This window comes from Oncorhynchus keta, chromosome 11 (assembly GCF_023373465.1).
Source record: "Oncorhynchus keta strain PuntledgeMale-10-30-2019 chromosome 11, Oket_V2, whole genome shotgun sequence".
In the NCBI taxonomy this organism is placed as follows: Eukaryota; Metazoa; Chordata; class Actinopteri; order Salmoniformes; family Salmonidae; genus Oncorhynchus; species Oncorhynchus keta.
The window spans coordinates 15,520,217-15,592,305 of record NC_068431.1 but is presented as its reverse complement, the minus strand read 5'-3'; the positions used below and the strand labels follow the sequence as shown (position 1 = coordinate 15,592,305).

General features: G+C 42.5%; 3 protein-coding genes across 4 annotated transcripts in view; 1 reads left to right on the top strand and 2 right to left on the bottom strand.

Moving 5' to 3' along the window:
* The window catches only part of LOC118390643 (long-chain-fatty-acid--CoA ligase 6), a 44,977-nt gene extending 44,304 nt beyond the window's left edge, over nucleotides 1–673 (bottom strand). Inside the window, exon 1 of the mRNA XM_052529602.1 lies at nucleotides 281–673. Coding sequence (XP_052385562.1) covers nucleotides 281–326 — 46 coding nt within the window. The 5' untranslated portion in view covers nucleotides 327–673. The remainder of the gene's footprint in view (nucleotides 1–280) is intronic.
* A 12,122-nt stretch (nucleotides 674–12,795) lies between these two features.
* LOC118389821 (interferon regulatory factor 1) lies at nucleotides 12,796–17,347 on the top strand. Of its 2 annotated transcripts, XM_035779688.2 has the most exons (8): nucleotides 12,796–12,960; nucleotides 14,272–14,363; nucleotides 14,739–14,838; nucleotides 14,998–15,209; nucleotides 15,388–15,658; nucleotides 15,774–15,808; nucleotides 15,966–16,116; nucleotides 16,577–17,347. In XM_035779688.2, the coding sequence occupies exons 2-8, from the start codon at nucleotides 14,277–14,279 to the stop codon at nucleotides 16,726–16,728; spliced, it is 1,008 nt and encodes a 335-aa protein (XP_035635581.1). In that variant the 5' UTR covers nucleotides 12,796–12,960; nucleotides 14,272–14,276; the 3' UTR covers nucleotides 16,729–17,347. The 2 variants fall into 2 exon arrangements, with proteins under 2 accessions (XP_035635581.1, XP_035635582.1); XM_035779689.2 differs by lacking the exon at nucleotides 15,966–16,116 and having other exon boundaries at nucleotides 16,577–16,688.
* A 44,166-nt stretch (nucleotides 17,348–61,513) lies between these two features.
* On the bottom strand, nucleotides 61,514–71,803 carry LOC118389820 (solute carrier family 22 member 4). Its single transcript, XM_035779687.2, has 10 exons — nucleotides 71,234–71,803; nucleotides 70,710–70,813; nucleotides 70,473–70,627; nucleotides 70,216–70,387; nucleotides 69,911–70,037; nucleotides 69,274–69,374; nucleotides 67,012–67,226; nucleotides 66,462–66,644; nucleotides 66,099–66,234; nucleotides 61,514–66,006 (listed from the first exon to the last, which is right to left on the bottom strand). The coding sequence occupies exons 1-10, from the start codon at nucleotides 71,624–71,626 to the stop codon at nucleotides 65,931–65,933; spliced, it is 1,662 nt and encodes a 553-aa protein (XP_035635580.1). The 5' UTR covers nucleotides 71,627–71,803; the 3' UTR covers nucleotides 61,514–65,930.
* Between the last annotated feature and the right edge of the window lie 286 nt (nucleotides 71,804–72,089).

The window sequence follows — 72,089 nt, the reverse complement described above, 5'->3', positions numbered from 1 at the left end:
ACCCTGTCAGACCGGCAGGTATGCACATAAAGATAACCTTTCCAAGAGGCATTATTCGTAGGCCGGACGCGAATAACTGTATCCAGAAAATGTATTCATATCATGCAGGCCACTCTATAGGCTATTCTAAATATGGAAACTGCACCCGTAAAAATAATTTATCCTATATGAATTGTAAATCAATAACCTGTCTCACAATATCAGAGAGGCTGCGCCCATGCAATACATGGCACCTGCTATTCTATGGTGAACATAATGAATGAAAATATATGAAACTCACCTAATATAATCCAGATAGACCCAGAGATCAGAACGAAGGCAAGCATTCCTTTCTCATTGAGTCTGCTGTCGCAGCACACAGCCCGGTGCAAGAGACTACAACTGCAGCATCGACTGCAGTACCAGCCGGCAATCTGGAAGATTATGAGAACCAACGAGTAATACTCGGCTACTGCGAGCCAGTCAATACAGCATGCAACGTCCAACCGGTTACAGGAGCCTATTTGCCTTGGAGAGTAGAAATGAGTATAGGTGCACACGAGAAGATAAGAAAAATGCCTCCTCAAATATGAACGAATACAATTCCTCCTGGACTATATATTTTATATAACCTCTAGGTAGTCTATAGGCTGCCCTTCGCAACGGCCTACCCACTGAAATGAAAGGGTTTAGCCTGCGTCAGAGGGGAGATGCGCGAGTAGCAAGGTTATGCAGGGATAATTGTAAAGGTGACTATAGCGGTAGGCTGTTATAGCGGACTATTTATTTTCTTTCTTTTTTATTCACTACACGAATAGATTTATATTACCAACATGCAAGACAGCATGGGTGCTGTGTATAAACGCATTAACAGACCAAATTGATGTTTGATTTTTGTACATGATGAGGCTATTAGATTTAGATAATGTTCATGATGATGTCTGATAATAGTTCTATGTAGTCTCTGTCCTGTAATAGATGTAGCCTACATATCGGCATTTTATTATCGGGAAGTATATCGCCTAGGCTACAGTAGGCTATGCAAATTATAGCGGATTCTAGAGTTGGGTTTACTAGGTACATTTCAGTAAATTTCGTTGGGGAATATGTTTGAGTCCTGCTAATTCACAATTCCCCAAGAGTGAGATGGGTTGGAGATACACTTGTCACGTGACATGACACTACCCCTGAATTAACATCACCTTGAAAATTCACCCTCCACAGCAAGGGGAGTGCCCATCCCTTCTGCTGCTGCTGATGTAACCTCATCTATAGACAATTGCCACAGCCATGGCCGGCCCTGGGCATAAGCGACATACCCGAACCCCTAACTCAGTCGGGTCTCAATTTACTGTTAGGCGTTAGAATAGTAGAATACACAAGGTGCAATTTATACATTTGGTTGTGCATCAGCAGTTTTCCTCTTGCCATGTCAGTCAAACTGTATTTTTTTCTCTCTGCCCCATGGTAAAACGAGAGTCATGGCATGAAATGAGTTGTACAATTACAAGATTTTCCCTCTGACTCATGGCAAAATGTGTAGCTTTAAAACGGCAACATTTAGTCTACTCCCCAAGGCAACATGTGTAGAATTTGCAGGAAATTAACGTACATTTTTTTTTCTCCACCATCAAGAGGAGGGCCACTAAAATGTTTTGCATGCAAGGTGCGGGGGCCGCAACAAAATCTTGTTTAGGGCCACCAAAAGGCTAAAGCCTGTCCTCCGCACAGGCATGTACACCTGGGATATCTACCATTCAAATCTTTCTTTATTGGGAGTGACCATATAATTCTATAGGAGTGACCTACTGAGTCAAGTATTCGTCATCATTTAATTTTAGCAAATCACACAACTGTGAGGCGTGGCTCTGTGCTTGTTGTGTGCTAGCACGTTCATGTCCTAGTCGGAACTAAGTAACTCCTACATTTCCGACCTGCTAACTGGTTGAACGCGGCAAGTCTGAAATTTCAGAGTTTCCTAGTTTCAACTTGCACATGAACGCGTCATTAGTGCATGGAGGAGGGTTAGGGGGAAGAGTTTGTGGGAGATGATTGTTTGGCAGATTAAGTCGATCAAACCAATGCGGCACCTGGAGTTTCTCCCGGCTCTCTGCTAACGAAAGCCAAATTTGACGCGTTGGTCCGACACTCTTCGTGTATTTGGATTTAAGTGTCTTGGAACGAGATTACGGCTGCTGCAACGTCAAATGTGCGTGACCATTTGATAGGACCGCACACAGAGATACATTTCTACTTCTTGGCTTGTCATACATAGACTATATCACACCATACTGTAGCCTATTTTATACAACTGGTTAATTTCGACACAATTTTGAGTAGGCCTAGCCTACACATGCTCTAGGGATGTGATTATTGTTTGGATAACCTTATATGCTATCATGTATTGATTATATTATTTAAAAATATTAATTCTATATATTTTTTCACTCTTTATGTGATGCGCAATGCAGAGAACACTGGAAGAATAATTATCATTTAATTACCATAGGGAATTATTGTAATGGTTGTTTATGTGTCAATTAATCCCATAAGGGATGGGTTGCCAATTGGCAATTTGACACGAAAATAAAATTTCATTAATTCATTGTACCTATTGTATGTTTTGAGAGGACACATTTTGAGCAACCTAAAAAACTTCTTGGAGGAAGTCTCCTAAGGGAGCCGGGGAGGGATCCATGGAAGGGAGACGTAATTGCCCTATTGTGGTATCAAGTGGGTCATGGTCAGGACCTCCCATCTGTCATGTTCTGTCGTGCCACCAGCCACACGCTTCTTCTCCTCCCTCCGTAGATAAGACAAACATGGCCACTTTAAACATGTTAAACAAAGGCAGGCAACCAGATCACACAGGTGAATGAATACTGTTTGCATCCCAAATGGTACCCGATTTCCTTTATAGTGCACTACTTTTGATCAAATGTCTGTACGGCTCTGATATAAAGTAGTGCACTACTTTTGATCAAATGTCCATAGGGCTCTGGGAGAAAGTAGTGCACTACTTTTGATCAAATGTCTATAGGGCTCTGGTATAAAGTAGTGCATGTCACGACTTCTACTGAAGGTGGCTCCTCTCACTGTTCGGGCGGCGGTCGGCTTTGCCGGTCTACTAGCCATCACCGATCCCTTTTTCCCTTTCTGTTTGTTTTGTCTTTGGTTCCTGTTCACACCTTTGCGTTAATTTCTGTGTGTATAATTGTAACCTGTTGCCTGCTTAAGTTTGTGCTGGATGAGTATTTTATTGTGATGTGCTTGGGTGGATTTTCCGTTATTTGTTTTCACAGTTACATAAAGTGTATGAGTGTCGGTGTCACGCCTTGGTCTTAGTATTTTGTGTTTTCTTTAATTATTTGTTCAGGCCAGGGTGTGACATGGGGTTATTGTATTGTTCGTATTGGGGTTTGTAGTATTTGGGATCGCGGCTGATTAGGGGTGTTGTATAGGCTTGGCTGCCTGAGGCGGTTCTCAATCAGAGTCCGGTGATTCTCGTTGTCTCTGATTGGGAACCGTATTTAGGTAGCCTGGTTTCGCTTTGTATTTCATGGGTGATTGTTCCTGTCTCTGTGTAGTTTCACCAGATAGGCTGTAATAGGTTTCACGTTCCGTTTGTTGTTTTGTATTTTGTATATTACGTTATTTTCATGTATCGTCATTTCATTCATTAAAGAACATGAGTAACAACCACGCTGCATTTCGGTCCGACTCTCTTTCGACAAACGAAGAACGACGTTACAGAATCACCCACCACACACGGACCGAGTGGCGTGGTTACAGGCAGCGACAGCAGGAGCAGAAAAAGGAGGACGTTATGGACAGCAATGGCATGGAGTATACGACGTGGGAAGAAATAGACAGGTGGGCGGCCGACCCAGAGAGAGTGCAGGAGCCCGCCTGGGATTCGCTAGAGCAGTGCGAAGAGGGCTATAGGCGAATGGAGTCGAAAAGAAAGACACGGCGGCGCAGAGCGAAAACCGAAAGTAACCCCCAAATATTTATTGGGGGAGGTCGCAGAGAAAGTATGGCTATGCCAGGTAGGAGACCTGCGCAAACTCCCTGTGCTCACCGGTGGGCTAGAGAGACCGGGCAGACACCGTGTTATGCTATGGAGCGCACAGTGTTTCCAGTGCGGGTGCATAGCCCGGTGCGGTTCATACCAGCCCTTCCTATTGGCCGGGCTAGAGTGGGCATCGAGCCAGGTAAGCTTGGGCAGGCTCGGTGCTCAAGAGCTCCAGTGCGCCTGCACGGTCAGGTCTATCCAGAGCCACCTCCACACACCAGTCCTCCGGTAGCAGCTCCCCGCACCAGGCTTCCTGTGCGTGTCCTCAATCCTGTAGCACCAGTTCCAGCACCACGCACCAGGCCTTCTGTGCGCCTCGCCTGTTCAGCACAGCCAGAGCCTTCCTTCCCTCCTGCGCTACTGGAGTCTCCTGTCTGTTCAGCGCTATCAGAGCCTTCCTTCCCCCCTGCGCTGTCGGAGTCTCCCGCCTGTTCAGCGCTATCAGAGCCTTCCTCCTCTACAGCGCTGCCGGAGCCTCCTGCCTATTCGGAGCAACCTGAGCTGCCAGTCTGCAGGGAGCTGTCAGTCTGCAAGGTGCTGTCAGTCTGCATGAAGCAGCCAGAGCTGTCAGTCTGCAAAGAGCTGTCAGTCTGCAAAGAGCTGCCAGTCTGCAGGGTGCTGTCAGCCTGCGTGGAGCAGTCAGAGCTGTCAGTCTGCATGACGCAGTCAAAGCTGTCAGTCTGTTCGAAGCAGCCAGAGCTGTCAGTCTGCATGAAGCAGCCAGAGCTGTCAGTCTGCAAAGAGCTGCCAGTCTGCAAGGAGCTGTCAGCCTGCATGGAGCTGCCAGAGCTGTCAGTCTGCAAGGAGCTGTCAGTCTGCATAGAGCAGTTAGATCCACCAGTCAGCCATGATCTTCTAGATCTGCCAGTCAACCAGATTCTTCCAGATCTGCCAGTCAACCAGTCTCTTCCAGATCTGCCAGTCAACCAGTCTCTTCCAGATCTGCCAGTCAACCAGTCTCTTCCAGATCTGCTAGTCAACCAGAATCTTCCAGATCCGCCAGCCAGCCAGGATCTACCGGAGCCTACTACCTGCCTGAGCTTCATCTCAGTACTGGGCTTCCTCTCAGTACTGGGCTTTCTCTCAGTACTGGGCTTCCCCTCAGTTCCGGGCTGCCCCTCAGTCTCGAGCTGCCCCTCAGTCCCGAGCTGCCCCCTCAGTCCCGAGGTGTCCCTCAGTCCCGAGCTGCTCCTCAGTTCTGTGGGGTTCTGGGTGAGGACTATTAGGCCATGGTCGGTGGCGAGGGTGGATTATCCCAGGACGCGAAGGGGAGGAACTAGGACATTAATGGAGTGGGGTCCACGTCCCGAGCCGGAACCGCCACCATGGACAGACACCCACCCGGACCCTCCCTATGTTTTTGAGGTGCCTCCGGGAGTCCGCACCTTAGGGGGGTTCTGTCACGCCTTGGTCTTAGTATTTTGTGTTTTCTTTAATTATTTGTTCAGGCCAGGGTGTGACATGGGGTTATTGTATTGTTCGTATTGGGGTTTGTAGTATTTGGGATCGCGGCTGATTAGGGGTGTTGTATAGGCTTGGCTGCCTGAGGCGGTTCTCAATCAGAGTCAGGTGATTCTCGTTGTCTCTGATTGGGAACCGTATTTAGGTAGCCTGGTTTCGCTTTGTATTTCGTGGGTGATTGTTCCTGTCTCTGTGTAGTGTTCACCAGATAGGCTGTAATAGGTTTCACGTTCCGTTTGTTGTTTTGTATTTTGTATATTACGTTATTTTCATGTGTCGTCATTTCATTCATTAAAGAACATGAGTAACAACCACGCTGCATTTCGGTCCGACTCTCTTTCGACAAACGAAGAACGACTTTACAGTCGGAACTTTGTTTGTTCCTCCGTGCGTTTTGCACGGGTTCTCTGTTTAACGAGCCCTATTTGGTAAAATACCATGTCCATATTATGGCAAGAACAAAGAGAAATAACAATCCATCAATACTTTAAGACATGAAGGTCAGTCAATACAGAACATTTCAAGAACTTTGACAGTTTCTTCAAGTGCAGTCGCAAAAACCATCAAGCACTATGATGAAACTGGCTCTCAAGAGGTCTGCCACAGGAAAGGAAGACCGAGTTCCCTCTGCTGCAAAGGATAATTTCATTATAGTTACCAGCCTGAGAATTTGCATCCCAAATAAATGTTTCACAGAGTTCAAGTAACAGACACATCTCAACATCAACTGTTCAGAGGAGATTGCGTGAATCAGGCCTTCATTGTCAAATTGCTACAAAGAAACCACCACTAAAGGACACCAAGAAAGACAATTTTTTGGTTCCAACCGCCATGTCCTTGTGAGACACAGAGTAGGTGAACGGATGATCTCTGCATGTGTGGTTCCCACCATGAAGCATAGAAGAGGAGAAGGTGTGATGGTGTGGGGGTGCTTTGCTGGTTACACTGTTGGTCATTCAATTGTTTTTAAACAGGACAATGACCCATCACACCTCCAGGCTGTGTAAGGGCTATTTGACCAAGAAGGAGAGTGATGGAGTGCTGCATCAGATGACCTGGCCTCCACAATCACATAACCTCAACCCAATTGAGATGGTTTTGGATGAGTCAGACCGCAGAGTGAAGGAAAAGCTGCCAACAAGTGCTCAGCCTATGTGGGAACTCCTTCAAGACCGTTGTAAAAACATTACAGGTGCAGCTGGTTGAGAGTATGCCAAGAATGTGCAAAGCTGTCATCAAGAGGGTGGCTACTTTGAAGAATCTCAAATATAAAATATATTAAGATTTTTCGGTTACTACGTGATTCCATATGTGTTGATGTCTTCAATATTATTCTACAATCTAGAAAATAGTTTTAAAAAAGAACCCTGGAATGAGTAGGTGTGTCCAAACTTTTGACTGATACTGTATATATACAGTTGAACTCGGAAATTTACATACTCTTAGGTTGGAGTCATTACAACTCGTTTTTCAACCACTCCACACATTTCTTGTTAACAAACTATAGTTCTGGCAAGTCAGTTAGGACATCTACTTTGTGCATGACACAAATCAACAACTGTTTACAGACAGATTATTTCACTTATAATTCACTGTATCACAATTCCAGTTGGTCAGAAGTTTACATACACTAAGTTGTCTGTGCCTTTAAACAGCCTGGAAAATTCCAGAAAATGATGTCATGGCTTTAGAAGCTTCTGATTGGCTAATTGACATCATTTGAGTCAATTGGCGGTGTACCTGTGGATGTATTTCAAGGCCTACCTTCAAACTCAGTGCCTCTTTGCTTGACATCATGGGAAAATCAAAATAAATCAGCCAAGACCTCAGAAATAAAATTGTAGACCTCCACAAGTCTGGTTCATCTTTGGGAGCAATTTCCGAAAGCCTGAAGGTACCACGTTCATCTGTACAAACAATAGTATGCAAGTATAAACACCAGGGGACCACGCAGCCATCATACCACCCAGGAAAGAGAGGCGTCCTGTCTCCTAGAGATGAATGTACTTTGGAGCGAAAAGTGCAAATCAATCCCAGAAAAACAGCAAAGGACCTTGTGAAGATGCTGGAGGAAAAAGGTACAAAAGTATCTATATCCACAGTAAAACGGGTCCTATATCGACATAACCTGAAAGGCCGCTCAGCATAGAAGAAGCCACTGCTCCAAAATCACCATAAAAACGCCAGACTACGGTTTGCAACTGCACATTGGGACAAAGATTGTACTTTTTGGCCATAATGACCATCGTTATGTTTAGAAGAAAAAGGGGGATGCTTACAAGCCAAAGAACACCATCCCAACCGTGAAGCACGGGGCTGGCAGCATCATGTTGTGGGGGTGTTTTGCTGCAGGAGGGACTGGTGGACTTCACAAAATAAATGGCATCATGAGGGAAGAAAATTATGTGGATATATTGAAGCAACATCTCAAGACATCCGTCAGGAAGTTAAAGCTTGGTCTCAAATGGGTCTTCCAAATGGACAATGACCCAAGCATACTTCCAAAGTTGTGGCAAAATGGCTCAAGGACAACAAAGTCAAGGTATTGGAGTGGCCATAACAAAGCCCTGACCTCAATCCTATAGAACATTTCTGGGCAGAACTGAAAAAGCATGTGCAAGCAAGGAGGCCTACAAACCTGTCTCAGTTACACCAGCTCTGTCAGGAGGAATGGGCCAACGTTCACCCAACTTACGTTTGACCCAAGTTAAACAATTTAAAGGCAATGCTACCAAATACTAATTGAGTGTATGTAAACTTCTGACCCACTGGGAATGTGATGAAAGAAACAAAAGCTGAAATAAATCATTCTAGACATACACTACCGGTCACAAGTTTTAGAGCTCATACTCAGAGTGAGTTTCTTTATTTTTACTATTTTCTACATTGTACATCTACAACACATATGGAATCATGTAGTAACCCAAAAAATGTTAAACAAATCAAAGTATTTTATATTTGAGATTCTTCAAATTGCCACCCTTTGCATTGATGACAGCTTTGCACACTCTTGGCATTCTCTCAACCAGCTTCACCTGGAATGCTATTCCAACAGTCTTGAAGGAGTTCCCACTTGTTGGCTGCTTTTCCTTAACTCTGCGGTCTGACTCATCCCAAACCATCTCAAATTGGTTGGGATTGGGGGATTGTGGAGGCCAGGTCATCTGATATAGCACTCCATCACTCTCCTTCTTGGTCAAATAGCCCTTACACAGCCTAGAGGTATGTTTTGTTGTCATTGTCCTGTTGAAAGACAAATGATAGTCCCACTAACCACAAACCAGATGGGATGGCGTATTGCTACAGAATGCTGTGGTAGCCATGCTGGTTAAGTGTGCCTTGAATTCTAGATAAATCAGACAGTGTCACCAGCAAAGCACCGCCACACCATAACAACTCCTCCTCCATGCTTTAAGGTGGGAAATACACATGCAGAGATCATTCATTCACCCACACCGCATCTCACAAAGACACGGCAGTTGGAAGCAAAAGTCTCACATTTGGACTCCAGATTTCCACTGGTCTAATGTCCATTGCTTCTTGGCCCAAGCAAGTCTTTAGTAGTGGTTTCTTTACAGCAATTTGAATATGAAGGCCTGATTCACACAGTCTCCTCTGAACAGTTGATGTTGAGATGTGTCTGTTACTTGAACTCTGTGAAACAATTATTTGGGCTGCAATTCTGAAGCTGGTAACTCTAATGAACTTACCCTATGCAGCAGGGACTTCCATTCCTTTTGCGGTCCTCATGAGAGCCAGTTCATCATAGTGCTTGATGTTTTTTTTGCGACTGCACTTGAAGAAACTTTGAACGTCCTGAAATGTTCCGTATTGACTGACCTTCATGTCTTAAATGATGGACTGTCGTTTCTCTTTGTTTATTTTAGCTGTTCTTACCATAATATGGACTTTGGCCTTTTACCAAATAGGGCTATCTTATGTATACCCCCCCCTACCAAAACAACTAATTGGCTCAAATGGATTAAGGAAAGAAATTCCACAAATTAACTTTAAGAAGGCACACCTGTTAATTGAAATGCATTCCAGGTGATTACCTCATGAAACTGGTTGAGAGAATTCCAAGAGTGTGCAAAGCTGTCATCAAGGCAAAGGGTGGCTATTTGAAAAATCTCAAATCTCAAATATATTTTGATTCATTTAACACTTTTTTGGTTACTACATGATTCCATATGTGTTATTTCATAGTTTTGATGTCTACACTATTATTCTACAACGTAGAAAATAGTAAAAATAAAGAAAAACCCTTGAATGAGTAGTTGTTCTAAAACTTTTGACCGGATATTCGTGATATTTGTTTAGTCTAAATTACACTAACTTAGAGTGGCATGGAAATCCGATGACATTGCTAAAGTAGGCAAATCATTTGTCGTAAACATCTTTGCCATATTATGATGTAGCCATATTGACAAGAGATGTAAATATTTATTTTACTAGCGAAGTTCATCAAAAATAGCTAGCAATGCTAATGTTAGCTAGGTAAAATACTGTGGTCCCCTCAAAGAAACTAACTACCTGCAATTTTACATATTTTGACATGGGGCAGAGAAAAATGTGCAGTTTTATTGCTAATCTCATGTTATTCTACACATTTTGCCATGAGGCTGAGAGAACATTTAGCATTTTAAAGCTAACTAAAGCTAAAATGTAGGTGTGTTGACTGTGAAAATGGCACTGGATTATGATACATCTTGTTTGCTAAATTAACAAATGAAACATTCAGTGGCATATGCCTCACTGCAGTCATATTTGTGGCTTGTTGGGGTGGCTTTCAGTTAGTTATTTTTGTCAAAACCATCCTGTGATAGTGAATATCATTCCAGGTAATCTGTTGTATTTCTTCAAGTCTGACATTTGAATATTTTTTTTCTAAATCTGATTGGGTGGGCCTTGCTAACGAGTGGCCAGTCCACCCCTGTTTGTTTATCTTACGTAAACAAGAAACACACTGTCGTCAGCAGTGACTTACATGAAGTCTGAACTGGAGTCTGTGTGTATTCCAGTAAAAGAAGAACTTACATATTTAGGCATAACCATTACAAAGGATCAGAAGTCTAGAGGCTTACTAAATTTTAACCCTCTTATTAAAATAACCCAGAAGAAACTAAATCAATGGCTACAGAGGGACTTATCTTTAAAAGGTAGAGTCCTAATAACCAAGGCTGAAGGTATCTCTAGACTAACATATGGTGCTCTATCTTTATATCTTGACCGTAAAATAAGCAAGGAGATAGACTAGATGCTTTTCAACTTTCTTTGGAGAAACCGTACCCATTACATTAGGAAAACTGTTGTAATGAAAACTTATGAGAATGGTGGACTGAATTTTCTGTATTTTACTACTTTAAATAATACTTTCAAGATCAATTGGATAAAACAATTCCTAAGAAGACCCACTTCTATCTGGAATTTTATTCCTCATCATGTCTTCTCTACTTTTGGTGGCCTTAACTTCATGTTGTTTTGCAATTATAATATTGACAAAGTTCCAGTGAAACTTTCTGCTTTTCATCGGCAGGTTTTCTTGTCATGGTCCTTAATTTATAAACACAATTTTTCTCCACACAGATATTATATATGGAATAATCGGGATATATTGTATAAAAATACCTCTCTGTTTTTAGAATATTGGTTCAGAAATAATATCCTATTGGTGAGCCAACTGGTAAATGCAGAGGGTCTTTTACTCAGTTATAAAGAATTCTTATCACTTTACAAGGTCCCTGTAACACCTAAAGATTTTGCAATTGTTTTAGATGCCATTCCCTCAGGTGTTGCTATGTTATTCAGGAACATGTCAAGACCTGACCCTCAGAGCCTACCTTCTATTGACCCTGTTGACTCATCAGTAGGAAAGATTTGTTTCTCTTTTGGTCCATTCAACAACAGAGCGATACGATCCTTGTTTCAGCAGGATGTTGTATCTATACCTTATGTCATGCCTTATTGGAATGGATTTATTGATAATATCTGTTGGAAAAAAGTTTGGATGTTGCCACAAACATACCTACTTGTTAACAAAATTAAGGAAGTTTCCTTTAAAATTATTCATAAATATTATCCTGCCAACCACTATATGAAGAAGTTTAAGGAAAACATCAACTCAAATTGCTCCTTTTGTAATGACCACCCAGAAACAGTTGTGCATCTTTTTTGGCATTGTATGCATGTAAGAAAACTGTGGCAAGACATCAGTAGGTTTATAATTAAACACATTTATGAAGATTTTACACTATTGTGGAGAGATGTACTGTTTGGATTCTTTACATACAATAGAAATAAGCGGAATCATTTTTATGTAATTAATTTCATTATTCTTTTGGCCAAATTTCATATACACAAATGTAAATTTACAAACAGAAAACCACATTTTCGTATCCTACAAAAATAAATTGAACTGTATTTTAAGACGGTTAAATGCTCTACTAACAAAAAAGCCGTTAGAATTGTAAGTATATGCATGTCCCTTAAGGTCCTTGTGTAATTGTAATGTGATATTGTACCCCCTAGCTCGATTGTCCATTGATGTAATCTATGTATGCTTGTGTTCCCTCATGTGCTTTATGTATTGATTTGTTGTTAATAAAAAAATAATAATAATTTTTAAAAAAGGGGGAAAAAAAAAAAATGGAGTCTGTGACACAACTCTGTATCAACTGGAGAGTCAAGACTGCCCCTGTCGTTGACTTGAATAACTACACCATTTCCCGGAAAAGCGCGACTCGACTTCAATTTATTCTGAAGGGTTTGCCTGGATTTTGGCTGTTTGATGCTTTGCGGGACATAATTGCATCGATAACAGAAAATGCATAGGCCACTCACCCAATAGTGCAATCTTATTATCTAATTATGTGTATTTATTTAGGACAATTGGCGGGAATACATGTGGAATGATTACTTCACTGAGCCAATATATTGTAAATTGATACGTCATGATCATGCTACATGCAGGATCATTACATTTACATTTAAGTCATTTAGCAGACGCTCTTATCCAGAGCGACTTACAAATTGGTGCATACACCTTATGACATCCTGCAATATATTCGTTTATTGGCTATGCTCAAGACTTCCTCGTCACACCTTATCTCTCACAACAGCATGATTTCTCGGAAATCATGTTGCCTGAAGTTTGAGCGCGCCTGTATGTGCAGTTCTGCCTCAGCGCAGATGCGGACTGCTGCCCAAACTGTCGCCCCCACCAATGAAGAGTGTGCATGATACTATATTGGGGAAATCCCACCCACTTTATATAAAAACCAGTTTCCTTCAGTAGATTGTACACACTGTAAAGGAAGACCTGGGTGGATATAAACGTTCCAAGGAATCACAGAGGAATAACTTCCCGCTCCATCTTCACAAAAGGAAATACTTGCTTTTAGGCTCAATTACAAATCACCGGGATTAAGCAACATCATATTGTAGCTGTAAGTGGTTTTATTTTATTATTGCATGCACTGGGCTACGTGGAAACGTTGTGTTTGTGCGAGTGCTCTTTGTACATATTTATAGCAGATATACTTGTAATTTATAGTATATGCTATTTTCTATTCAATTGACTGGGATTTGTTTTTCCATGTGTGCAGCAGCGTGTGTTTTGTCATTGGGCACATATATTCCACACATTGACAGATCTTATTTACGCTTGACACGAAGCTAGAAGCAAAGTGGCGTGCGCGGTGCGCTCATTTGTGAATTTAACGAGACATGGAACAATGCAGTTATAATTAATGCAGTTTTTCAGTAGTATATTTATGACATTTCAAGAGTTCTAGTTAAAATATAAAGTTGCAAGTTTTAGTGGGTCAAGGTTGCAACACTAATTTAGAGGCACTGTAATGGATTGGTCAAAATATGCATGCGCTTGTTCAGTGCACGATTAAAGTGTGCGTGGTTGAATAAGTCTGTTCGTTCTTTTCAAGAGCTATAGAACCCGCTCCCTTTAACCTCGAATGCAACATAAATAGCGATATAGCATCAGTGGCGGAAAAAGTACCCAAATGTCATACTTGACTAAAAGTAAAGAGACCTTAATAGAAAATGACCAAGTAAAGAGTTACCCAATAAAATACTACTTGAGTAGTATCAAAAGTACAAGTATAAATCATTTCAAATTCCTTATAAACCATATGGCACCATTATATTGTTTTTTATTTATTTATGAATAGCCACTCCAACACTCATTCGCATCTTTACAAACGTGTTTAGCAAGTCCGCCAGATCAGAGACATATCCTGTGCTGCTAAGCGATCAAAATGTAAACACAGAAAATGTATGGAGTAAAAAGTATATTATTTCCTTTAGAGATATAGTAAAGTAAAAGTTAAGAAAAATATATATATAAATAGTAAAGATACACCAAAATAACTACTTAAGTACTACTTTAAAGTATTTTTACTCAAGTACTTTATACCACTGTATAGTATAACCGTGCATCTGCTTGAATAAAATAATTAGAACACTTTAAAATAATGTCAATGTAGTCCTAAAATGCACATGATAGACATACTAGTAGGACTGCTGTCTTTCACTGATTTGCACATATTTCCCAAGTAATTTGCCAGTTGTTGGCAATGGTCATAGTAGCTACATCACACTTCCTGGTAATGAACTTCACTGAGCGCACTAAACATCTGCACTAACTGAGCAGGGTAGTGGGTGGGAGTGACGTGCTTGTAAATCTACCCCAAATGCCATGTGCCTAAAACTAAGTTTATCTCTTCTCCTTGATCTCCCAGGAACCATGCCTGTGTCTAGGATGAGAATGAGGCCTTGGCTGGAGGATAAGATTGAGTCCAACTCCATCAGTGGATTGGTGTGGGTGGACAAGGTAAGACTTTCCTGCTCGTCAAACTCATCTAATGATTTTTCCTTTATCTACAAAGACACTGTCATTGTATGAAGAGAGCTCAGTCGAGGTATTGACGTCACACAACATATTTAGTACTATTTAGTACAATTTGTAAGTCGCTCTGGATAAGAGCGTCTGCTAAATGACTTAAATGTAAATGTAAATGTACTATTATCCATGAACAGGACTACTCGTCATTGTAAATAAGAATTTGTTCTTAACTGACTTGCCTAGTTAAATAAAGGTTAAACAAAGAAATTAAAAAATAAATAACCACTAAGCATGTACAGGAGACGCTGGGGTGAGAGATAGGGGGCACTAATTTGAAACCCATTTCTTTGTGGTTTTGTCCAGGACAAGAAGATATTCTCCATCCCATGGAAGCATGCTGCACGTCATGGATGGGACCTGAACAGGGATGCCTGTCTATTCAAGCAATGGGCCATGCACACAGGTGAGCAAATTACACATACGTAGACTACCTGTGTGGAATAGCCCCTCTTATAATAATGGATTTTTGCTAGATGAACAATATGCACTTCAGCACCTTAGGGTTTTTCAATCTACTTTCTGCATCGTAATAACAATGATATTTACTTGTCTGTTGATGCAGGGAAATTCATACAAGGCGAGACTACACCAGACCCTAAGACATGGAAGGCTAATTTCCGCTGTGCAATGAACTCCCTTCCTGACATCAAGGAGGTGAAAGACAAGAGCATCAACAGAGGGTCAGGAGCGGTGCGTGTTTACAAAATGCTGAACGTCAGCACAAAGCCAAATAACAAGAGGTCAAAAGCAAAGGATGCAAAGAAAAATGACAAGGTTATATTACTTTTTAACTGCAACAATCTTTAGAATCTCTTTATCATCACTTGTAGTACTGTTTTCCCTCTGCTGAATAAAGAGTGGTGCATGTATATTTAGCTGGCTGTATTCAGACCAGTGACAACAGAGATGAATATTACAATCTTATTTAATGTTTTGCTGTTTTCTCCTCTAGGGGTTAAAGATCAAGACAGAGGAAATGGACAACAGTGCAACCCATTGCCTCAAGGATCGCAACATCAACACACACCTCCAGGAGGACAGAAAGATACAGGAGAACAAAGTCGACAGCTCAGACAACCTAGGGGAGACCATCACAGCAGCGTCATATCTTGGTGGCTCTGTCAATGACCCTGATGTTCCAGACTTTATCACCTCTGTGGAAATAGGACCAGACAGCATCAACTACTACTCGTCTTTCCAAGTGTCACCGGATCACTCCACAGGTAAGATTAAGCTTGCTGGATGCTTGGGTTTGATTCAACTATGTGTGTGAGTGTGGGCTGCAAATGTAATTGAGGTTTGCGCAATGCTCATGTCAATTTTCCTTCAACTTTACAGACTATGAAGATTTCAACGAAGAAACACTTATTGAGGTAAGTTTGTCTCTACCAGTACATGTTCAGTGTGCTTTTTTCATTATCAGGAATACCCACGTTTACCAGGTATTCTGCATTGAATACAACAAATTCTAACACAGTTAAACCAAGCAAAAATGCAACCAGGCTCATCCCCTGTGTTTTGCTCTTTCAGATTGCACAGCATTGGGAGCAATTGGAGCAATTGGAGCTGCCAGGCAGTGTAAACAGCAAGGGGTTCCTGAGCAATGAAGTAGCTACAGTAGAGTCATACAACACTGCAGAGTCTAACCACAGTCCAGAGAGCCAATGGAGTGATAACTCAGGTAAATGATGCTAGAGGGAATCTGACTGTTTGTTATACTGTAGTATTCAACAGCGGGGTTTCATCATGTCTGCATGTATTGTCTTTGTGAAACATTTGCTAGTCAAAATGAAAGACTACAACAGGAAAATAAAACTGATGGAATCCAAGGACCTTTAGAAACATATTTGAGAAAAAAAATGTATGTGTGTCAGACGATTGAGGAACGTATTTCAGTCAATAGAATTTCCTTCTCATATTTATAAGGTGTGAAACATAATAATGCATGTAAGGTAAACAGATGGCAGAGATAAGCGCTGAATGATTACACCGGAGCCTAAGTTTCAGTTTTTTTTCTTCATTACATCAAAATCCTCTAACAAGACTGCTCTCAACATTGCACAACATAGAGGAAATCTGTAAATTCATTCAGCTGTGCTTCTCTTGCATCACTGACCAGCTTTGTTTTGTTTGCCATATAGGGTCGGAAATAGAGCTGCGGTTATACACAGAACTGAGCCCAGGCCTGCCAATGGCTGAAGATCTCGTCTCTTACGCCGACCATTGGGCTCTGAACAACACACTGAACAACAACACGACCAGTTATCTCCAACAGATCTCTTGCCCACTTTGAGCCATGCCTGGATTTCCTGGCCACTGTAAGCCCTGCCTACTCTTTCCCAGACACTGTTCAGAAACAAAAGACTTCACTCTGACTCTACAGTCTAAAATACTTCTTTATTTCGTGACCTCTGAACCTTAAGCTACACCATCTTTGCCATTTGACCTCTGCTGTTCTGTGACAGTTGGTGGATCTCTGAAGTGATATAGCATTTTTGACAGGAAGTTTTTAACCAAGTGTCATGCTCTACTGTGTTTCTAGTCTTTGTTAAATCATTGTGCTCATAGCTGTATTGATGATTTACAAGATCCATAGTTGATATGAGGGCACCTATCCCGTTGCCAGCTCAACACAGAAACTCTCCACAGAAACTCTCCACTTGGGTGGGCAAAACTATATCAGTTTTTTCTGTTTTACTGTGAAAATAAAATCCGTTATTTACACTTGTATATAGCTGTATATTCCAGGACAATAATCATTCATAACAAACTATGGCGAAAAAAATGTCTGTTCATTTGGTGAAAAGTCTTAAAGATGTACTGTTTTGTGTATTGAATCTGTAAATACTGTATTTGTATTGAATATTTGTGTTGTGGTTTGTTTTATACAAAATAAATAAAATACCAACTTATTTTGTAGTGCATATGGATATAGTATAGTATAATATACTTATTATCTAATACTTCTTATATCTGCCATGACAAAGTGGACAGACTTTTAGGGATGTTTTGATGAGCCTGTATGACCTGATTCGTTAGTTTGCTGTCTAAGAGACATGGGGAGCTGCAGTACTGCAGTGACAACAGCTTGGTGCGAGGTTATAGTAACAGTGTAATAATCGTAAAATCAATCCAATACATATGAAATAATATTTTCTTGGAAACAGTTTTAAAGGGAGTCTCTTAGTGGCATTCATAAAAGTGACAGGGCTTTTATCTGAGCATGAAAGGGTTTATTTTAATGGTGACGGTCACTTAACACAGCATTGTGTGTAAATCACATGATTAATTCTAGCTGTTGTAAACTACTTCCATAAATACATTAGAGAGGAATTTCATTATCAGCCTCAAGCCTATAAAACACTGTTGAATACTGCTGCACATTTTTCATGTCAAGTTTGTTACATTCCTTGGAAACGGGTCAAACTGCTTTGACAACTGCAATGTAAAAAGTAATTGCCTAACTTAAAGAAATTGAGTAGTGTCTACTCAAACATCTCCAACGGTCAGTAGAACTCAAATCACAAAAGTGGTCCTAACTCATACTGTATGTCAATAAGATTTCTTATTACTTCATGTTTGAGTACTGTTAACAAATATTAGGTTATTGAGAAACTATAACTATATTTGTGTTCTGCTAATCCAAAGTTCTTGAAGTTTATTTAACATTTTAAAGTCAAATGTTTTTTATATGTTTTTCTTACTTGTTTTGCTGTTTTATGCCTTTACTTAAAATTATAAAGTAGTATTCACACGTATTGATATTTGAGTAAAAACACTTGATTCATCTGTGTTTGTGCTGATATAGAATTATTAGGTTTTTGCAAGTTATGAATACTTAATAGCACCACGTACCTATGTTTTTAGAGGATTGTGGGTAATTAAAAATGTGTAGACTTAATGATACTTTTTCACAATGTTGTATGCATACTTGAAGAAAGAAAATTATATTTCTAAGATAGTATTACACATTTTGCTGTGCTATGAGGTGTAATTGATCATGATGAACAGATATCAAAACCATCTGGCAAATTGATGTTCAACAATGAGACAAGCCATTACCACAATCAACAAAGTTATAGTCACCACTCTTAATAACAGGGGTTAATGCTTACAGTTCTACCTCCAGTTACTGTTAGAGGAATGACCAATGTGCTCAACAATGCCTCCTAAGGTGGGATAAAATTAGATATTGTCAAATACATTAAACAACATTAAACATTAAGACACGACCACTGATAATTATAAATCAAAACTAATTAAACTTCAAAAAATATATATTGACGTAGAAGGGACCCTGCATTTTTATGTTCACTAAAAAAATACATTGTTATAGTTCAGAATACTTCATGCAATTTAGTGTCAAAAAGTTAATAGTATTTACACCTTAAAAAGATAACCATATGGGTGGGGATGTCACTTTATTACTTTAAGTATTGAACACTGCTGTCACGAATACCACCGAAGGTGGCTCTCCTTCCTGTTCGGGTGGCGCTCGGCGGTCGTCGTCGCCGGTCTATTAGCTGCCACTGATCCCTTTTTCCTTTTCGTTTGTTTTTGTCTAATTGTTTTCACCTGTTCCTTGTTGGGGTTTTGGGATGGGTGTTATTTAAGTTCGTTTTGCCCGCTGGTGTTTGTGCGGGTTTGTTGGTTTGTTACGTTTGGTGATGTATCGTGTTTGTTTTGGGTTTTCGCTGTCCAGTGTTTGAAACTAGGTTTTGGGTTTGTTTAGCGCCAGTGTTTTAGGGCATTCACCCATGTTTGGACCTGTTACGTTTTGAAGGACATTAAATTGTTTTTCCCGTTCACTTCGCCCTCTGCATTTGACTCCTCATTCCTCACTCACCCGACGTTACAGAATCCCGCAACACCAGATGGAGTCAGCAGGAGCAGCGACCACCCCTCTCCTCACGATGGAGGAGAGAGTCCTTCATCATACGTCCATCCTCCATCGCATCGGATCAGCAATGGATCAAATGATGGAGAGGATGGACCGTTGGGAGAGGAGTGGTCTCCCTACTACCCCACCTACCCTCCCACCAGCAACTCTACCATCTCTTCCAGCGGGATCTGGTGCCAGCGCTCTGCGCATCACGCCTCCAAGGGAGTACGATGGAGCGGCGGCGGGGTGCCAGGGATTTCTGCTACAACTAGAGCTCTACCTGGCCACCGTTCGGTCTGCTCCCTCGGACGAGGAGAGCGTGAGTGTCCTCGTCTCCTGCCTGACGGGTAGGGCCCTGGAGTGGGCCATCGCCGTCTGGAACGGGCCCGACTCAGCGAGGGGCGACTACCTGGAGTTCACCCGCCGGGTGAGAGGTTGTTCCATCTCCGCCAGGGGACGAGGAGTGCGGACGACTTCGCGCTGGTGAGAGGTTGTTCCATCTCCGCCAGGGGACGAGGAGTGCACAGGACTTTGCGCTGGATTTCCGGACTTTGGCCGCTGGAGCTGGGTGGAACGACAGGGCCCTGATAGACCATTACAGGTGTAGCCTAAGAGAGGACGTCCGCAGGGAGCTGGCTTGTCGGGACACTACGCTTAGCTTGGATGAGCTGATCGACATGTCTATCCGGCTAGACCATCTGCTGGCTGCTCGCGGACGTTCTGAAAGGGTCCTATCAGTTCCACCACCTGCCCCCCGTTCCCATCCCGATGGAGCTAGGAGGGTCTGCGTCTAGGGAGACCGGAGAAGGAGGCTCCTCCTGTACCCATTGTGGCCGGAGAGGGCACACTTCCAGTCGGTGCTGGAGGAGTCCTTCTGGGAGTCGAGAGGGCAGGCGGAACACTCCTCGGTCACCCCAGGTGAGTCAGCACCACACTCTCCCAGAGCTTCCTGTTGGACACATGTTTTTGTTAATCTGTTTCCTTAAATTTTTCCCTTCTCTCCAGCATAAGGCACTAGTTGATTCAGGCGCAGCGGGGAATTTTATAGATCGTGGACTCGCTCAGAGGTTGAGGATTCCGTTAGACACCCCCTTCCCCGTGCACTCCTTAGATAGTCAACCGTTAGGGTCAGGGCTGGTCAGGGAGGCCACAATTCTTCTGGAGATGATTACACAGGGGGATCATAAGGAACGGATTAGTCTGTTCCTTATCGATTCACCTGCATTTCCGGTGGTACTGGGGATTCCATGGCTGGCTATTCACAATCCTAAAATTTTGTGGAGACAGGGAGCTCTCCAGGGGTGGTCTGATGAGTGTTCAGGCAGGTGTTTAGTAGTGTCCATCGTTGCGACAACGGTGGAAACCTGGTCTGAACTCTCCACCGTTGTCGCACCGATGGAAACTCCTAAACACCTGTGCATTCCTGCTGAGCTTGCCGATTTGGCTATCACCTTCAGTAAGAAGAAGGTGACCCTATTACCACCCCATCGACAGGGTGATTGTGTGATAAACCTCCAGGTAAACGCTGCACTCCCCAGGAGTCACGTGTATCCATTGTCCCAGGAGGAGACGTTGGCTATGGAGACATATGTCACGGAGGCTCTGGGACAGGGGTACATTCGGCCTTCCATGTCACCCGTCTCCTCAAGTTTATTTTTCGTGAAGAAAAAGGAGGGTGGTTTGCGTCCGTGTATTGATTATCGAGGTCTAAATTCCATCACTCTGGGTTTTAGTTACCCACTACCTCTCATCGCTACAGCGGTGGAATCATTTCACGGGGCGTGATTTTTCACGAAACTGGACCTCAGGAGCGCGTATAATCTGGTGTGTATTCGGGAGGGAGATGAGTGGAAAACCGCATTTAGTACCACATCTGGCCATTATGAGTACCTCTTCATGCCGTACGGGTTAAAGAATGCTCCAGCCATCTTTCAATCCTTCGTTGATGAGATTCTCAGAGACCTGCACGGACAGGGTGTAGTGGTGTATATTGAGGACATCTTGATCTACTCCACTACACGCGCCGAGCATGTGTCTCTGGTGCGCAAGGTTCTTGGGCGACTGCTGGAGCATGACCTTTATGTGAAGGCAGAGAAATGTGAATTTTCCAAACGAGCCGTTTCCTTCCTGGGTTATTGCATTTCCACCTCGGGGGAGGTAATGGAGGGTGACCGTGTCAAGGCCGTGCGTCATTGGCCGACTCCCACCACGGTAAAGGAGGTGCAGCGGTTCTTAGGGTTTGCCAATTACTACCGGAGGTTTATCTGGGGCTTTGGCCAGGTGGCGGCCCCTTTTACCTCACTGCTGAAGGGGGGGCCGGTGCGTTTGCAGTGGTCAGCAGAGGTGGACGGAGCGTTCGGTCATTTGAAGGCGCTGTTCACCGACGCGCCAGTGTTCGCGCATCCGGACCCTTCTTTTGCATTAATAGTTGAAGTGGACGCAGCCAAGGCTGGGGTTGGAGCTGTGCTCTCCCAGCGCTCGGGTACGCCACCGAAGCTCCGCCCTGTGCTTTTTTCCCAAAGAAGCTCGGGCCAGCGGAGCGGAATTATCATGTGGGGGATAGGGAGTTGTTGGCCATGGTTAAGGCTCTGAAGGTGTGGAGACACTGGCTTGAGGGGGCTAAGCACCATTTTGTCATCTGGACTGACCACCGTAACCTTGAGTATATCAGCTAGGAGACTGAATCCTCGTCAGGCAAGGTGGGCCATGTATTTCACCCAATTTCGTAATACAATCTCGTATCGACCAGGTTCCCTCAATACTAAGGCCGACGCGCTGTCCCACCTATACGACACTGATGACCGGTCCATCGATCCTACTCCCATCATTCCGGCTGCCAAGCTGGTAGCACCGGTAGTATGGGAGGTGGACACGGACATCGAGCGGGCACTAAGGGAGGAACCTGCGCCTCCACAGTGCCCGGAGGGTAGTAGGTACGTGCCGCTTGCTGTTCGTGATCACATAGTCTATCCTCATCAGGTCACCCGGGTATTTTGAGGACGGTGCAAAGTCTTAGAGGGAAGTACTGGTGGCCTACCATGGTGAGAGACGTGCGATTCTATGTCTCCTCCTCTTCGGCATGTGCTCAGAGTAAGGCTCAGAGTAAGGCTCCTAGGCATTTGCCACGAGGGAAATTACAACCCCTGCCCGTCCCACAATGGCCGTGGTCCCATCTATCGGTGGATTTTCTTACGGATCTTCCCCTGTCTCAGGGGAACACGACGATCCTGGTCGTTGTGGATCGGTTCTCTATGTCCTGCCGTCTTATCCCGTTGCCCGGTCTTCCTACAGCCCTGCAGACTGCGGAGGCACTATTCCACCCATGTCTTTCGGCACTACGGGGTGCCCGAGGATATCGTTTCTGATCGGGGTCCCCATTTTACGTCCAGAGTATGGAAGGCGTTTATGGAGAGGCTCGGGTTCTCGGTCAGCCTGACCTCGGGTTATCACCCGGAGAGTAATGGGCAGGTGGAGAGAGTGAACCAGGAGGTGGGTAGGTTTCTGTGGTCGTATTGCCAGGACCGGCCAGGGGAGTGGGCGAGATACATCCCCTGCGCAGAAATGGCCCAGAACTCACTAAGCCACTCCTCTACCAACATGTCACCGTTTGAGTGCATGTTGGGGTACCAGCCGGTTCTGGCATCCAGCACCTCTGGAGGAGAGGTGCTGGGTCACGGTGGGGGATATATTGGATCCCACTATACTAAGGGAGTTCCGTCGCCTCCATCCGGATCGCCCTGTGCCTCGCCCAACGGGTCGTCCCCGAGGCCGGTGACAGCCAGCTGCGGTGAGCCGCGCGTCAGGGGGGGTACTGTCACGAATACCACCGAAGGTGGCTCTCCTTCCTGCTCAGGTAGCGCTCGGCAGTCGTCATCGCCGGGCTATTAGCTGCCACCAATCCCTTTTTCCTTTTCGTTTGTTTTTGTCTAATTGTTTTCACCTGTTCCTTGTTAGGGTTTTGGGATGGGTGTTATTTAAGTAGGGCGGCAGCGTAGCCTAGTGGTTAGAGCGTTGGACTAGTAACCGGAAGGTTGCGAGTTCAAACCCCCCGAGCTGACAAGTTACAAATCTGTCGTTCTGCCCTTGAACAGGCAGTTAACCCACTGTTCCCAGGCCGTCATTGAAAATAAGAATATGTTCTTAACTGACTTGCCTGGTTAAATAAAGGTAAAATAAAATAAAATAAATAAAAGTTAGTTTTGCCCGCTGGTGTTTGTGCGGGCTTGTTGGTTTGTTACGTTTGGTGATGTATCGTGTTTGTTTTGGGTTTTCGCTGTCCAGTGTTTGTAACTAGGTTTTGGGTTTGTTTAGCGCCAGTGTTTTAGGGCATTCACCCATGTTTGGATCTGTTACCTTTTGAAGGACATTAAAGCGTTTTTCCCGTTCACTTCGCTCTCTACATTTGACTCCTCACTCATCACTCACCCGGACGTTACAACTGCAACACTTTGAGTTGGGTTACTCAAATGGTTCTAGGCAACGGGAGTCCACCACAAAACAAAAGTGTTAGTTGAACTAATTACTTTTTACAGTGTGCTGTCCACGGCGGCTTCATTTGGGTATTTTGCTGAGTCTTATTTATCCATACCAACATAAGCAATTTTTCCTCATGTGAGTTTTAGCCACAGACGGATATTATAATTCCTCTTTGGCTGATGAACAGACCCAAACCAGGCCTTACTCAATAGGTTTTGTGTTAGTCCATCTATAGTTATTCTAATTTCCTATTTAGGTAGTTTGTCAAATTCTCGCAGATAAACATTTTACTGGCCATTGTACTATTTTAAACCCAGTTGTTCTACATCGTAATATACTGATGCTGAAAGAACTGTGCAGAATTGTAGGATTGTTCGGTTTGCCTAGCCGAGTTCGACTAGACGCCAGCATTTTAAAACAGTCCCGCAACGCCTGCAGTGTCTAAAGACATCCCCCAAACAAAAACGGACTCATTCTGAGAGTAAGTGCACGCACACCTGGTAAGTAGTCGCTTATAGATAAATGTCGGCCGGCAGACTTATATTGCAGTAAAGTTGAAGGGCTCTGGCTAATATTAGATAGATGGATGAAGTACAAAGCTAATGTTAAACAGAGCCTACCTCAGCTGGAGCAAAACATTGGCTACTAACTTCTTATAATACTGTAATGACCTGACTAGATCATAAAATAACAATTGTCCAGACAGAGGATTGAGTTGACGAATTTACGGTTTATTAACCCAACTTCTCACAGGCTACTGTTTGGCCGTAGCCCACCCCAAATAAATGAAGGATACCCTATAAAACAACCGTGACCTTCGCTTGTGAAGGCCAGACTTAAGAGAGAGAACAATGGTTAAACCTGGTCTGAACTTCAAATGCTCCATCCCCCTGCCCAACCCCCCTCCACGCCACTCCGCCAACCACCTGGAAGCCCGGCTCCAGAACACTCCAGGCATTCCCGTGATTGGCAGATAGCAGGTTGATTGGCATGTCGGACCCCGCGAACACTGGGTACTGGTAAGTACAACACAACCAACTAATAACCTAACACATAACACACAGCTGTCTGTGTGGGTCACTACAATACATTTGCTTTAGAGGGAAAGCTACTGAGACAGTGATTAATAATTTATTCAACTTAACTTTTCAATGAATCTCAAAGCACAAAATTACAAGTAATTTAGAAAAACAACATAAGGGGATGGACAGTTACTAGAAAGTTCATGACTTGAGTGGTCATCTGAGGGAGGTGGTCTAACAGGGGGAGAGTCTGGAGGCAGGCAGTGCGGTCTCATCAACGTGTCTCGCCGTTCCTGGCTTTTCCGTAGTAGAACTGTCAGATTATGTTTTAGTTTAGCCACAAAGGTCCATGGACTTAGTAGGGAGCTAGCTAGCCACTCATTCACCACTACCAAAACGAAGCACCCATTGGATGCTGCTACGGTAATTATGTGGCCCCAGAAAGCACACCACATTTCAATGTTAAATCAAGCACAGCCTTGTAACTTTGACCTCCCTACGATCGTCATTATTGCACACCTCTGCCATATTGCTTTCTGCTTCTTTCCATCCTCAACACATAGACACTGTTGGCATTGAAATCAAAACAGGTAAATAGCTAGCTAGCCAAACAAACACATTCCTTGCCAGCTTGTCTTAACGCTGTGGTGGATTCTGATTAAAGTACATTCATTAGATAGATTAATTGGTAATTCTTTAAAACAAAGTGTTGGTTAAAAAACATGCCATAAGATAACTAATTACCTCAATATTTACAAAATGTACAGGAGCTCTCTGCTTAGGCTGCTGCTAGGGCGCCATGGCAACTGCAGAACAGTGATGATGCGCTCAGGGGTGAGGCTGAGGAAGGCTGCAAAAGCTCGCCAGTTTGTAGTCCTAATATCCGGAAATAAATTACCTCTTGTTCATTCAACCATACCTATGGGAAAAGAATAGGGTTTGGGAATAAACGCTCAAAATAAGGTCTGAGGTTGACACAGATTTAGGAAATTGTATACATGTTGTTCTATGAGATAATAGCAGTCAGTTAACATGACCTTTTTGAATTATGATGGTTTTATGTGATGTGTTTTTTATTTGAAAATATATTCACAAAAAGTGGCATTAGCTGATGTAGTTTCTCATAGAACAAATGTATAAGATCTCCTAAACTTGTTTATCACATATGTTATTTTCTGCGTTTATCCATAAACCCTCCAAAAACTGTGTTTATTTTCCTTATAGGCTTTGCCCAACGAGCAATGGCTGAGTTAGTGCCTAGAAAAAGATGCCATTACCATTTCTCTCTATGCATGCAGGAAGCAGAGGAGACAGAGAGAAAGGAAGCAAGCAGAGAGGTTAGCACAGTGGTTCCCAAACTTGGGCCGTCTACAGTTACAACAGCCACAAAGTCATAATTCTTGATAAAACCTGCTTATTTCTACAATTTGTCTTCATAAAATCAGATTTTAAACCAACTGTAACCACACTGCTAACCTTATGCCTAACCCTTACCATAACCCTAACCTTAACCACACTGCTGACCTTATGCCTAACCCTTACCTTAAATTAAGACCAAAAAGCTCTTGTTTTCATGAACCAATTTTTACGTTGTGGCTGTGGTAACTGGTGATAACCCCAAACTTGGACTCGGGGCACCATGTGGGGTCTTCTGAGAAAATCTGTACTAATTTCATCAAACAAGTTAGGAACTTTTAAAAATAAGGTATGTTTCAATATGAACATCTCATTTTAATGTAGGCCTGTCTTCCCTATATTAAAATGAAAAAAAATGAAAACAATACAGTTCTAAAAATGTAATACGTTTTCGTTTATATCGGTGGTCGATCGCCTACTGGAGTTTACAGTTTACCCATTACCCATCTTTTACCACTACATCACTGATATTAATACAGCATCGTAAGTAATATTCTAAGAATTCATGTGAATGTGATAATACAATCATCTGTGTGCTCCATTGATGTCTGTTTGGGCGAGACTTAATTACTAATGCTTAGGAATACAAATGTGAATGCTATGTGATTTAAGAAAATATCTATCTATCACTAGGATGCTATCGAGCAAACTGATGCTGGTAGTCAGTTTCACCTATTAGGTACAGATAAACAGTATGTTAACAGTACCCTACCAGAAGATGTATTCTCAGGCATAAAAGTAAGCGCCTTTTATGTTTTTGAGAAGATATATACCACTTTAAAAAGGTGCTGATGTATTGCTTCTGAACAAGCAGCAGCTTAAAATGAGTTGTTTTGATGGTTGTGAAAAGAGCTCAGTAACACTACCCCAACACAGCACAGCAGGGTAACTTCCCTTAACACAAGAAAATAGACAAATTATTTTTGGTATTCCCCTAACATTCAGGCCTCATTAACCATCATGGTTGTACATCCTGACTCTTCACCAAGGGTGTGTTATGCAGTAACTCTGGTTTTCTGCAAACATTACCCACAGTGAAAATAAGTTATCTATGACTGCCCAGCCCACTCATTCAAAAACACAACATATAGTCGTTATTGGGATTTAAACATATACAGTTTCTTCAGAAACTAGTCACACCCTTTTACTTTTTCCACATTTTGTTGTGTTACAGCCTGAATTTAAATTGAATTCAATTGAGATGTTTTGTCACTGGCCAACACACAATATAGCATAATGTCAAAGTGGAATGATTTCAATTTTTTAAACATGGATTAAAAGTTGAAATGTCTTAAGTCGATAAGTATTCAACCCATTTGTTATGGCAAGCCTCAGTAAATTCAGGAGTAAAAATGTGCTTAGCAAGTCACATATGTTGCATGGACTCACTCTATGTGCAATTATAGTTGAACATGGTTTTTTGAATGACCTCATCTCTGTACCACACACACAATTATCTGTAAGGTTCCTCAGTTGAGCATTCAATTTCAAACATATTCAACCTCAAAGACCAGGGAGGTTTTCCAATGCCTCACAAAGAAGCGCACCTACTGGTAGATGGGTAAAAATAAAATACATTAAATATCCATTTGAGCATGGTGAAGTTATTATTTACACTTTGGATGGTGTATCAATACACCCAGTCACTACAAAGATACAGGCCTCCTTCCTAACTCAGTTTTCTCCGGAGAGGTAGGAAACTGCTCAGGGATTTCACCATGAGGCCAATGGTGACATTAACAAAGTTACGGAGTTTAATGCCTGTGATAGGAGAAAACTGAAGATGGCTCAAGAGTATTGTAGTTATTACACAATTGATAGAGCGAAAAAAAGGAAGCCTGTACAGAATAAAAATATTGTCACGTGTGCTCCCTCTCCAGCTTCTAGGTCACCAGGCTGCTCGTTATGGCACACACCTGTCACCATCGTTACGTGCATAATGACACTCACCTGGACTACATCACCACCTTGATTACCTGCCCTATATATGTCACTCCCTTTGGTTTTGTCATGTTCTGACCTTTTATTTCCTTTGTTTTGTCTTTATTTAGTATGGTCAGGGTGTGAGTTGGGGTGGGCAGTCTGTTTTTCTATGTTGGTTTTTGTGTTCAGCCTCGTATGGTTCTCAGAAGCAGGTGTCGTTAGTTGTCTCTGATTGAGAATCATTCTTAGGTAGTCTGGGTTTCACTGTTGGTTTGTGGGTGTTTGTTTCCGTGTGAGTGTTTGTCGCCACACGGTACTGTTTCGGTTTTCGTTTTCATCACTTCGTTTATTGTTTTGTATTTCAGTGTTCAGTTAGTTTTTAAAATAAATCATCATGAACACTCACCACGCTGCATCTTGGTCCGATCCTTACTCCTCTTCAGAGGAAATCTGCCGTTACAGAAACACCCACCACAAAAGGACCAAGCGGCGTGGTAACGGGCGGCAGCAGCAGCAGCAGCGAACACAAGACTCATGGACTTGGGAGGAGAATATGGACGGTAAAGGACCCTGGGCACAGCCAGGGGAATATCGCCGTCCCAAGGCAGAGCTGGAGGCAGCGAAGGCAGAGAGGCGCTGGTATGAGGAGGCAGCGCGGCTGGAAGTCTGAGAGGCAGCCCCAAACATTTCTTGGGGGAGGCACACAGGGAGTATGGTGAAGCCAGGTAGGAGACCTGTGCCAACTTCCCGTGCTTACCGGAGAGAGAGAGGCATCGTGTTATACGGTGGAGCACACAGTCTCCCCAGTGCATGTGTATTGCCCGGTGCGGTACATTCCAGCTCCTCGTATCGGCCGGGCTAGAGTGGGCATCGAGCCAGGTGCCATGAAGCCGGCTTTAGGCATCTGGTCTCCAGTATGTCTCCTTGGGCCGGCATACATGGCACCAGCCTTACGCATGGTGTCCCCGGTTCGCCAGCACAGCCCAGTGCGGGCTATTCCACCTCGCCGCACTGGCAGGGCGACCGGGAGCATTCAACCAGGTAAGGTTGGGCAGGCTCGGTGCTCAAGAGCTCCAGTGCGCCTGCACGGTCCGGTCTATCCAGTGCCAACTCCAGCACCAGCCCTCCGGTGTCAGCCCCCCCGCACCAGGCTGTCTCTCCGTCATCTGCCTACAGGTGCTCCTGCCTGTCCAGCGCTGCCAGAGCCTTCCTCCTGTCCTGAGCTGCTAGAGTCTCCCGTCTGTCCTGAGCTGCTAGAGTCTCCCGTCTGTCCTGAGCTGCTAGAGCCGCCAGTCTGTCCAGAGCCGTCAGTCAGCCAGGAGCTGCCAGAGCCGTCAGTCAGCCAGGAGCTGCCAGAGGTGGTACCAGTCCGGTACCACCTGTGCCGGCTCCACGCACTAGGCCTTCAGTGCGCCTTCCCAGTCCGGTATGACCTGTGTCTCCCCCCTGCACTCTCCCTGAAGTGAGTGACACCAGTCCGGTGCCACCTGTACCGGCTCCACGCACTAGGCCTCCAGTGCGTATTCACAGTCCAGAGCTTCCGGCGATGGTCCCCGGTCTGGAACCTCCTGCGGCCGTTCCCGGTCCGGAACCTCCTGCGACATCCCCGGTCTGGAACCCCCTGCGATGGTCCGGAACCCCCTGCCACGGTCCAGAACCTCCTGCGGCGGTCGACGGTCCGGAGCTTCCAGGTACGGTGTCCAGTCCCGCTCCAAGGTCGGAGTCTTCCTCTGCGCCGGTGTCCAGTCCAGCTCCAAGGTCGGAGTCTTCCTCTGCGCTGGTGTCCAGTCCAAGCATGGCGTCCGGTCCAGTCCAGCTCCATTGCAGGAGCCTTCCTCTGCGCCGGTGTCCAGTCCAAGCACGGCATCCAGTTCCATGGCAGGAGCAATCATCTACGCTGGTGTCCAGTCCAGACACGGCGTTGTGTCCCGCTCCTAGGCCAGAGCCTTCCTCAGCGCCTGTGACCAGTCCAGGCAAGGCGACCAGCCCAGCACCAAGTCCGGAGCTCTTCTCTGCGCCGATGCCCAGTACGGGCACGTCGTTCAGCCCGGCGCCATGGTCGGTTCCGGGGTCTGGGGGGGCCACGACCCACACCGGAGCGGCCACCGACACTAATCACCCCCCCTACCCTCCCCATTTGGTTTCAGGTTTTGCGGCCGGAGTCCGCACCTTTGGACGCGCTACATTACAATTTGCCTCATGTAGCGCGACACATCTCCTTCGCATCAAGTTGATCAGGCTTTTGATTGTGGCCAGTGGAATGTTGTCCAACTGCTCTTCAATAGCTATGTGAAGTTGCTGGATATTGGTGGAAACTGGAACAAGCTGTCATACACTTCGATACAGAGGATCCCAAACATACTCAATGGGTGACATGTCTGGTGAGTATGCAAGCCATGGAAGAACTGGGACATATTAAGCTTCCAGGAACTGTGTACAGATCCTTGTTACGTTTTATATTTGTGTTAAGTGGACACACCTACTCATTCCAGGGTTTTTCTTTATTTTTTACTATTTTCTACACTAGAATAATAGTGAAGACATAAACGATGAAATAACACATATGGAATCATGTAGTAATAAAAAAGTGTTAAACAAATGTTATTTTATATTTGAGATTCTTCAAAGTAGCCACCCTTTTCCTTGATGACAGCTTTGCACACTCTTCAATCAGCTTCAAGTTCAGACTCTGGCTGGGCCAGCTCTGGAGCAGGTTTTCATCAAGGATTGCAATGTACTTTGTTCTGTTCATCTTTCACTCGATCCTGAATAGTCTCCCATTCTCTGCCGCTGAAAAACATCCCCACAGCATGATGCTGCCACCACCATGCTTCACCGTAGGGATGGTGCCAGGTTTCCTCCAGACGTGACGGTCTTAATACTTATGTAAATAAGGTATTTATTTTTATTTTTAATACATTTGCAAAAAAATTCTTAACCTGTTTTTGCTTTGTCATTATGGGGTGTTGTGTGTAAATTGCTGGAGGATATTTTTTATTTAATACATTTTAGAATACAGGTGTAATGTAACAAAATGTGGAAAAAGTCTGAATACTTTCTAAAGGCAGTGTATATAGTACACAAAGTAAATTACTGGTCAAGATCCAAATATTTGTCTCGGCGTTGATCAAAGCTCAGTAAGCTTTGATCTGACAGTTGTAATTGCGCCTGCCTCTTTGTGAAGGAGTGAAATCATGAACTGTGGTTTGATCGTTATGTTTGCCTGCGTGGGCTACTAAGTTCTCATAATAACTATGCTTTACAGAGAGAAGGCTACTGAGACAGACAGTGCTGTGACGCTCAGTGTTGAGGCTGCAATGCATGCAGGAGGAAGCAGTGGAGACAGAGAGAAAAAGGAAGCATGTATAACAGTATAGCTTCCGTTCCTCTCCTCGCCCCTACCTGAGCTCGAACCAGGAACCCTCTGCACACATCGACAACAGCCACCCTTGAAGCATCGTTACCCATCGCTCCACAAAAGCCAAGGCTCTTGCAGAGCAAGGGGAACAACTACAACTACTCAAGGTCTCAGAGCAAGTGACGTCACCGATTTGAAACGCTATTAGCGCGCTTTCCGCTAACTAGCTAGCCATTTCACATCGGTTACACATGCAGAGAGAGAGGTTAGTACAGTGGTTCCCAATTTGAGTTGTCACTAGTTACCACAGCCACAAAGTCATAATTATTGATAACATTTCCACAATCTCTTATTAAAATCTGATTTTACATCAAACCCTGAACCTTGACTACACTGCTAACCGTATGCCTAACCCTCAATGAAGACCAATATTTTTTTTATTGTTGCCAAATTTGACTTTGTGGCTGTGTTAACTAGTGACAGCCCCAAACTTGGGGTCTCTTCAGAAAATATGTACTAATCTTATCAAGTGAGGAGTTAAAACAAAGAAGATATGCTTCAAGGCTTAACTTCCCTATAGGCCTACATTAAAATGCAATCAAAATGCAAACAATACAGTTCTAAAAATGTCATATGTTTTCGTTTACAGTTGAAGTCGGAAGTCGGAAGTTTGCGTACACTTTGGTTGGAGTCATTAAAACTCGGTTTTCAAATACTCCACAAATGTCTTGTTAAACAAACAATAATTTTGGCAAGTCGGTTAGGACATCTACTTTGTGCATGACACAAGTCATTTTTCCATCAATTGTTTTGCAGACAGATTATTTCACTTATTCACTGTATCACAATTCCAGTGGGTTAGAAATGTACATACACTAGGTTGACAGTGCCTTTAACAGCTTGGAAAATTCCAGAAAATAATGTAATGGCTTTATAAGCTTCTGATAGGCTTATTGACATACTTTGAGTCAATTGGAGGTGTACCTATGGATGTATTTCAATGCCTGCCTTCAAACTCAGTGCCTCTTTGCTTGACATCATAGGGAAACATTTACAAATCAGCCAAGACCTCACAATAAATTTTAGACCTCCACAAGTCTGGTTCATCCTTGAGAGCAATTTCAAAATGCCTGAAGGTACCACGTTCATCTGTACAAACAGTAGTACACAAGTATAAACACCATGGGACCACGCAGCCATCATAACGATCAGGAAAGAGACGTGTTCTGTCTCCTAGAGATGAACGTACTTTGATGCGAAAAGTGCAAATCAATTTTGGAACAACAGCAAAGGAACTTATGAAGATTCTGGAGGAAACGGGTACAAAAGTATCTATATCCATAGTAACACTAGTCCTATATCGACATAACCTAAAAGGGCGCTCAGCAAGCAAGAAGCCAAAATCACCATTAAAAAAAAATCCAGACTACAGTTTGCAACTGCCCATGGGGACAAAGGTAGTACTTTTTGGAGAAATGTCCTCTGGTCTGATGAAACAAAAATAGAAATGTTTGGCCATAATGACCATTGTTATGTATGGAGAAAAGGCGGAGGCTTGCAAGCCGACGAACACCCTCCCAACCGTGAAGCACGGGGGTGGCAGCATCAAGTTGTGGGGGTGCTTTGCTGCTTTGCTGCAGGAGGGACTGGTGCATTTCACAAAATAGATGGCATCATGTGGAAGGAAATTATGTGGATATATTGAAGCAACATCTCAAGACATCAGTCAGGAAGTTAAAGCTTAGTCGCAAATAGGTCTTCAAAATGGACAATGACCCCAAGCATACTTTCAAAGTTGTGGCAAAATGGCTTAATGACAACAAAGTCAAGGTATTGGAGTCACAAAGCCCTGACCTCAATCCTATAGAATCTTTTTGGGCAGAACTGAAAAGGCATGTGTGAGCAAGGAGGCCTTACAAACCTGACTCTGTTACAACAGCTCTGTCAGGAGGAATGGGCCAAAATTCACCAAACTTACTGTGGGAAGCCTGTGGAAGGCTACCCGAAATGTTTGACCCAAGTTAAACAATTTAAACGCAATGCTACCAATTACTAATTGAGGGTATGTAAAGTTCTGACCCACTGGGAATATGATGAAATAAATAAAAGCTGAAATAAATGATTCTCTCTACTATTATTCTGACATTTCACTTTCTTACAATAAAGTGGTGATCTTAACTGACCTATGACATTGAATTTTTACTAGGATTAAATGTCAGGAATTGTGAGAAACTGAGATTAAATGTATTTGGCTACGGTGTATGTAAACTTCAGACTTCAACTGTATATTGGTGGTTGTTCATCTTATCTCGATTGCCCACTGTAGTTTATACATTTATCCACTACATCACTGTAGTGTGTGTGTTACGAATGACGATGAAAGGATCGGACCAAGGTGCAGCACGTTAGGCGTACATTTTAATTTATTAAAAGAACACAGAAAAAACAAATACAAAACGAAACGTCTAGTAGGGCTAAACAGCACAGTACCAAAAACAAGATCCCACAAACTACAGGTGGAAAAAGGCTGCCTAAGTATGATCTCCAATCAGAGACAACTATAGACAGCTGCCTCTGATTGGGAACCATACCCGGCCAACAAAGAAATAGAAAACAGATGGCCCACCCTAGTCACACCTTGACCTAACCAAATAGAGAATTAAAACGGTCTCTAAGGTCAAGGCGTGACAGTCCTCAAAGGGTCGGACTCCGGCCGCAAACCTGAACCCATAGGGGAGGGTCCGGTGGGCAGCTACCCTCGGTGGCGGCTCCGGTGCGGGACACATATCCCTCTCCGCTCGTGGCTCCGCCAACTTCGGTGGCACCTCTGGTGCAGGAACCATCGCCGGAAGCTCCGGACCGTGAATCATCGCCGGGGACTCCGGACCGTAGATCTTTTGCCGGGGACTCCGGACCGTAGATCGTTGCAGAAGGCTGGTTCAAACCCTGGCTCCGCCAACCACCCTGTGCCCCCCCAAACATTTTTTGGGGGTCTGCCTCTCGGGCTTCCGTCATGGTCGCGAACCCCGGTGTCGTCGTTGTTCCTCCCTCGCTGCCTCCGTCTGCTCCCATACCATGCTTTCCGGCCAGGATCTCCTCCCACGTCCAGGATCCCTTACCGTCCAAGATATATGCTCCCATGTCCAGGATGTCTGCTCCTCCTGGCCACGCTGCTTGGTCCGTTTGTGGTGGGATCTTCTGTAACGCTCGTTGTTTGAAAGGATTGGACCAAGGTGCAGCGTGGTAGGCGTACATTTTAATTTATTAAATGAACACAGTTTGAGAAACAGATGCCTCACAAGTCCTCAACTGGCAGCTCCGTTAAATAGTACCCGCAAAACACCCGTCTCGACATCAACAGTGAAGAGGCGACTCCGGGATGCTGGCCGTCTAGGCAAAGTTTCAAAGAAAAAGCCATATCTCAGACTGGCCAATAAAAATAAAATATTAAGAGGGGCAAAAGAACACAGATACTGGACAGACAAACTCTGCCTAGAAGGTCAGCATCCCAGGGTCCCCTCTTCACTGTTGATGTTGAGACTGACGTTTTGCGGGTTCTATTTAATGAAGCTGCCAGTTGAGGACTTGTTAGGCATCTGTTTCTCAAACTAGACACTAATGTACTAGTCCTCTTGCTCAGTTATGCACCGGGGCCTCCCACTCCACTTTCTATTCTGGTTAAAGACAGTTTGCACTGTTCTGTGAAAGGAGTAGTACAGAGCGTTGCATGAGATTTTCAGTTTCTTGGACATTTCTCGCATGGAATAGCCTTCATTTCTCAGAACAAGAATAGACTGATGAGTTTCAGAAGAAAGTTATTTGTTTCTGGCCATTCTGAGCCTGTAATCTAACCCACAAATGCTGATGTTCCATTAAAAATTAAAAGCTGAAATGTCTTGAGTCAATAAGTATTCAACCCCTTTGTTATGGCAAGCCTAAATAACTAAATAATATCCAATCCGAAGGTCTCATGACCCGGAAACATGACCCGCCAAGCCATGCTTCTTAACACCAGCTCGTTTAACCCTGAAGGCAGCTGCACCAATGTGTCGGAGGAAACACCGTTCAACTGACGATCAGAGTCAGCCGGCAGGCGCCCGGCCCATCACAAGGAGTTGCTAGACCGTGATGAATCATGTCAAGTCCCCTGGCCAAACCCCCAACCCTAACCCGGACGACGCTAGGCCAATTGTGCGGTCAACCCCAGGCTGTAGTGATGTGGCGACACTGCGATGCAGTGCCTTAGACCTCTGCCCCACTCAGCGGCAATAGCAGATTTTAACATGATTCTTTAATGACTACTTCATCTACAGTGCCTTGAAAAGTATTCATTCCCCTTGGCGTTTTTCCCATTTTGTTGCATCACAACCTGTCATTTAAATTGATTTTTATTTGGATTTCATACAATGGACATAACCAAAATTGTCAAAATTGGTGAAATGAAATGAAAAACATTACTACGGAAAAGTGGTGCGTGCATATGTATTCACCCCCTTTGCTAATAAGCCCCTAAATAAGTCACATAATTAGTTAGATTGCAAACAGGTGGACTTTAAGTGTCACATGATCTGTCACATGATCTCAGTATATATACGCCTGTTCGGAAAGGACCCAGAGTTTGTAACACCACCAAGCAAGCGGCACAATGAAGACCAAGGAGCTCTCCAAACAGGTCAGGGACAAAGTTGTGGAGAAGTACAGATCAGGGTTAGGTTATAAAAAAAACTAAACTTTGAACATACCACAGAGCACCATTTAAATCCATTATTAAAAAATTGAAAGAATTTGGCACCACAACAAACCTGCCAAGATCGGGCCGCCCACCAATGTCTGGCGCAAACCCAACACCTCTCATCACCCTGAAAATACCATCCCCACAGTGAAGCATGGTGGTGGCAGCATCATGCTGTGGGGATGTTTGTCATCGGCAGGGACTGGGAAACTGGTCAGAATTGAAGGAATGATGGATGGCACTAAATACAGGGAAATTCTTGAGGGAAACCTGTTTCAGTATTCCAGAGATTTGAGACTGGGATGGAGGTTCACCTTCCAGCAGGACAATGACCCTAAGCATACTGTTAAAAAAACAGTTGAGTGGTTTAAGGGAAAACATTTAAATGTATTGCAATGGCCTAGTCAAAGCCCAGACCTCAATCTAATTGTGGTATGACTTAATGATTGCTGTACACCAGCGGAACCCATCCTTCTTGAAGGAGCTGGAGCAGTGTTGCCTTGAAGAATGGGCAAAAATCCCAGTGGCTAGATGTGCCAAGCTTATAGAGACATACCCCAAGAGACTTGCAGCTGTAACTGCTGCAAAAGGTGGCCCTATAAAGTATTGACTTTGGAGGGGGCTGAATAGTTATGCACACTGACGTTCTCAGTTTTTTTGGTCTTATTTCTTGTTTAATTCACAACAAATATTTTGCATCTTCAAAGTGGTAGGTATGTTGTGTAAATCAAATGATACAAACCCCCACAAAAAAAAATATATTTTAATTCCAGGTTGTAAGAAAACAAAATTGAAAAAATGCAAATGGGGGTAAATACTTTCGCAAGGCACTGTATGTACCCCACAAATACAGATAATTGTAGCGTCCCTCAGTTGTGCATTGAATTTCAAACATATTCAACCACAAAGACCAGGGAGGTATTCCAATGCTTTGCAAAGAAGGGCACCTATTGTTAGATACAAAAATATATAACATTGAATATCTCTTTGAGCATGGTGAAGTTATTAATTACACTTTGGATGGTGTATCAATACACCCAGTCACTAATTGACATAGTGAAGGGGGCCTGTACAGACTACAAATATTCCAAAACATGCATCATGTTTGCAACAAGGCAGTAAAGTAATACTGCAAAAAATGTGGCAAAGCTATTAACTTTTTTCCTGTTATATTTGGGGCAAATCCAATACAACACCTTACTGAGTACCACTCCACATACTGTCATGGGTATGCTTGTAATCGATAAGGACAGCGGAGTTATTCCGGATAAGAAAATAAACAGAATGGTGCTGAGCACAGGCAAAATCCTATAGGAAAACCTGGTTGTCTGCTTTCCACCAGACACTGGGAGATTAATTCACATTTCAACAGGAGAATAACCTTATACAAAAGGTCAAATCTACATCGGAGATGCTTACCAAGAAGAGTGAATGTGGCCGAGTTACAGTTTTCACTTAAATCTACTTGAAAATCTATGGAAAGACCTAAAAATGGTTTTCTAGCAGTAATCAAAAACCAACTTGACAGAGTTTGTAGACAATCCAGCTGTGAAAAGCTCTTAGAAACTTACCCACAAAGCCTCAGCTGGAATCGCTGCCAAAGGTGCTTCTACAAAGGGGTGTCAAGTCGTATGTAAATTATATATTTATTTATCTTAATTTTTAATAAAATTGCAAACATTTCTAAAAACATGTTTTCACTTTGTCATTATGGGGTATTGTGTGTTGACGGGTGAACAAATTCAGGCTATAACACAACAAAAAATGGAATAACTCAAGGGCTTTGAATACTTTCTGAAGCACTGTCGCTGAGTTGTTGCTTGCATGCGATTGGCTGTGGTCTTGGAGGTGGCATATAGCCGGGCAGACAGTATTGCCTGTCAGGCATAGTTCAGGACGTAAATGCCCCACAGGCACTTAGCAAGCTGAATGTCCCTTACCTTGAGCTAACATTCTAACTTTATAAACTGATAATGAGCTCCAAGCATGATGTTAGCATGAAATGTACCATCCCTTAGTGTAGCAAACAATAATAACATATGCACTGACCGTAAGCTCTGCCGCTTCAGCCATACTTACTATCAATCTATCATCAATGTATCCACTCCTATTCAAGAAACAGATCACCGACCATTTCAAATCCCGCGGTACCTTCTCCACTACGCAATCTGGTTTCCGAGCTGGTCATAGGTGCACCTCAGCCATGCTCAAGGTCCGAAACGATAACATAACCACCATCGATAAGAGACAATACTGTGCAGCTGAATTCATCGACCTGGCCAAGGCTTTCGACTCTGTCAATCACCACATTCTTATCGGCAGACTCAACAGCCTTGGTTTCTCAAATGACTGCCTCGCCTGGTTCACCAACTACTTCTCAGACAGAGTTCAGTGTGTCAAATCGGAGGGCCTGTTGTCCAGACCTCTGGAAGTCTCTATGGGGGTGCCACAGGATTCAATTCTCGGGCCCACTCTCTTCTCTCTATACATCAATGATGTCGCTCATGCTGCTGGTGATTCTCTGATCCACCTCTACGCAGACGACACCATTTTGCATACTTCGGGCCCTTCTTTGGACACTGTGTTAACTAACCTCCAGATGAGCTTCAATGCCATACAACTCTCCTTCCATGGCCTCCAACTGCTCTTAAATGCAAGTAAAACTAAATGCATGCTCTTCAACTGATCGCGGTCCACACCTGCCCGCCCGTCCAGCATCACTTCTGACTTAGAATATGTGGACAACTACAAATACCTAGGTGTCTGGTTAGACTGTAAAATCTAATTCCAGACTCACATTAAGCATCTCCAATCCAAAATTAAATCTAGAATCGGCTTCCTATTTCACAACAAAGAATCCTTCACTCATGCTGCCAAACATACCCACGTAAAACTGACCATCCTACCGATCCTTGACTACGGCGATGTAATTTACAAAATAGCCTAAAACACTCTACTCGGCAAATTGGATGTAGTCTATCACAGTGCCATTCGTTTTGTCACCAAAGCCCCATATACTACCCACCACTGCGGCCTATATGTGCTCGTTTGCTGGCCCTCGCTTCATATTAGTCGCCGAATACACTGGCTCCAGGTCATCTATAAGTCTTTGCTAGGTGCACCAGCATCTCAGCTCACTGGTCACCATAGCAGCACCCACCCTTAGCACGCGCTCCAGCAGGTACATCTCACTGGTCACCCCCAAAGCCAATTCCTCATTTGGCCGCCTTTCCTTCCCGTTCTCTGCTGCCAATGACTGGAACTAACTGCAAAAATCACTGAAGCTGGCGACTCATATCTCCCTCATTAACTTTAACCTCTTCAACCTATGGGGGCGCTATGTCATTATTGCATAAAAAAACGTGCCCGTTTTAAGCGCAATATTTTGTCACGAAAAGATGCTCGACTATGCATATAATTGGCAGCTTTGGAAAGAAAACACTCTGACGTTTTCAAAACTGCAAAGATATTATCTGTGAGTGCCCCAGAAATGATGCTACAGGTGAAACCAAGATGTAACCTCAAACAGGAAATGAGCTGAATTTTTGAAGCTCTGTTTTACTATCGTCTCCTTATATGGCTGTGAATGTGCTGTGAACGAGCTTATGCTCTCTGCCGTTCGTCCAAGATGTCTGCAGCATTGTGACGTATTTGTAGGCATATCATTGGAAGATTGGCCATAAGAGACTACATTTGCCAGGGGTCCGCCCGGTGTCCTTTGTCTAAATTGGTGCGTAATTCTCAGCTGCATGCATTTTCACATGGGATACAGAGGTGAAAGCACACTTCCACGAACAATATATCTTTGAAGAGATATGTAGAAAAACACCTTGAGGATTGATTCTAAACAATGTTTGCCATGTTTCAGTCGATATTATGGAGTTATTTTGGAAAAAGTTAGGCGTTTTTATAACTGAATTTTCATTTTTTTTTGGTAGCCAAACATGACGCAGAAAACGGACCGATTTCTCCTGCACAAATAATCTTTCAGGAAAACTGAACATTTGCTATCTAACTGAGAGTCTCCTCATTGAAAACATCCAAAGTTCTTCAAAGGTAAATTATTTATTGAATGTTTTTGCTGGTTTTTGTGAAAATGTTGCCTGGTGATGCTAACGCTAAATGCTAATGCTAAATGCTAAATGCTAGTTTTGCTATGGTAGAGAAGCATATTTTTTTAAATCTGAGATGACAGTGTTGTTAACAAAAGGCTAAGCATGAGAGCTAGCATATTGATTTAATTTAATCTGCGATTTTCATGAATAGTTAACGTTGCGTTATGGTAATGGTCTTGAGGCTGTAGTCATGATCCCGGATCCGGGTTGGCTCGACGCAAGAAGTTAAGCACCAGCTGTCAGAGCAGCTCACAGATCACTGAACCTGTACATAGCTGTAACGACTCTCGTGGGTTGAAGGAGACCAAGGTGCAGCGTGGTAGGTGTTCATGATTTGTAATTAACTGAACAAAATAACAAAGTAGAAAAAACGAAAGTGCAGTTCTGTCAGGCAACAAAACAGCTAAACAGAAAATAACTCCCCACAAAACCCAAACGGAAAGTCACAACTTGTATATGATCCCCAATCAGAGACAACAATAGACAGCTGCCTCTGATTGGGAACCACACTAGGCAAAAACAACAAAGAAATAGACAACAGATTCTCCCACCCGAGTCACACCCTGACCTAACCAAACATAGAGAATAAATAAGGATCTAAGGTCAGGGCGTGACAATAGCCCATCTTTAAATAGCCCATCCAACTACCTAATAATAATAATAATATGCCATTTAGCAGACGCTTTTATCCAAAGCGACTTACAGTCATGTGTGCATACATTCTACGTATGGGTGGTCCCGGGAATCGAACCCACTACCCTGGCGTTACAAGCGCCATGCTCTACCAACTGAGCTACAGAAGGACCACAGCTACAGAAGGACCTCATCCCCCATACTGTTATTTATTTTGCTCCTTTGCACCCCAGTATCTCTACTTGCGTACTCATCTTCTGCACATCTATCACTCCAGTGTTGAATTGCAATATTGTAATTATCTCGCCATTATGGCCTATTTATTGCCTTACCTCCCTTAACCTACCTCATTTGCACACACTGTATTAAAGACCTTTATCTATTATTGACTGCATGTTTGTTTACTCTATGTGTAACTCTTGTTGTTTGTGTCGCACTGCTTTGCTTCATCTTGGCAAGGTCACAGTTGTAAACTTGTTCTCAACTAGCCTACCTGGTTAAATAAAGGTGAAATAAATATAAAGCGGGTGACAGAAATGGTAAGTGGTGTGATAATTAAGCTCGCAAATTGAAAGATGGAATATCTCAATAAAACTGAGGGTGAGGTTGACACTTCAACAATCGCAAAATGATGGGTTATAATTTGCCCTCACTCAATCAAAGCCAAGGGTTACTAACTGTCACGCCCTGGTCTTAGTATTTTGTGTTTCTTTATTATTTTGGTCAGGCCAGGGTGTGACATGGGTTTATTATGTGGTGTGTCTTGTTTTTTTGTAGGTATTGGGATTGTGAATTAGTAGGGTTATCTAGAAAAGTCTATGGTTGCCTGAAGTGGTTCTCAATCAGAGGCAGGTGTTTATCGTTGTCTCTGATTGGGAACCATATTTAGGCAGCCATATTCTTTGAGTGTTTCGTGGGTGATTGTTCCTGTCTCAGTGTTAGTTTGCACTAGATAGGCTGTTTAGGTTTTTACATTTGTTGTTTTGTATTGTTCGTGTTTATTCGTTTTAATAAACATGTATCAAAATTACCACGCTGCATTTTGGTCCGATCCTTGCTACACCTCTTCAGAGGAGGAGATAGAAGAAAACCGTAACAGAATCACCCACCACAAAAGGACCAAGCGGCGTGGTGACAGGCAGTGGCAGCAGGAGCAACAAGGTCTGGATTATACGACTTGGGAGGAAATAGACAGGTGGGCGGTCGACCCAGGGAGAGTGCCGGAGCCCGCCTGGGATTCGCTGGAGCAGTGCGAGGAAGGTTATAGGAGAATGGAGTTGGAGAAACGAACACGGCGGCGTGGAAGGAAGCTCGAGAGTCAGCCCCAAAAATGTATTGGGAGGGGCACAGGGAGAGTGTGGCAGAGTCAGGAGTCAGACCTGAGCCAACTCCCCCTGTTTATCGTGAGGAGCCAAGGAGGAGACCAGAACCAGAGCCGGTGTTGGAGGTGAGCGAAGCAGAGACTGAAGGAGTTAATGGGGAAATTGGAGGAGAGAGTTATGAGGGAGTTGCTGTGTTGGTGCTTTAGGCACAGAATTCGCCCGACGGAGCGTCGGGGATTTGATGGCACCTGGGTCAGCGCTCCATACTCGTCCTGAGGTGTGTGTTAGTCGGCTGGTGAAGATTGTGTCAGCCTCACGCACCAGGCCTCCTGTGCACCTCCCTAGCCTTGCAAGTCCTGTGCCAGCCCTGCTCTCAAGATCTCCAGTACGCCTTCACGTTCCAGTCCATCCTGTGCCACTTCCACACACCAGCCCTCCGGTGACAGCTCCCCACACCAGGCTTCCTGTGCGTGTTCTCGGCCCAGTACCACCAGTGCCAGCACCATGCACCAGGCCTTCAGTGCGCTTCGCCTGTCCAGCGCTGCCAGAGCCTTCCTCCTCTACAGCGCTGCTGGAGTCTCCTGCCTGTTCAGCGCTGCCAGAGCTGCCAGTCTGCATGGAGCAGCCAGAGCTGCCAGTCTGCATGGAGCAGCCAGAGCTGCCAGTCTTCATGGAGCAGCCAGAGCCGCCAGTCTGCATGGAGCAGCCAGAGCCGCCAGTCAGCATGGAACCGCCAGTCAGCATGGAGCAGCCAGAGCCGCCAGTCAGCATGGAGCAGCCAGAGCCGCCAGTCAGCCAGGATCCGTCAGAGCCGCCAGTCAGCCAGGATCTTCCAGATCCGCCAGTCAGCCAGGATCCGCCAGTCAGCCAGGATCTTCCAGATCTGCCAGTCAGCCAGGATCCGCCAGTCAGCCAGGATCTTCTAGATCCGCCAGTCAGCCAGGATCCGCCAGTCAGCCAGGATCTTCCAGATCTGCCAGTCAGCCAGGATCCGCCAGTCAGCCAGGATCCGCCAGTCAGCCAGGATCTGCCGGTACCGCCAGTCAGCCAGGATCTGCCGGAACCGCCAGTCAGCCAGGATCTGCCGGAACCGCCAGTCAGCCATGATCTGCCAGAACCACCAGCCAGCCAGAGCCAACTACCTGCCTGAGCTTCCTCTCAGTACTGAGCTTACTCTCAGTACTGAGCTTCCTCTCAGTACTGAGCTACCCCTCAGTACCGAGCTGCCCTTCAGTACCGAGCTGCCCTTCAGTCCCGAGCTGCCCTTCAGTCCCGAGCTGCCCCTCAGTCCCGAGCTGCCCCTCAGTCCAGTGGGGTCCTTGGTGAGGGTTACTAGGCCAAGGTCGGCGGCGAGGGTCGCCAATCAAAGGACGCGATACAAGGGGACTAAGACTTTGTTGGAGTGGGGTCCACGTCCCGCGCCGGAGCCGCCACCGTGGACAGACGCCCACCCGGACCCTCCCCTATGGGTTTTGTTGTGCGGCATGGAGTCCGCATCTTGGGGGGGGTTCTGTCACGCCCTGGTCTTAGTATTTTGTGTTTTCTTTATTATTTTGGTCAGGCCAGGGTGTGACATGGGTTTATTATGTGGTGTGTATTGTCTTGGGTTTTTTGTAGGTATTGGGATTGTGGATTAGTAGGGTTATCTAGAAAAGTCTATGGTTGCCTGAAGTGCTTCTCAATCAGAGGCAGGTGTTTATCGTTGTCTCTGATTGGGAACCATATTTAGGCAGCCATATTCTTTGAGTGTTTCGTGGGTGATTGTTCCTGTCTCTGTGTTAGTTTGCACCAGATAGGCCGTTTAGGTTTTCACATTACGTTTGTTGTTTTGTATTGTTCGTGTTTATTCGTTTTATTAAACATGTATCAAAATTACCACGCTGCATTTTGGTCCGATCCTTGCTACACCTCCTCTTCAGAGGAGCAACACCAAGGAACCAATCACTCCGCTGTTTGATGATAATCAGAGCTCATTGTCCTCCGTTGGTTAACTAAGGAAGCCAGATGCGACAGATACACATTGGCTTTATCACCTGCCTTATTACACCTGCCCACATGTCTTTGCACCAGAATGTGTGAAAAAGCCAACAGGATTGATTATGATCAGACCTATTTAATGACGGGATGCCAATAGGCAGAGAAAGTAGAAGCAACTACAGTCGGATTTAGTACAGCGATTCTGAATACCAATGCTCAACAATGGAATGCATATAGGAGTCATTGTCTAGACACAGCTGATATGCACACATTTTGAACATATGTACATTTGCTGATATTAAACTCAGTTTGGTGTATGCAAAGTCCACTATTACAGATGTTATTGCACTAAGGCGTATAATCACATTGGATGGACATGCATTAATGGGAGATCAATAATCACTGTGATATGGTGCTGATAATACTGTTATGTTAGAAACGTAACATAAAGCTCAAGACCTCCATTGATAAGATCATGTTGCATCTCGTTGAAACACAATGCCATCACCTCCACTTTAAACCCCTATGTTCAAGAACTTCCTTCACCACTAAACCATTCATCAAACTCACAACCTCAAACTAATAAGCAGCAGACACATTTGACACATCACAGCATAGTTATATAAATGAATGTTGAGAATCATAACAAAGGCCAAAACAAAACAACAACAGACCAACTTGATTTTCAGGTTTTTGATGCCTTTGTTTGGCTTTTTCAGAAACCCTTCTGCAGGTACACCTACACACTGGCACGCAACCACCCTCACAACCACCGGGAAAGAGCATGGCATACAGATTAAAGGACTGGTGTTGGTAGTGTGCAGGAGGTAAAGCTAGATTGCCATGCCTGGGCAAGTAAGGCTATTTATGCTAACTGGGTAATACTTTAGTTGTATAGTCCATCTGTAGATGTTCTACAGACTATCTACTAACCCTTACCCTAGATATAACCCTTATCATAGCCCTAACCTTAACCCTAATCTTAGCAAGCAGTTGCTAATCAACAGATATATTGTTGATATTACGACCATCTGTAAAGCATCAACAGATGGAAAATCTGAACTATCCGGAAACTGTATCTTCAGACTTGACTTCGATCCCTTTGTTCAGATTTTCAAAGAACCCTTCTGCAGGCACACCTACACACTGGCATGCAACCACGCATGCAATCACACCCGGAAAGAGGGTAGTAGGACTGGTGTGTATACTTGGAATTAGGGCACAGCTAGATAACCTTTTCCATGCCAAGTTATTTGATGACAGTGCAACTCATTCAATCACAGCTACTCCTCACAATAGTAACTCAGGGAACTGATGCACATTTACGGTGAGTAATGCATCTCCTCTTCATAAGCACCCATTAGGGTTCCAGTGCTAGAAAGAGGGGTCAGGTATGTACTGTTTTGGCAGTGGCAACTGCAGTGCATTAAAATACTAATAATGCCATACAGTGCACTTTTGACCAGAGACCTAATGACCCTGGTCAAAAGCAGTGCACTAAATATGAAATAGAGTGCCATTTGGGTCACAGCCAAAGAGCTGAGAGCAGGTTGAAAAGGAGAAAGAGATCCCTTGGTGATTCAGGCTCTAAGTCTCCCTGCCTCTGGCCATTTGGGATGCAACCTCTGCATCTGTCTCCTGATTTACTGGATAGACCAGTGACTATTTTTCTGAAACACACAGAGACCAGGAATGTCTGGCATTGCCAGTGTGACATCTATAACTTTGTGGAAGGGCGTGGGGTGATAAAGTTGATTAAACATTTTGTTTTTTTTACTGTCAATCAAGGTACGTTGCATCTGTTGGAATTTAAAGCAGGGCTGTTATGGTAAATGGAAAAGGTGCAGAATACAAAGACTACTGCATTAACACAACACATTGGTGCAATTGGTAGGCTGTGTGACCAAATTGCCAATGTATACATCATTATGCAATGTCGATGTGAATATAGAATATATCATGGATGATGCCACTGTAGCTTGATTTTCTACCAAGTGTATAGCTATTGATCTGTTAATGCAGATGTTCATACTCTGAGCGTAACCTCAGTGTAAAAAGTATTTTTTTTAAATAAATACTTGTAAAATGCAACAGTGTTCCTTGCAGATGTAAAAAGAACAGTCTTCATAAATGGTACAGTAGTATATCATGGACTGCACAAGAAGTGCAAATATAATGTGTAGTAGCCCCCTAGGCCTCATTATGTTAACTAAGAGAGTGGTTGGTCACAAAATAAGGGGGGGGAAAGAAGCGTTGTGACACTGAACAAAGGCCTCCCACCAGTCATGTGTATATAAATCATCCTCTCTACGTATAAAGGTCATGTTGCAAAAACTGCTTTCCAGTCTTGTTGAAGTGCTTCTACTCAGCATGTGAGAAATGTGAAAAGTCAGTGTCAAGGCAATAATACTCTATGCATATAAACCTAGCTAAACAACAGAAATAAGTATTTATTTCAACCCAATATTCCTACAAAGACCTCGGCCCGGTTTCCCAAAATCATCTTAAGGCTAAATTAATTCGAACAAGTATCATTGATAACCACTCAAGTGTTGAAATGTCAGAATAACGTGCAGAAATCAGAATAAAGAAATATAGTAGCAAAAGTGAAAAACTAAACCAAACTATTTTGGGATAAGTCAAATATTATATAAGGTATCCACATTTAGAACCTTGAACATTGCTTAATCCTCCCTCTGACCTGATGAATCGAACTCTGTTCACATGGGGTGGCTTCCATTCATTGCTGTTTTGAAAATAATAACAGAAATACAACTAACATACAGTAAGTAGTATGCTGCTCTAAACAATCTCAGTGGAAACGCTCAAATTGCAGCACGTTTTATGTCTGTAGCAGGCTGTGACTTCTGCTTAAAATTACAGTTCCAATTTATTGAAAATCACGTGACTTTTACTTGGGCTGCAATGTGGGCCTGTTACCAGGGAGTGTTGCCACTGAGAAGAAGACAGGCATTTACAGGAAACCCTCCATTTGGAATCCACCGTCAATTGTTCACATGGGGAGGCTTCCATTCATTTACAAGTATCATGATGCTTTGTTTGGTAAGGTTTTTTATTTTTTATTCTATAGATGTGTTAGCAGAGAACATCACGAAAATGATGTGCACACTTGAATGAGGCAGATGTCCGTGTGTTGTTGAGATTCTGGATGGCCAGATAGCTAACAACAATGACAAGAAACGGCCATGTTGGGAATCATAAAGGGCTCATTTCAGCTAGGTTCATCTTGTTACCATGACTTGTTTGGACTGATTTCATGTCATGCTAATATGGAAACAACAACAAAATGTAGCTAGATAACCAATAACTGTAACGATGTATTTGAGACAACACTTGTTTTGTGCTCTGTGACAATTATTTATGTTTAAAATAAACATTGGAGACGAAATATAGTTTACATGTTGTCAACAATCTAAGCCAACCCGGTCTGTTTTGCCCCATAGTTGTGCACGCGTCAGTTCTTTTGCTAAACAAGCAACCCATTTATAGAAAACGAAATGCTCCTGTAACGTGTAGCCCTCTCAGACAATAATGCCAAACAGAGCATCATAGTGACATTCCAGTAACAAAGACCTCACAATAGGCTAACCATGTCATGGACAGTTGTTTTCAATAGGTATGATGACAATAGAACTATAATTCTGATAATTATTACAATGGCTCAGCCCTGATACTGTTCACACAATACACAACACTGACAAACACCAGTCAATTATACTGGCCCTTAAAAAACAACTAGACTATATATCAGTGGCTGACTTGACACACATACCAAAGCTGTGCTATTTAGGCCACTATCAATGCATCAGCTGCATAAAAACAATTTTGTTATGAAAGACTTGATTGATCCTTGATGTGAATCTGAATGGGGATTTAAGCAGGATATAGTTTTTCTGTGGGCTAATTGTTTGAGGTAAATACCTGTAGACTGCTACACATCAGGATTACACCAGTACTCGACCTCACATTGGCATTTTGGCTCACAAGTCTGGGTGTACTGCATTTTCTGACCTAGTTGGTCACAATTACTTTGATCACTATCACTGATCACACAATTAAGACAAACATCCTGCTTGGCATCGATCCACACATGCAAAACGCTATAAAAAAGCATCTCAGTGTTCTGGCTCCATAATGCAAATAGAGTGAGAGATCATCATCTTGACTTTGATGCCTGTAATAGGTATTTATTTATAATTCAATGAATACATAAAGGGCTCCCAGTGCATTGTAGACAAGCATGCCATTTCTAACTAACTTTAGGCGTAGTGATAAAACTAGCCCTCCAAACACCATGTCTCTCTTCACAGTAATGCAAGTACCACACACAAATTGTTTAACAAGAACAATAATGTCATGGTAATAACCATATGACACATGGTCAAGATGAGTTTATCTGTGTTTTCATTGTTATAAACTGAATTAGTCAAGTAACCGGAGTCCTCGCAAGAGCAGGTTGAAGGGCAAGCAATATTTTTAGAGTATACTATTGGCGACATCTTGTGGTCTTTTATTAAATAGTTATTTTGCCTGTGAAGTGGTTCATTTCTTGCCACAAGGAAAGATGTAATATGATGCATTGATTTAATACATTCTACAATGGGCCAGCCTACACAGAATATTTGGGAATTAAAAAAACACCACCCTACACATTTAGGACAACCGTAAACATGTCGTCCCCCACGGATGATGCACCAGATACTCAAATTGCCAATCTAAAAATGTACATTCATGTATTAAAAAATGGAAGGCAGTTAGCCTGGGTACCAGTCCAAGACTTGACATTCAAGTAAATTTGCCAGTGCCACACCTGGCTATTAAGAAGTGAAAATTACTGTCACGGCCCGGTAGTGCGTAATTTGAGCCGGATCCCCACCTCTCTGTTTTGGACAGTTTTATTCTGGAACCTATTTGGCTGGACCCGGTACCTCGTGCAATGTAACATTTTGAACAAAAGCAATAAAAGTTCATGCGAGTTGACTCTTAAGTTTAAGTATCCTCAATTATCCTGCCACCACAAAAAAACTATGTGAAAAGGTAGATTTTCAGCCCGAGCCTAATATTGTAATTGATTCGGGTTGTGCCGGGCGGGTTTATGTTTTGCGCAACATTGTAACGAAATACGCATGCAACTCTCATCTCTCCAGTGTTGCTCTTCACAATTGATTTCCGTATCTCAGATTCTCAGTTTATCAATGTCAACGTAGCCTGTCATTTCGATAATTTGTGCGGTATTAAAACATATTCTACCAAAGTCTCCAGTCATGTAAAATGTTAGAATTGCATGACATGCGTTTTTAAAAGGCCACATTTTTCCTGGGCCCTAGGCTACTAAAATGTTCCCCAGGTGTGCAACTTCTGTAAGTGCCTCTACTCTACCGCCCTATGCCACTACGCAAATGCGATGACATGCATGCAATGCATTATTATAAAGGTGGTAATTTTCTTATGTATTCAGGTACCTCCTAACTCACCAGGTCACCCCATTCTCCCTCTCACGTTTTGTTCCTGCACCTCCCGATTTACAAATTAAGCACTGGTCCCGGGCCAAGATCACATGATAGCAGTTATGCACGCATAATTTCAATAGTGGGTAATTTAATCTTTCATTTGAAGTATAGGAAAGTACCTGTTAGCTAGGCTAGGGGTTTGAGTTAGCTAGCTAGCTAGTCTCAGTCTGAATGCAGACAGTTATTTTAACATAATCAAATAAATGATTTTTTCAATTGTTCATCGAAGTTTAGGCTATCCATTTTGACTCTCCATTTAAAGATGCACTATGCAGAAATCGCTACACCATTTCCTGGTTGCTAAAATGATAATAGTTCACCTAATTTCATTTTGTGACAAAACAAGCAAGTATAGTGTAGAGAATCAATGTAACATCTAAACCACTATAAAAAAAATATCATTGAAGTAACAGTACTGCTACTTGAGCAGGCAATTTCAGTACTCTTCTCACCCCTGCTTTAAGCCATGCACAAAGTGGCTGGACTCCATGCAGATTAAATACCTGCACACAACAATATACTGTATAGGAGTATAGCATGTTCTGAGCAATAGGAAAGGCCATTGTGTGTGTGTGTGTGTGTGTGTGTGTGTGTGCGTGCGCGGTCATTCACATAACCCAACAGTGCTAGGTCAAAATAACATTAATAATTTGTGTTTTGTCCCATATTTTATTTTTAATCCAAGCCCCTTTCCCGCAGGAGGCTTTTTGCCTTTTGGTAGGCCATCATTGTAAATAAGAATGTGTTCTTAATTGACTTGCCTAGTTAAATGATAAGTTCTCCTGCTCCCTTCTAATTATCAGTGATTTCATTTTAGATCCGTTTTTGTGAGAGTTGTGGCCACTTTTGTTTGTTTCCCGCCGCTTCAAATCAAGGTTGTTGATTTGCGGTACAACCACGTGCGGTTATTGGAGATAACAACATGCATTGTCGGCTTTAACTTGACTTTCCATACAAATCCGTCCATTAAAAAAGGAACCTTGTTTTTGGCCACTTTCTCATTATAAAAACAGTGATGGTCAGATGAATACTACCGCTATTCATGGATGTATTACGTTTGCCTAAATTGGCCAGATAGACTACCAAAAAATAGCCACGCATGCATTCAATGTCCACATTATTCTCACATATTTTAGAATGTAACAATAATTTGAATTTCAAGGCCTTAACAATGTTTTATTCTTAATGGTAATGGCCTACTTTTCTTTTATACTTTTTGCATGCTTTTTGGGGGGATGGGTGTTCTATTTTAGACCCTATATTTACAGTTATATACATTATACAATTGTATAACATCTAGGTCCTTAAATTACAATTAAGTGCTTGAAAAAGTCAATGGATTTGACTTGCCAATGTCTGTATGAACCTTGCTTAAACAATGTAGTATTATATATTTGACCCTCCTAGGCCTATGTTGGTGTATAGGTGGATCTTTCTATAAATAATGGGGCCAATGTCACATATTGGCCCCATTATTTATAGAACGATCTGTAAGCCTATAAACACTGGAGAAATCACAATTCTATTTGTGTGAGTTGTTCTTTGGACATTAAACAAACAACAAGATCATATAGTCGGTGATCTAGCTAATGATTAGCCCATTGGGGTAAACAATGCAGAGGAGCTGCCCCATGCTTCATCCATGTAGCCACAATGCTGCATCAGACAATCATAATGCTGCAATCATAGCAATGGTAATGCTGATTGCTAAAATAGCACACCTGCCTGATGTTGCAGCCTGGGCTCAGACTAGATGTAACATAGTAAATGTAAATCCGGGTCACAAAAATGGGTATGATTTGTTACATTTGGTGTGGTTACATAAGACCAACGGTTACTTAAGACAGAAACTAAAGTAGGTTGGATGGGTGGGCGTATAAAGCAAACCTCTGGAAACCGAAAGGTTGAGAGTTGGAATCTAATTAGCAACTTTTCAACTACTTATTACTTTTTAGCTAGCTACATAGCATGTTAGCTAACCCTAAGCCTTTTAGCTAGCCCTTCCCCTAACACTGATCTTAACCCTTTAACCTAACTCCTAAACTTAACCCTGACCTTAACAATTAGGATAAAACATACAGTAACTGGACCACCATACAATCATGAGTTATAAGCTTGCCAACTAGCTACAACCATGTTAAATTAACTCAGACACTGGGATGAGGCCTAGCTGTTCTAGCTAGCCAAACTGGATTAGGAACCTAGTTTGAGCTAGCTAGCTAACTGACGTGAAACAATGCACCACACAGTAAAGTTAACGTTAGGCTTACAGGAGACAAGCTTTTTACAGGCACTGACATAGTTAGTTAGCTATTCAAAATTCAACAAAAAACGAAAATGTTTACTATCACACACGGCACTGGCTAGCTAGCTAATGCTTGAGCTAGCATGCATGTGGTTGTTTGCTAGCTAGCTTGATAGCTAAGATTATCTGAAAGTGTCAATGAAATATGTAATTATGAAAGCTAGGTCTATTTAACTTGAATGGATCATTTGCAATGTTAGCTAGCTAGCTTTTTACTCTTTTTTTTTTTACTCTTTTACCATTTTTGGTCAGCCATAATGTCTTGCCCATTTGTCGAAATTCCACTCAACAATCCTGCAACAATCCTAATTCACAAGCTTACCAGATCACTTTGATCTTCTTAATTCGGTGGGAGAATGAACCCAGCCACTGGCCATATCTCAATAACCCAGCAATAACAACCCAACCTTGCTCTTTTTAAAGAAAACAACCCAACTAAGTGACCCAATGCCTACAACCCAGCAGATGGGTCATCCAAACAACCCAGCATTTTTAGGGTGTATGAAAACATGAACTCATTACCTTGATGCTTTCTCTGTTAAATCTAACAACACCCTGGGCCTCCCGAGTGGCACAGCGGTCTAAGGCACTGCATCACAGTGCTTGAGGTGTCACTACAGACCTGGGTTCAATCCCAAGCTGTCTCACACCCGGCTGTGACCGGAAGTCCCATAGAGCGGCGCACAATTGGCCCAGCGTCGTCTGGGTTAGTGATCACAACAGCTGTTTGTCACTTGGCTATCATTTGGAAAATACCTTCCTGGACCAGATGATGATGTGTGAAAAAATCACTGCGTAATTAAACAGCTCTACACCAAATGTGCATAACTATTGAAGAACCATGGAAATGACAGTTTGGCTTTAAGTTTTAAGTATCAAGGTAAGTTGACTCTCGGTTAGAAGCATTCCATTTTTCAAGACTGAAAAATGGGGAGGACTTTTGAATGCCTGTGCTGATGTGCAGTTTTATAACTAATCTCATGGTACTCTGCACATTTTATGATAAGGCTGAGAGAAAATGTAGCTGTTTAAAAGCACATTTCCTGCAACTCTACACATTTTGCCATGGGGCAGAGAGGAACGTGTGCAGTTTTATAGCTCATCTCATTCTATTCTACACATTTTGCCATGAGACTGAGTGAAAATTGAGCATTTTAAAGCTAATTTAAGCAAAAATGTACAGTACCAGTCAAAAGTTTGGACACACCTACTCATTCAAGGGGTTTTCTTATTATTATTATTTTTTACTATTTTCAACATTGTAAAATAATAGTGAAGACATCAAGACTATGAAATAACATATGGAATTATGTAGTAACCGAAAAAGTGTTAAACAAATCAAAATATATTTTAGATTCTTCAAAGTAGCCACCCTTTTTCTTGATGGCAGTTTGCACACTCTTGGCATTCTCTCAACCAGCTTCATGAGGTAGTCACCTGGAATGCATTTCAATTAACAGGTGTGCCTTGCTTAAAGTTAATTTGTGCAATTTCTTTCCTTAATGCGTTTGAGCCAGTCAGTTGTGTTGTGACAAGGTAGGGTTGGTATACAGAAGATAGCCCTATTTGGTAAAATACTAATGTGTACGCTGGGAGTCGGGAAGCAAGTTCAGGGAGTGACTTTTTAATAATAAATAACACAAGGAACAAAACAAGAAACACGAGTAGCGTACAGACATGAAACAACGGAACAGAAACAATAACGCCTAGGGAAAGAACCAAAGGGAGTGACATACAGTGGGGAGAACAAGTATGTATGTATGTATGAACCCAATAGACAATCTTTAGAGGGAGCTGAAAGTCCGTATTGCCCAGCGACAGCCCGAAACCTGACGGATCTGGAGAAGGTCTGTATGGAGGAGTGGGCCAAAATCCCTGCTGCAGTGTGTGCAAACCTGGTCAAGAACTACAGGAAATGTATGATCTCTAATTGCAAACAAAGGTTTCTGTACCAAATATTAAGTTCTGCTTTTCTGATGTATCAAATACTTATGTCATGCAATAAAATGCAAATTAATTACTTAAAAATCATACAATGTGATTTTCTGGATTTTTGTTTTAGATTCCGTCTCTCACAGTTGAAGTGTACCTATGATAAAAAAAATTACAGACCTCTACATGCTTTAAGTAGGAAACACTGCAGATTTTGCAGGTTATCAAATACTTGTTCTCCCCACTGTATATAGGGAAGGTAATCAGGCAGGTGATTGAGTCTGATGAGGCGCTGAAGCGTGTAACGATGGTGACAGGTGTGCGTAATAATGAAGAGCCTGATGACCTCGAGCTCCGGAGAGGGAGTATAGGTGACAAAGACCGAGTCCATATTATGGCAAGAACAGCTCAAATAAGCAAAGAGAAATGACAATACATCATTACTTTAAGACATTAAGGTCAGTCAATCTAGAAAATTTCAAGAACTTTGAAAGTTTCTTCAAGCGCAGTTGCAAAAACCATCAAGCGCTATGATGAAACTGGCTCTCATGAGGACCACCACAGGAAAGGAAGACCCAGAGTTACCTCTGCTGCAGAGGATAAGTTCATTAGTGTTACCAGCACAAATACATTTCAACCCAAATAAATGCTTCACAGAGTTCTGTGACAGGCAAACATCTCAACATCAACTGTTCAGAGACTGCGTGAATCAGGCGTTCATGTTGAATGATAAAGACACTGGATTATGAGCTGTCTTGTTTGCTAAATGAACAAAGGAAATAGGCAGTGGCATATAGCCATAGATGCACAGTGACATTTGTTTTTTTTAAATTAAAATTAAACTAGGCAAGTGAGTTAAAGAACAAATTCTTATTTATTTTGAAATATATCTGATGGTGTTTGCATGTTTAGGTAAAAAGACAAATAATGTCCCGTTTGGAACACTGACAAGTAAAGGGCATAAAAACATAAAACAAAAATGTTTTGTTGTTGCTGAGTGGTGGGCCTGGCTGCCCACCTGTGGCTACGCCCCTGGCTTCCTACATCCACTGAGACTGTGAGTATCCAGGACCTAGCCTACTGAGGCAGGGCTCACTCTAGGCAGAGGGAAGGCTTTGACATTTGTGCCTCTGTTTGGAATCCAAATGCTGGTTGATAACAAGTGTGAAGTGTCAGACGTTGGGAAAATCTACTTATTTATTACGTTTTGGAGTTTGAAAATGTGAAAGCTTGATTAACTGGCCCGGTTATCTCGGCAGATGATGCCGGGCCAGCAGGCAGCCCTGAATATCAAGCCCTACAGTCTCTTTTGCTAACCCACTCCCTGTACTCCATGTCAAAAAAAGCCACCTGCTGGAGAAGACAGATTTTGGGCCCAGTTATCCCTCTTGTTTCGCCTCTTCCTTTCTGGTGTGACTCACAAATTTCAGTTAATAACTATAGCTCCCACCTTGGGCCAATCAGTGTAATTTTGTAAATGCCTATGTCAAGACGTATCATTCACCCAAGTTTAGTCAAAATCAGGCCAGTGCTGTCTTAGATGTCTCATGTGAATAACGAACAAACGGATGGACAAAGACCTATCCACAGTCCCCTCACAGATTTCATCATGGGAGAAAATTAAACCCTACCAGTGACAATTTGCCTAGGGTTCCAAAATACACAAACTCTGACACCAAAGAGACTTTAAAGTACAGAAAAACAAATGTTCAGTAATAATATTCACATTTATCTGCAACACGTTCAACACGTAAGTACACACACACATGGCACACACACATGGCACACAGGCCTTGAAATGTGACAGTCAAAAGAGCTCTATTTGAAAATGGCATACATGTTAAATAGGTTCCTATACATTCTAAATATTGATCAATAATAAAGCCCGAATGAAACAATGTTGCTTATGTTTTAGCCTACAGCAAGTCAAGGTATGAGTTTCCTAGCAGCCTATGAGAGATGACCATTTTCACTTTTACTTTTGCTTTCTCACATAGCATATGTGACAGATTATAACAGATTATAACAAAGCATGAACATGTATTACTGCTTTATTATCAATACACAGTTTTGAGTGTATTATAGTATTATATTCTTACCCGAAACACAAAAAATACACGTTTTTACCAATGTTTCTACTAATCTTCTATGAAAACATTGCTAAGGTAGCCACTAAGACCTAAATCATTCTTATCCTATCCTTTGATATTTAAGTCACACAAACTTACCATAAAATGCAGTGAGACGATCATATTCCATAGTAAAATATCCTATATATAAATTAAGTTTGAGGGACCCAAGGATAACAGTCTCGCACAATGTTTTAATGGCAGTCAATTTTACTTTCACTTTTTGTTGTGATCAAATGGGGGGAGGGCTCTGGTATGGAAGCTGTGCGCATCTATAAAAAGGAAGTAGAAAACATTGTTGTTATTTGATCAGCTTATATTACTGATGATATTGCAAATATACACTGAGTGTACAAAACATTAATGACAGACTGACCAGGTGAAATCTATGATCCATTATTGATATCACTTGTTAAATCCACTTCAATCTGTGTAAGTGAAACACTGAATACAAACAGTGTAGCTATTCCCTCCGCAAGGCAATCAAACAAGCTAAGCGTCAGTATAGAGACAAAGTAGAATCGCAATTCAATGGCTCAGACACAAGAGGTATGTGGCAGGGTCTACAGTCAATCACGGATTACAAAAGAAAACCAGCCCAGTCACTGACCAGGATGTCTTGCTCCCAGGCAGACTAAATAACTTTTTTGCCCGCTTTGAGGACAATACAGTGCCACTGACACGGCTCGCAACCAAAACATGCGGACTCTCCTTCACTGCAGCCAAGGTGAGTAAAACATTTAAACGTGTTAACCCTCGCAAGGCTGCAGGCCCAGACGGCTTCCCCAGCCACGCCCTCAGAGCATGTGCAGTGCAGACCAGCTGGCTGGGTGTTTACGAACATATTCAATCAATCCCTATCCCAGTCTGCTGTTCCCACATGCTTCAAGAGGGCCACCATTGTTCCTGTTCCCAAGAAAGTTAAGGTAACTGAGCTAAACGACTACCGCCCCGTAGCACTCACTTCGGTCATCATGAAGTGCTTTGAGAGACTAGTCAAGGACCATATCACCTCCACCCTACCTGACACCCTAGACCCACTCCAATTTGCTTACCGCCCAAATAGGTCCACAGACGATGCAATCTCAACCACACTGCACACTGCCCTAACCCATCTGGACAAGAGGAATACCTATGTGAGAATGCTGTTCATCGACTACAGCTCAGCATTTAACACCATAGTACCCTCCATACTCGTCATCAAGCTGGAGACCCTGGGTCTCGACCCCGCCCTGTGCAACTGGGTACTGGACTTCCTGACGGGCCGCTGACCCCGCTGATCCTCAACACTGGGGCCCCACAAGGGTGCGTTCTGAGCCCTCTCCTGTACTCCCTGTTCACCCACGACTGCGTGGCCACGCACGCCTCCAACTCAATCATTAAGTTGTGGACGACACAACAGTGGTAGGCTTGATTACCATCAACGACGAGACGGCCTACAGGGAGGGAGGTGAGGGCCCTCGGAGTGTGGTGTCAGGAAAATAACCTCACACTCAACGTCAACAAAACTAAGGAGATGATTGTGGACTTCAGGAAACAGCAGAGGGAACACCCCCCTATCCACATCGATGGAACAGTAGTGGAGAGGGTAGTAAGTTTTAAGTTCCTCGGCGTACACATCACAGACAAACTGAATTGGTCCACCCACACAGACAACATCGTGAAGAAGGCGCAGCAGCGCCTCTTCAACCTCAGGAGGCTGAAGAAATTTGGCTTGTCACCAAAAGCACTCACACACTTCTACAGATGCACAATCAAGAGCATCCTGTCGGGCTGTATCACCGCCTGGTACGGCAACTGCTCCGCCCACAACCGTAAGGCTCTCCAGAGGGTAGTGAGGTCTGCACAACGCATCACAAACATATCTTGGAATAAAACTAATACAACGGAGAGTACGACTTACTACAATAGAGAACAAATAAGTATGACTGAGACCATGTTGCAGCTCTGTAGAATGTCCAAGAAATTATATTTCTTGTCCGTCTTTTCACGGGCATCCTCAACCTATTGTAGGTTAGCAATGTAAGTTAGCAATGTACATTCCCTGCCCACCTCAGGATTTTACCCCTTCCAACCCCAATTTTGCTGTGTTTGTTATTGTCACTATATAGTTTTGTGTTTGACTGTTTATTGCCAAAAAAAAAAATCTTTGTAGCTATAGTGCGTGTGTGAGATTTTCTGACCTATCTAGAACTATTCAATAAAGATAACCACTTACCTCCATTGCTCTAAGGGAGTGAAGATTACCTCTGGTGCTGTGATTCTGTTACTCCTGGCAGTGTCTCTCAGTATGACTTCAGCCCCCTCCTCTCTTCTCTGAGAGAGCAGCCATCTGGGAAACTGGATGTAACCAGTCAAACATACAGTACATTAGGTAGTACAGTTAGACCCGGTCCAGGGTCCTCAACTGGACTGTGTTGAGTGTCAATTCATCAACTTACCACCAGATGGGGATGTGCATCCACCCAGACTGCCATGGGCACCAAGAGCCACCTCCTGTCACGGATGAAGTAGGTCACTGCTGGCATGAACATTTGGCCCAAACCAGATCCCATGAACACCCCCAGGGAGCCGAACCCAATGCAGAATCTTGGATTCTGCAGACACCAACCAGTACACAGGTCAAAGGTGTATTGTGCTTATTGGATAAATCCAATATTTGCATGGAAGTTGGACAGTTAGGAATTAATGGTAGTTTATTATTAAAGTTTGTCACAAACCTAACACATAATCTACCACAGAGTTGGAGAATCCACCAAAGCCCACAAAGACAGAGCTGGCACTGAATGCCTTCCAGTTTGGGAGAATACCTGGGTGAAGATGTAACATCATCATGAAAAATAACATTGGGCTTCTTCCAAACCTGCAAATTAAGAAATTATGTGAGAAAACTAAATAAAAAATAAACTACACTATGAAACAAAGATAAATTATATAAATAATGATAGTTAAAGCTTTTTTGGGGAAAAAAACAACTTGTGTCCTTCATTCATTGAATCAGATTGCTCATTCATTACAAAGCCCACTTATATTGCAAACTACTTTAATGATTTTTTCATTGGCAAGATAAGCAATATTAGGGATGACATGCCAGCAACAAACTCTGGCACTACACATCAAAGTATATCGGACCAAATTATGAAAGACAATAATTGTACTTTTGAATTCCGTAAAGTCAGTGTGGATGAGGTGAAATAATTATTGCTGTCCATCTTCAATTTAAGACTCATAGAGAGCTTGTGCCCTCAGGCCTTCCCTCAGGGAAGCTCAAGTCATTCTGCTACTTTGAGTATAGCCAGAGTGTCGATGTATGCAGATGACTCAACACTATACATGTCAGCTACTGAAATGACTACAACACAACGAAGAGCTGCAGTTAGTTTCAGAGTCGGTGGCAAGGAATAAGTTAGCCCTAAATATTTCTAAAAACTAAAAGTTAACCGGAAGTTTTACAAGCGTACTTGGGAGGTCTGGAAAACTAAGCACGCATGGGAGCATACTTTTTCTTTCCCTTCGCAGTGGAGGCTATCCAATAACACCTTGCGACACAGTGAAAATTCCCAAACCTCTGAATTAATGGCGAACTGAAATCCCTGCTTAAGAGAAAATGTTCCAGAGGAAGAAGTTTGTAAAATGTAAATATTATGTTTATTTATTCACCACATTATGTTAAAACATTTTTAAATTAAAATGTTGACTCACTCCTATTTATCAGCCAGCTAGCCAAGCTAAGTTAGCTGGGTGGACACGATGGCTAGCTAGCAGGCGGTCACGTCCTGGTTATCAGCTGTTTAGAGATGAACAACTAAAAAAACGAATTGTCAAGTCAGCAGTGCCAATTGTAAAGACCCAGACAGTATTTTAATCGTGAATTAGTGAACTTGCAAGCCAGCTAAAGTCAAATGTATCAAATTATTTTTTCCCCAATTTGTTTTCATGGCATTGGCTTGGCAGGACAAACCAGTTGTGTCCGACTGGTTTGGAGGCAAGACATTTGAACAACATCTGCTTAAAAACATAGTAAATGCAGCTAGCTGTGTTCTGTTTAATCTAAGCTTGATAGTCAGCCAAGTTATTTGTGCATTTAATATTGCAGATTGATCGTGGCTTTTATCAATGTAATTGTCTGCATCATTTCCAATCCCCCATATATATATTTTTCAAAAATTACACTACCAGTCAAAAGTTATAGAACACCTTCTCATTCAAGGGTTTTTCTTTATTTGTACTGTTTTCTACTTTGTAGAATAGTAGTGAAGACATAAAAACTATGAAATAACACATATGGAATCATGTAGTAACCAAGAAACTGTTACACAAATCAAAATATATTTTATATTTGAGATTATTCAAAGTAGCCAACCTTTGCCTTGACAGCTTTGCACACTATTGGCATTCTCTCAACCAGCTTCATGAGGTAGTCACCTGGAATGCATTTCAGTTGTTAACTGGTGTGCCTTGTTCATTTGTGGAATTTATTTCCTTCTTAATGTGTTTGAGACAATCAGTTGTGTTGTGACAAGGTGTCTGTGTGTGTGTTGGGGGGGAGGGGGTGTATGATGAAACTGGCTCTCATGAGGACCGGCACAGAGGATAAGTACATTAGAGTTACCAGCCTCAGAAATTGCAGCCCAAATAAATGCTTCACAGAGTTCAAGTGACAGACACATCTCAACATCAACTGTTCAGGGGAGACTGTGTGAATCAGGCCTTCATGGTCAAATTGCTGCAAAGAAACCACTACTAAAGGACACCAATAAGAAGAAGATCCTTACTTGGGCCAAGAAACATGAGCAATGGACATTAGACCGGTGTAAATCTGTCCTTTGGTCTGATGAGTCCACATTTGAGATTTTCTTTGTGAGACACAGAGTAGGTAAACTGATGATCTCTGCATGTGTGGTTCCAAACATGAAGCATGCAGGAGGAGGTGTGATGGTGTGGGTGTGCTACGCTGGTGACACAGTCAGTGATTTATTTAGCATTCAAGGCACACTTAACTAGCATGGCTACCACAGCATTCTGCAGCGATATGCCATCCCATCAGGTTTGCGCTTAGTGGGACTATCATTTGTTTTTCTACAGGACAATGACCCAACACACCTCCAGGCTGTGTAAGGGGTATTTAACCAAGAAAGAGAGTGGTGGAGTGCTGCATCAGATGACCTGGCCTCCACAATCATCCAACCTCAACCCAATTGAGATGGTTTTGGATGAGTGTCACAGGAATTTCATAATTCCTATATGTGTTCATTAATTAAATACACGGTCTGTTTTTAAGAATTTGTAAGATTCTTATTTGTATAAAATAGACAGGGACCAGTCTTATCAAAATTAGATAATAGTATTTATTCTCGGAACGCGCTGACATGGAACCACAAACAACAGTTTATTTACAAAATATGACGTCATAGGTTATAAAATGTCCTTCCTCCTATCGACCAGGACAAAGCAGGTTCAAAGGTTTATTCCAACCTCCTAGCGCACACACACGATATCAATATTAACTTCTGGAGTCTTCACCTTCATCCATCACTATTTAGAAGACAGTTCCAGATAATGGAAAACCCAGGGACGCACTCACTGCCTTATCTAAACATCCCAGAGCTAAGTTGGGTCGGTTAACGATCCTTTTTGCTTACTTAAAAACCCACAATCCATTCCTCCCCAACCCAGCTGGAATGGTGTTTATTATGTTTATTACCCCCTGTTTCATGCTACACAATCCCTTCCTTATGAATTAACATTATTAATCAGATATAATAAAACAGAGTAAAGGTTAATTAGTTATAGTTCTATTTAAAATGTAGATATTGTTTAGTCATTATTCATAACATTCATAACATTCCTAACAATGTGTTGGACCACAGAGTGAAGGAAAAGCTGCCAACAAGTGCTCAGCATATGTGGGAACTCCTTCAAGACTGTTGGAAAAACATTTCAGGTGAAGTTGGTTTATAGAATTGCAAAGCTGCCATCAAGGAAAAGGGTGGTTAATTTGAAGAATCTCAAATATAAAATGTATTTTTATATGTTTAACACTTTTTTGGTTACTCCATGATTCCATATGTGTTATTTCGTAGTTTTGATGTCTTCACTATTATTTTACAATGTAGAAAATTGTTTTAAAAATTAAAGAAGAACCTTTGAATGAGTAGGTGTGTTCAAACGTTTGACTGGTACTGTATGTTGTTGTTTTTTTGTTACATTTATTTCTCACTTGTTTGATAAGATCAGTACAGATTTTCTCAGGAGACCCCACATGGGGCTCGACCCCAAGTTTGGTGTTGTCACTGGTTACCACAGCCACAAATATTTGCTCTTTGTTCTTATTTTAAGGTTAGACATTAGGTTTGCAGTGTGGTTAAGGTTTAACGTTAGGTTTAAAATCAGATTTTAAGAAGATACATTTTAGAAACAGGCAGGATTTAGGCATAATTATGACTTTGTGACTGTGGTAACTAGTGATGACGCTAGTTTGGGAACCACTGTACTAACTTCTCTCTGCTTGCTTCCTCTCTCTGTCTCCTCTGCTTCCTCCTGCATGCATTGTTGCCTGCCTCAGCCTCACTGTCTGTCTCAGTAGCCTTCTCTCTGTAAAGCATAGTTATTATGAGAACTCAGTAGCCTACCCAGGCGAAGATAACGATCAAACCGCTGTTCATGATTCTACTTCTTCGCAAAGAGGCAAGCACGATTACATTTACATTTACATTTAAGTCATTTAGCAGACGCTCTTATCCAGAGCCGATTACAACTCAGTCAGGTCAAGAATATACGTTTTCTGAGATTTGATCAACGCTGGGAGCAATATGTAGATGTTGACCGGTAATTTATTTGATTGTGTACTATATTCTGTATATATAGTTACGGCCATTCCACCTTCATAGTACTGATGAAGCCTAAGCTGGAATGGCTAGCTTCATTAGATCTAGCTTTTTCCCCTTCATACAGTGCCTTCAGAAAGTTTCCACACCCCTTGACTTTTTCCACTTTATGTTGTGTTACAAAGTGGGATTTAAATGGATTTAGATCATCACAAAATATTCGAAGTGGAAGAAGAATTCAAACATTAGTAAAACCAAAATCATGAAAAATAAAATTAGACAAGTATTTAACGTTCTGAGTCAATACTTGTTAGAATCACCTTTGGCAGTGATTACAGCTCTGAGTCTTTCTGGATATGTCTCTAAGAGCTTTCCACAACTGCATTTTGCAACATTTGCCCATTATTCTTTACAAAATTATTCTAGCTTTGTCAAATTGGTTGTTAATCTCTATTAGACAACCATTTTCAGGTATTGCAATAGATTTTCAAACAGATTTAAGTCAAAACTGTTACCAGGCCACTCAGGAACAGTCACTGTCTTCTTGCTAAGCAACTCCAGTGTAGATTCTGCCTTGTGTTTTAAGTTATTGCCCTGCTGAAAGGTGAATTCATCTCTCCAGTATCTGGTAGAAAGCAGACTGAACAAGATTTTCCTCTATGGTTTTGCCTGTGCTCAGCTCCAGTCCTTTTCTTGTTAATTAGCATATTGCACACACCCATGGCCTACTGCCTGAAACGTTTCAGTTTGTTTAAATGTTCCGTGTGTGAAGAGGACTGCTGGTATGTCTGCAAGTTTTAAAATAATATATTTATTACAATATCACCATTTCTGTCTTATCAATGTGAGAGCGCATCGGCCGGCAATCTCACAAACCCATTAGGAAGGATCCTGGCAGCCAATGCAAAGAAAATCGTCCACTGAAAGGGTCCCCAATGTGATTTCATTTTATAATAATCACTAACTCGACCACTCCCACTTACACTGTCTTTCAGTTGCTTGGCCATTGCACACAACTGGAGCAGCAGCCAATGATGAGGCTAGAGAGGTTGGGGCGAAATCCTGCACGGAGCCTTCACCGTGCGCTGCACCTTTAAGAGCGCATCAGCAGTCAGAAAGTCTTGTTGATTTTATCAGAGTGGTTAGTTTGTAAAGTCTTTTAACTCGATCGCCGGTGTTACCACTCTATGTCGTGGTTGTTAACTTTTGCAACTGCACCGATTATTGATCGCATTGATTAGTAGCAACATTGTTGCGAAGCTTTGACATACGAAACATAAGACTGACTGACAGTGCAACTGCAAGCCTGAAGTCAACAACCCACTCTCTCTCTCTTCCCTGTATTGGGCTTTTCGCTGCAGCAGACTTAGTTTTTTCCCCAATGTGCTTCCCTTTGATGTTCAGTGTCGTTGGACTATTATTGCCCTGCCAGACGTATTTGCGTTGACATTTTAGTTAAAGGGAGGTTGCTTTGCGAGTTTATTGTGTATTGTTATTTGAACTGTATTGATGCGATGTGGTACTATTGATATGTGGCTGAGAAGATTTTGGGCATTTTAATGAAAGCCTTGGTTTTGTCTATGAACACCCACACCCTCTCCCCCCATTCAAACCCTCTGCACTCCTCCACTGGGAGGTAATACAGATTATTGGAAATCCTCTAATGTGGATAACTGAGTTCTTTCTTGTAAATTGTTTCTAGGAAGTTGCCGTTAAATTTCTCTGCCATTATTATTGTATGAGGTATTATTGGTTGGGTTACCCCTGTGCTGTGATGTGTGTTTCATATGGTGTGTCTTATCTTTTCTCTCCACTGGTTATCTGGCAAACAAGCTACACTCTAGGCAGTCTCTTCTGCTGATGTGTGTGGTAGTGCTACTCTATCTATCCAACTCTTTTCCTTTCGGCAGGGTTTTGCCTGCTGGTTGTATGATGTTTAGGTGTACAGTACATTCATGTAAAAATCCTTAACATTCTTTTGACGCACCTGTGCCTCAATCGAAGTTACATAATAATCCCCATCAAAATCTATCAGTGTATGCTAGAGATACTGTATGTATTTTGCATTGGGTTGTTTCTCAATCCACAACATCAGGCTATGTTGTCCTTCCGCATCTGCAGAGGAAGGTGGCCGAGCTACAGCAGTGTTTGTCAGGCCTTGATACATCCTGAAAATCGGTCTTCTCACGAAAACGTCTCACAAACACAATAGTTCTCCATTTTTCTCTGTGACCCCCACAAGCTACACATGACTCATCTGAATTTGGTAATGCTGATGTGCCAACTTCTGTCTGCAGCGTATGATCCATTTGGGCTACAAGCTTATACTGTAGGACTGTGGCAAGGGGAATCTCATGAACATGATTCTCCGTTTTGCTTTACGACCCCCATAAGTGTCACGGGACTAGTCTTAAGGTAACCCATACAAATGAATGGAAGTATTTGTAAAAAAATATATATATTTCCTGAACTTTCTTATATCTTCTAGATTTAGGACAGACACTTCAAAACCTTATTCCTTATTTTTTATTTTTTGACTGTCTTTTTTTGCCATTTATGAATGTGTTATTCAATGTGTTTCTATGGGTTAGAGTAGTTAATGTGTTTCTATGGGTTAGAGTAGTTAATGTGTTTCTATGGGTTAGAGTAGTTAATGTGTTTCTATGGGTTAGAGTAGTTAATGTGTTTCTATGGGTTAGAGTAGTTAATGTGTTTCTATGGGTTAGAGTAGTTAATGTGTTTCTATGGGTTAGAGTAGTTAAGGCCAAATTTCAATATTTTATCAACTAACTTTTTTATATACAGTATATTCTTTTATACCTAAATGGGTCCTAAAATTCAAAATCAAATAGTTAAATGATCCATGGTATGACCATGTAAAAACAATTCCATATGTTAGCTTAGAAGTACAAGATTTACAATTTAGATTCCTTCCTATACTCTGATTTGCTATCTAGGTTTTCTGTGTCTTGGTCTGTGTTGCATCGACACCTGTAGAAAAGATGAAAACACATGTTTGAAACAATTCTTCATCAAGATGGATGGAGGAATGTACGTAGAGACGGACGGACAGTCAAACTCACCCTTTGATATGCTGCATCTGTAAGATGGTCTCTGGCAAAGCCTTGCCGTAACTCTCAGGTAAAATGAAGCAGAACAGACCCCCAAGTATTGCAAGGCTACCAATCAATATGTATGGTAGGTACTTGTAGTAATTTCCTGCAAATAAATAAAACAGACATTTTCAATATCAAGGGAGAGGTCTGAACATCAGAAAACCAAATTAACAGTGAGGGACATTGTCGAATACATCCACTCAATCTTGTTCATCTCTACTGAACAAAGAAATGGGAAGTGATCCAGGTCTTACAAGATTGGATACATATACTTTAACAGTCCAATATTGACATTGATGATTGATTAATTAACTGATTGATTGGTCTTACCGAGGTAGATGATGAAGGGTGAGATGATGGTTCCGATGCGTGCTGCCATGGAGCACGTCCCCATGGCCATGTTTCTCACCACAGTGGGGAAGAGCTCCGACGTGACTGCGTACACTACACAGAATGCTGCCGTGATGCCAAACTTCCCCACCATCTCCAGGAAGATAGCCACTCCTGGGAGGTCTGAAACATAGAGAGACAATCAGGTGTAAATTAGGTGGGGAATTCGAGATGGTCAGTGATACTCCAGTGTTAATCTGCAAAATTGTAATTATTCGCCTACCTCCTCATGCCTTTTGCACACATTGTATATAGACTCCCCTTTTTTTCTACTGTGTTATTGACTTGTTAATTGTTTACTCCATGTGTAACTCTGTGTTGTCTGTTCACACTGCTATGCTTTATCTTGGCCAGGTCGCAGTTGCAAATGAGAACTTGTTCTCAACTAGCCTACCTGGTTAAATAAAGGTGAAATAAAAAAAATTCAAAAGGTGATGTTTATAAAGATCTGTAAATGAGGTCTCCCTCTGAGACGGTCAATGAATTTTACCTGTTGGGACCATGTTAATGAAGAGAATAACAGCTCCCCCTAGGAAGAGAGTGGAGGACTGGCAAAACTGTCTGGGACAGTATCTGAGCAGCAACAGGGCAATGAAATAGGCTGGCACTTCTGCAGCTCCAGACAGGAAGCAGTTGATATACGGATTTCCACTGAGGTTGGAGGTGTTCAAAATCAGGGCGAAGTAGCCACATGTGATAATAATCCTGAAGAGGGGAATCAAATATACAAAGTTGAATGAATTACAGTTGAAGTCGGAAGTTCACATAAACTTAGGTTGGAGTCATTAAAACTCGTTTTTCAACCACTCCACAAATTTCTTATTAACAAACTATAGTTTTGGCAAGTCGGTTAGGACATCTACTTTGTGCATGACACAAGTCATTTTTACAACAATTATTTACAGACAGATTAATTCACATATAATTCACTGTATCACAATTCCAGTGGGTCAGAAGTTTACATACGTTAAGTTGACTGTGCCTTTAAACAGCTTGGAAAATTCACGAAAATGATGTCATGGCTTTTGAAGCTTCTGATAGGCTAATTGACATAGTCCATTGGAGGTGTACCTGTGGATGTATTTCAAGGCCTACCTTCAAACGCAGTGCCTCTTTGCTTGACATGGGAAAATCAAAATAAATCAGCAAAGACCTCCACAAGTCTGGTTCATCCTTGGGAGAAATTTCCAAACGCCTGAAGGTACCACGTTCATCTGTACAAACGATAGTATGCAAGTATAAACACCATGGGACCACGCAGCCGTCATACCGCTCAGGAAAGAGATGCGTCTCCTAGAGATGAACATACTTTGGTGTGAAAAGTGCAAATCAATCCCAGAACAAGGACCTTGTGAAGATGCTGGGGGAAACAGGTACAAAAGTATCTATATCCACAGTAAAATGAGTCCTATATCGATGTAACCTGAAAGGTCGCTCAGCAAGGAAGAAGTCATTGCTCCAAAACCGGCATAAAAAAGCCAGACTATGGTTTGCCACTGCACATGGGGACAAAGATCATACTTTTTGGAGAAATGTCCTCTGGTCTAATGAAACAGAAATAGAACTGTTTGGCCATAATGACCATCGTTATGTTTGGAAAAAGGTGGACGCTTGCAAGCCAAAGAACACCATCCCAACCATGAAGCACGGGGGTGGCAGCCTCATGTTGTGGGGGTGCTTTGCTGCAGGAGGGACTGGTGCACTTCATAAAATAGATGGCATCATGAGGGAAGAAAATTATGTGTATATATTGAAGCAACATCTCAAGACATCAGTCAGGAAGTTAAAGCTTGGTCGCAAATGGGTCTTCCAAATGAACAATGACCCCAAGCATACTTCCAAAGTTGTGTCAAAATGGCTTAAGGACAACAAAGTCAAAGTATTGGAGTGACCATCAGAAAGTCCTGACCTCAATCCCATAGAAAATGTGTGGGCATAACTGAAAAATCGTGTGCGAGCAAGGAGGCCTACAAACCTGACTCTGTTACACCAGCTCTGTCAGGAGGAATGGGCCAAAATTCACCCAATTCATTGTGGGAAGCTTGTGGAAGGCTACTCGAAACATTTGACCCAAGTTAAACAATTTAAAAGGCAATGCAACCAAATACTAATTGAGTGTATGTAAACCTCTAGCCCATTGGGAATGTGATGAAAGAAATAAAAGCTGAAATCAATCATTCTCTCTACTATTATTCTGACATTTCACATTCTTAAAGTAAAGTGCTGACCTAAAACAGGGAATTTTTACTAGGGTTAAATGTCAGGAATAGTGAAAAACTGAGTTTAAATGTATTTGGCTAAGGTGTATGTAAACTTCCAACTTCAACTGTAGATGAACAGCCACAAATAAAGTAAAATTCAAAGTAATATTCTGTCATTAAATGACAATTCCACTCAAAACATTTTTGGTATTTGTTTCATTAGTCCATTGTTGACAAAGTCCCAAAATATTTTTCTTGTCAGCAATCAAGTTTTCAAGATATGTAACTTTCAAAATAAAGAAGTCATCCCGTACTTTGCATTTTGCATAATATGATGCTACGTTTTGTGTCATATGATGCAAATTGCATCATGTGAGGATTTCTGTATTATGAAAGTTACATATCATGAAAACTTGATTGCTGACAAGCAAAACATGTTGTGACTTTGTCAACAATGGACTAATGAAACAAATACCAAAAAAGGTTTTGGGGGTGGGGGAGGTTTCCTTTAAGATTGTGTAGGATTTGTGATAACAGATGCTAAGATTTACCACAGAAGGGAACACAGAATTATAATTGAAAGCATATTGCTGCTCCTCATGACATCCAGAATGTTGTGTTTCTTGTCCTTCATGGCCAGAGCATCTTCTACCTGGAGATAAGTCATCATTAGGATCAGCATTAGGATACACCATTCAGAAGAGCAAAATGCATAATGGATGAAATTGCTAAGAGTAGATTGCCCCTGTATTTTATTCCCCGTGTCTCTCCTTCATTGCCGTAAGCACAGAGTCCACCGTCTCACTTTCATTATTCTGCAGTTCTACACTGCATTGGTTAAACAATAACACTTCAGAAACCTAAACTAGAGTAAGGCCAGGGTGAGTGGTCAAGTTGTCTGATGAATGACCTGGATTACACCATAAAACAGGAAGGGATGCATTAGTCTCTCAAATGATTTAACAATGGTTATTAATCAACTTCATTCAGTTTATGTATTGCAGCACCAGCAAAAAGGACTTTGACTGGATAGGTGCCTAAAAAGATATTCATATTTTTACATGGGAATCAAAGACACAGGCACTTTTTTGTAATTCCTCTATATATGGTTTTTGTTACTCCATATCCCTGGGAAGGTTTATTTTATTAAATGATGCAAGCTAACTGTAGCTAAGTAAGCTTGCTCACCTCTGCGGGAGTGAAGATGACCTCTGGTGCTGTGACTCTGTTCCTCCTGGCAGCATCTCTCAGTATGGCCTCAGCCTCCTCCACTCTTCCCTGAGAGAGCAGCCATCTGGGAGACTCTGGGATGAACCTATACCAATACATATGCACAGTTATATAAACGTTACTGAGGCCCTATGTTAAATCGGGCTAATGTTTGTATTTGACAGAGATAAGAAGTACCATCGCTAAAAGAAGAGTACACAGAGCATTAACATAGTAGAAGGTTTTGCGGCAAACACATTCCTGTGGGGATTTGTTATGCTTACCACCATAGTGGGAAGTATATTATTCCAGAGCCTGTCATGGGAACCAGCAACCACCTCCAATCACGGATGAAGTATGCCACAGCCGGCATGAACATGTAGCCAATGGCAGAGCTCAGGAACACTCCAAGAGCGGAGAATACCACACGAGCTCCAGGGCTCAGTATTTCTGTCCCTGAAGACCAGATATGCAAGTTCAGTAAATTTACCAAATGTGCAAGAAATACTGTAGATACAAGTTATGCTTATTTTGAACCTACCAAGAACATACGCTATGACGTAGTTTGAGACTGATCCAGCACCAGCAAAGAAGAAAAAAATAGTGAATGCCTGCCAGTTTGGGGAGAATATTTGTGCGAAAATGGCCACACTCTGGATTATCATCATAATAAAGAGTACTGGCTTTCTTCCAAACCTGTTGATGAAAAATGATGTAAGGTCACATTGTCTGAGATGATTCTCTATCAGGACTGACGTACACAGTATACATTACAGACCTGTCAGACAGCTGGCCAGAGATGAACGTTCCCACCAGCGCACCAAAGTAGTGAATTGAAGTGGTCAAGGGAACTTTGTATGCATTATCACACACCACATCCCACTGCAAAATACACATATTTCCTAAGTTACAGAAATGCCCTTTCCTTTTACAAAAAGTGAAACTGCAGTTACAGTGCAGTTACAGTGCTATTTTAAACGGCTGTAATTGCACTATAACTGCAAAATAAACTCAGGTGAATTGCTAAATTACGACACTAGACAGCAAAGTAAAACAGAGGTTTGTTTCTGGATGCAGTAATTGCAGTACAACTACAACATAACTGCAATGTACTGTACTGTAACTGCAATTTGTTGTTGTAAGGGTTTGGGTAACCCAACAGTGCAATCCAAAGTGTTTGTGTAAGCATTTAAATTTCATCATTCACGTATTTGTTTTTCATACTCTTTTTATTACAAATAATTGTTTTGGTCTTTGGGAATAGCTAATAATGTTTGCATTGATTTGCAATACATTTCTCACCTCGGTGACGAATGTTGACTGGTAGACGTCTTTGCTGTATTTCCAGCCGTCCAAGCAACTTTCCAGCTCAATTTCACTCACGTTGACATCCACATTTGGAATGATATTTAGGATAGAGTAGTTTCTAACTGTCTCCACTTTGAGCCTTGAGCAAGAGCTATGCTGCGATGCACCATTTATTGTCTCCATTGGGATGGTCACATTTCTCCACATCTCACTGATATTATACTCCTCAGGAACATAGCATTCATGTGGCGGTGTATCACCTACAAACACTATATAAATACCAGTAAACCCATTGGGCAGGATACTGATGGCCAATGCCAAGAAGATTGTCCGCTGAAAGGGTCCCCATGTTCCCAAGAAAGCTGTGATTCCATCGTAATCTCTCATGTTGCTGCTGTGTTCAGTTGACCTTTGAGTCCAGTCACTTATTCACTTGCAGACAACTGCCTGCATGTTATAGCTGCTCCAGACATTGTTGTAGTGTTGTCGGATATCATCTATCACCATCTGACACGTCAACAAACAGCAGAGCTCTCTCCTTTCATGCACCAACCCCTCTTGAAAGCAGGTAGATAACATATCATTGCACCTTGAATTGCCCCACTCGGTATTGGTAATGTATTGGATGGTCATTAAAAGTGAGGGTTAATTTATTATAGGATGTCGCTGTCCACTGGTGGTGGAATTCAACCTTTATGTAAGGACAACAGTTGAAGAGGGATGAAACGTCTGGGAAGGGAGCCAGAGGGGCCCACCTCAAAGACACTCTAACTGCAGCCTTATCTCACACACCTTCCCAGACCTAGTTAATGATTGGCTGAGACACATGTCAGAGTTTGCTCTGTAAAAG

Bases quoted from the DNA above. Each gene is read 5' to 3' on its own strand.
- LOC118389821 (XM_035779688.2), top strand. From the start codon at position 14,277: ATGCCTGTGTCTAGGATGAGAATGAGGCCTTGGCTGGAGGATAAGATT. The intron at 14,364-14,738 runs GTAAGACTTTCC...GGTTTTGTCCAG, and splicing joins GATTGGTGTGGGTGGACAAG to GACAAGAAGATATTCTCCAT. The intron at 15,210-15,387 runs GTTATATTACTT...TTTCTCCTCTAG, and splicing joins ATGCAAAGAAAAATGACAAG to GGGTTAAAGATCAAGACAGA.
- LOC118389820 (XM_035779687.2), bottom strand. From the start codon at position 71,626: ATGAGAGATTACGATGGAATCACAGCTTTCTTGGGAACATGGGGACCC. The intron at 70,814-71,233 runs GTGAGAAATGTA...TGTATTTTGCAG, and splicing joins AGTCAACATTCGTCACCGAG to TGGGATGTGGTGTGTGATAA. The intron at 67,227-69,273 runs GTAAATCTTAGC...TCCCCTCTTCAG, and splicing joins ATTCTGTGTTCCCTTCTGTG to GATTATTATCACATGTGGCT.